The sequence below is a fragment of the Zea mays genome, chromosome 8, assembly GCF_902167145.1.
Source record: "Zea mays cultivar B73 chromosome 8, Zm-B73-REFERENCE-NAM-5.0, whole genome shotgun sequence".
Taxonomy (NCBI): Eukaryota; Viridiplantae; Streptophyta; class Magnoliopsida; order Poales; family Poaceae; genus Zea; species Zea mays.
In genome coordinates this window covers 112,042,207-112,114,295 of record NC_050103.1, presented here as the reverse complement: position 1 = coordinate 112,114,295, position 72,089 = coordinate 112,042,207, and the positions used below count along the sequence as shown (strand labels likewise).

The window sequence follows — 72,089 nt, the reverse complement described above, 5'->3', positions numbered from 1 at the left end:
ATCAGAGTATCATTACGATTACGTGTGGAGGAAGATAAAGTTGTTCATAGGGCCCAAGATCTAGAAAGTGACGAATTCCTACTATTACAACGACTCAATCGATTATGTGCTTATGTTGATTTTGGATGGTTTTTGCCTCAACGAATTTTATAGAAGCTGGCTGAAAAGCTGAGCGTTTGGCAGTCCGCAGCAGCTTTTGGTGGCCAGAAACTGCCAGAAGCTGAAACAAACAGGCCCTTTGTTAAATAGCTAATTTCTCGAAAATAAAGGATCCAAAGGGCCCCTTATATTATACTATGACCACACTAAAATAATCGACAACAATAAACTTTTAAAGTTTAACTTGAAGTGTATTCTTAAAATTGTGTTGTTGCCATAGTCTCACTGTCCTAAACGCATGTATGCACCTCTTAGTTCTCCTCCTCAAGCATGGCATCTTCCTCAACCTCTAGAACTAAAGAGTGCACATATCCAGAAAGCCCTACCTAGGAGAACTCTAAGCAGTGAGAGGAAGGAAAGTATTATGTGACCTATCTCGTAATCACCATAACATCATATGTTGTTTGGCCAAAACTATTGCTCCTAGCTAAGTCTACTAGCCTTTTTCATGCCATGTCCTTGTTAACCAACAGAAGAGTTGTTTTGATTAGCGTAAAGTTAGTTCTCAAACATCACAAATCTTTAACGATGACTAATGGCTAATGAATCTATGATTTAAAAGAAGTTTTTTAGAAACATAGAAGTACTGACATATGAGCATGTTTTTGAGTTCCGTTATACTTGCCTCACCTTAAGGATTAGTTCGTCGAGTGACAACCTAGGACAATTGTGCAGCCACAAGACTTATATGAGCACTAGGCTTGACCAATTAATCAAATGAACTTGGGTTGTGGTTTGCTTACTACAAAGATGGCGTAAGAGGGAAGGATTTTAAGTGGGTATTGGAATCACTGCCTAGCGGGGTGCATCTTGGTTTATTTCGAAAATTGTACCATTCACCCACTTGGAGGACTTTGGTACTTGATAGCAGGATAAACATATAATGGATAGCCATACTCTGGGCAGTTTTTGTAAAGGTCTCGTTGTGATCCCTGTCACACTTTATTGGAAGAGGTTATATGGGATTCATGACCCCTGACATATGGGAATCACGACTTCTAGGTAAAGTGTGCAATCCCTAAAGAGTGTTGAAATGGTATATCAGTCATGCTCATGGCCATAAAAATCTTGAATCCTCACATATTAGAGTTTTAAAATAGAACAAAGATGTTTTTATGTTATGCTTACTGATTTACAGTTATATATTATTCTTATAGTGCTTAAAGCCCACCGACTTTTCCTTAAGCCAAATGTTTCTTCTAACCTCAGTGTCCACTAGTGTTGTCTTGCATCATTTTCTTTTATGATGCACATGCCCCTTGTTCTCAACAGAAGAAGAAGGTTATTTGTTTGGGAGTAAGCAAACGAATTGATGACGTGTTGGGATCCAAAAAGGATTTGATATTATTTGTAGATAGAAATTTCTTGGCCCAGTCAAAGGTGCTAGGCTTCAAAAGATGCTCCATAAAGAATGCAATCCATTGTTCAGGTACCATCACCATCTGATCTTGTTTAGTCATAGAGAAGTAGTTTACCCACATAATGTTTATCTTTTTGGAAATATAATCCTCATAAGCCGGGTCAGCCACAAAAGTGCCATGCATGTGCATGTGACCCACATGAATTGGATCCTCAAACATGTCAATGTCTTCAGCTTGCACTTGATTTGCTTCCCTCATGTTGGCTTTGTGAGCCTAAGCCTGACCATCCGAATGAGGCTCCAGTGTCAATATTCCTAATATTACCTGATTGTCATTGTTCTACATAGCTAGAAATAATTGTTATTACTCAATCATCTCATCATAAATCAGAGTGTTTGGGGTTCATGGGCATAAAGACTTCGAGACCATGATTGCCCACAGAACTGCTATAATAATTAAAATGTTTCATCTCAGAGACTTGGAAAGTGAATTGCCCCTCTAGCTCTTGATCAATGTCTTGTTCGGTAACAATTGGTTAAATTGGCTCTAGTTCTACAACTTGTGGCCATTCATCCCATCTATCATTATCGATATTTGCAGGGTTTTCATCAGCAGCTAGATGAATGTTAAGGTTGAAACCAGCATTATCAGTGGGTTGACCAAGCCCTATGAAATCAAAGGAGAGCTCATGACCATTATCAGGTTGGGGTGGCATTGGCTTCTCATCTTCTGGCTAAGCACCCAAAATATCTCGTTGAATTACTTCACATTGCATTGTCTAGGAGATTCCTTGGAATCCTTCAGATACACAAAAACCATGAATTGGAGGACTTCCTCAAGGTATGTGACATGAGAACGAGTAGCAGTATGGTTAGGTTGGCATGGTCAACGTCCCACATGATGAGATGCCCAAAAGAACCAATAGCATTTTGAATGTGTTCTTGCGTCCAATGGCAATCCAGGTAGTATAAGGCCACATTCTCTATTAAAGTTTAAGGCACGATGGTTCCAGGCTTCATTGTGACTAATAACAGTGGAAGTGAATCATAGGTCTTGTTGTGGTCCAAGAGCAATCATATTGTCTCGATCATAGACAAAACGAAATCTAACTAAAGCCTAACCAAGATGAGTCCATTATATTTTATGAATGCTCGGATGATGTTGGACCACTAGGTATTCCCTAACCAGTTCCATAATATCCTCGAAAATGCATAATATGATCCAACAAAGGGTTTATGGAAAGTATGGTCCATTCCTCATGGACTGGCAGTTGATTGTGAGTGACAACACGTACCATAACCTCCTGATGTTGAATGGGCACAATGACGAAGCCATGCGGAAGGAACGATAGGGAGTCAACATGATGATATGCCATTGCAATAGTTGTCGCTGGCGCCAGGATGCTCGTCGAAGCCACCAAGTTAAGCAATCGCGATGGGAACAAGCGCGGTTGGAGAGATTCGGGTGCAACATTAGGGGATTGGGTGGACAGTGTAAGTTGTAGCGGGACTGTAGAGGTAGAAGACGAAGAGACATCCCTCCAATTGATCGCCTTCACAAAATCAGAAAAGGAACTAAACTATGGCGATGAGAATGGCCCAGATGGCAACGAAAAGATCTTGGTCTAATACCAAGTATCATGAGAAGATACTCAACTCACGATACACCAGCAAACTTATATATATATATATATATAGGGAGAGAGGGGATATTGAGAGTCTAGTCCTTCTAATAGTTACAGGAAGCCCCAACCACCCTCTGGACCGCACCTAACAACATGGTGCATGCGGTCAAGTGCGTCCCTGTCACACCCGGTTTTAAAGAACAAAGCCGGGTGCATCTCATACATGCGCCAAAGAAGACAACATATATAACAACAGAGTGTATAGAGATAAATGTCACAATATAATCAGAGTATTTATTACATAGAGGAAGTCTTACAAAATAAGAGATAAATATCGCAAGATCTAAAATCTATCCTTGGCGCCAAAAAGCTGACTGGGAGACACCACCTAGATCGAATCGAACTCCTCGATACGTGGCTCCACTTGAACCACCTGTTCTTCTCCTGTGGAGAGGTGTGAGACAGCAAGAGTAAGCTCACATACGATCATAGCTCAACAAGTCGTGAGGAATAATGTGCATGAACTCACCAAAGGTGGGAGTTCATGTGAAGTGTAAGGCTGATCAACGAAATAAAGGCTGAAGCTGAGCATTGCTTTTATAAGTTGGTCAAAATTTTATTAGCAATTACTAAGTGTAAGTAAATACCAAACCATAATAATAATAAGGAAAAGTAATAGTAAAATAATCCCAAATGCGATGCAAATTTCAAATTAAATTTAAGTTCCATAAATTAATCATGTGAGGGTCCGAGCTGCTCATGACCGTGAGCACGGCTAGTATACCAGTTTTACACTCTGCAGAGGTTGCACATCTTTACCCACAAGTCACGTTACCCATCTGCCAAGAGATGGCCAATCCCATACACCTCTACCGAGGAGGCGAGGCAGGGTAACACTACGAGGCCTTTACAAAGTTCCACTAGCTTCAGAAATCCCGCTACAGTTTATAGGAAGCTCCAGTGCAGGAATCCCTCGCCTGACCGCCATCGCAGCAAAATCAACCCAAGGACCTCCCTACACTGACCACTCCCCTACTGCCCTTGCCCCTTTCGGGTAAGGAAGACATCCACTAGCTTTCCTAGTTAATCGGCCAAGGGCGTCCCATTATACCCTTGGTGTAGCACTGTTTTCCCGGGTGGTCGCTCCATGTTCCCATTAACATAATGATCTTAACATGAACATTAATAATAAAAAGATAATAAAAGTGTAGTAATTAATAGTGTATCTCCATACCCAAAACCACAATAAGCGATAGCAAGTACTACCCAAAAATATTCAGTGGCAAAACAAGGTATAAAGATAGCCAAAACTGTGGTAAACTATTGGGTCCCATCAAAATTAATCTATGCAGATCATTATAATTAATAAGAACATGGCTGGAAAAAAGTAAGTGATCAAGGGCACAACTTGCCTTCAATGAGCTTCTGCTCACCTGCTGAACCTCAGAATCCACAGTGGCTTGCTCGTCTACTCGCATCAACACAATACATACATAGTATAGCAAAAATTAACATTGCACCAAACATGTGAATAAAATACACACTAAAATCTATACATTAAAATAAGAACCTAGAAACAGGAATCATAATTTTTGGTATTATAGATTTTAAGATATGAATTTCCTAAGTTTTAATGTGCTTGAAATAGGATTAAATGATAAATAAATTTTCTTACTGTTTTCATGTTAAAATAGAGACTCTAGGTGATAAACAATAATATTTTAGAATTATAGAAATTGGAATGGGTCGATTTGGACTAAAAATGAATTTTCTATGAATTAAATAAGTTCTAGGAGTTATTTTTGTATTAAAATGCATTTACTGGTTCATTTATTCATTTTAAACATGTTCTGGACTGGGCCTCGATTTCTAGAAAGTGCATGGTGATGAGGACATCACTTCCATACATACAATGAATGGACCGATAACACGATCTCGTGCACGAAAGCTAAATCTCCAGGAACGTTCTACCCTAGTCAATTGTGTTTCAGAGCTTACGCTTGGGACCATGGATGTTTTGATGATTAGGAACCTTGGAGAGGACCAGCAAGGACTTGGAAAAGGCCAAGGTATTGAGGAGGAGGAGCAAGGGCATCCACAACAGGAAGGAGATCAAGTCCGAATCAGCTGCGACTCCATCTCGGGTTCCAGGACCAGTCTGCACTAAAATGGACGCCCAAGATGCATCCGGACTCCGATTGCGACGGACAGGATATGGTTGGAAAGATAACGAGATTATCTAACCAACCCAACTGGTTCGACCCTAAAATTCATCCGGAGTCAACGGGAATCGTCGAAACAAGTCAGCGTTCAAATTCTGTTTTGCGACACCGTCTGTTGGGCCGTTGGGAATCCCTAGATTAGTTTTGTTTTGTCCCATAGTCCACAAAAAGCCAAAAAAAGTTACGATCAGTTTATTCCGACCTAAAACCATCGCCTTAGCCTTTGCACAATTCAGTTTTAGAGTCCGCAGTTCTGAGTTCGTGTTCTAGTTGAGTTTGGTTGCTGAATTAGATTTGTTTTGGTTCAGTTTGATTCTGTCCATCCGCTTCCATCCTACAAAACCGATCATTTCTACAAAATAGATCCTATCTCTAAAACCGACCCTATCCACAAAACAGATCCTATCTCTAAAACCGACCCTATCCACAAAACAGATCCTATCTCTAAAACCGACCCTATCCACAAAACAAATCCTATCTCTAAAACCGACCATATCCACAAAATAGATCCTACCTCTACAACCGACCCTATCCACAAAATAGATCTTATCTCTAAAACCGACCCTATCCACAAAACCGAACCCCCACCCTTCCAACACCTCGCTAGAAACCATGATTCGGAGTGTAAACTTAAAACGGCCATAACTTTCGCCTCGGAACTCGAATCGGACCCATTTTTTTTCAAATCGCACAGATATAAATTTTGCATCCGATTCTTTCCGGCTTTGCCGGATTCGCTGGTTTTAAAATTCCCAAATTCGGCCTGAAAATAGGACTTTTCATTTTCCAAACATTTATTCCGATTTTAGGGCAAACTTGTAGAAATTCCAGAGGACGCGTCATTGCACAAAAAAATCTGAAACTTGGTGTGTTTTCTTCTTATGTGCTGCTGCAAAAGAGGAAAAATATAAAGAAATATTTGAAAAAAATCGCAAACAAAAAAAAGAGAAAAAAAGAAAAGAGTAGCACATAAACAGAAACGTCAGTGTTCTGTGCACCTCTGTGATTATTTTGCCCCAAGCATGTTTTATTGCTGCACATAGATACTTGTACCTCCTTTCTTGTGCCTTAGTCCAACTGTTCTATTATATTTTCTAGGCCAGCAACTAGGACGAGTACTGGAACACTTATTCAACATTGCTAACTGTTACTGACTTGTGTGCCACATATATATATTTAGTCAGCCTTCCCAGAACTCCAGCTTTCTCTCGAGCAGAACAGATACTCCTTTGCAATCACACCCACGCTCATTGGACAGTCACACCGGTCACCGTTTGCCACCTGCAGTGCTGGTAAGAACGTTGTAAGAGCGGGGTAAGACGCTTCATAATTTGTATTCCACCACCTCCACCACCACCCCTGAGAGATAGTTGTAGGGTTCACATTGTTTGTTGCCTTTTTGTTTCTATTTTGTGCTAACAATGACAGGACCAAAGAATCAAATGGACAAGGACAAGGGACCTAAACTTAACGACGATGAGTGTGTCTCTCAAATGGAATTGAAGGAGATGATGCGTGTGATGACTGAAGCTTTTAAAAATACCAGGACTCTACCTCGACATCCTATGAGCAGCTTGATCGACGAGTTGATGAACTTGTTACACGCATGGACGTACTGGAGGCTCGTCCCCCACCACCAACTCCTACCCCATCTCACTCTCCGGTAGACGACGACGACGATGACGACGATGTTTATGCACCGCTGCCACAACGCTTCGCACGTAATCGACAAGGTATGAGAGGTAATGGTAGACGTCGTCATCATAATCCTCAACCAGACCATGATCCATTTGCTAAGATTAAGTTCTCTATTCCACCGTTCATGGGTTCTTATGATGCTGAAGCTTACTTAGACGGGGAGATGACGGTAGAACAAAAATTTAATTCCCATCTTGTTCCTAAGCAGCATAGGGTTAGACAAGCCACTAGTGAATTTAGAGATTTTTCTATCATTTGGTGGAATGAACTAGTTAACACATGTGCTGCACCACAAACATGGAATGTGTTAAAAGAGGAGATGTGAGCTCGCTTTGTTCCCCCTTCTTATAGACGTGATCTTCGAAAAAAATTGCAACGCTTAGATCAGGGAGACATGTCGGTACAGGAATACTACCAAGAGCTTCAGAAAGGTATGCTACGATGTGGGGTAGTTGAGGATCCGGAGGATCAAATGGTTAGGTTTTATGGGGGATTGAGGCGGGAGATTCAAGATATTGTTGATTATAAAGAATATCATTCTATACAATGCTTGTTCCATCTTTCTATGTTGGCAGAAAAAGAATTGCAGGGTCGTCAACAACGGAGGAGCAGCACTTTCGCTCCACGCCAGCCACCGGCGCCAGCCAAGGCGTCATCATCTTCGGGCGTACGAACGTCCACATCTTCCACTGTACCTTCGGGTGTTGCAGCAAAACATGCTACGACCACCTCTTCCACAGGCCGCTCCTCCGACATCAAGTGCCACCGCTGCCAGGTACTTGGCCATATTCAGCGAGATTGCCCCAGCAAACGGGCATACATTGCTACTGGTGATGGTGGGTATGTTAGTGCTTCTGATGTTGAAGATGAAGATACTATTGGAGCTAACATTGCAGAGACTTATTGAAAGTCGCCTAGAGGGGGGTGAATAGGGCAAAACTGAAATTTACAAATATAAACACAACTACAAGCGGGGTTAGCGTTAGTAATAAAAGAATGAGTCCGCGAGAGAGGGCGCAAAACAAATCGCAAGCGAATAAACAAGTGAGACACGCGGATTTGTTTTACTGAGGTTCGGTTCTCGCAAACCTACTCCCCGTTGAGGAGGCCACAAAGGCCGGGTCTCTTTCAACCCTTCCCTCTCTCAAACGGTCCCTCGGACCGAGTGAGCTTTTCTTCTTCTCAATCAAACGGGAACAAAACTTCCCCGCAAGGGCCACCACACAATTGGTGCCTCTTGCCTTGGTTACAATTGAGTTTTGATCACAAGAGCAAGTGAGAAAGAAAGAAAGCGATCCAAGCGCAAGAGCTCAAAAGAACACGGCAAATCTCTCTCGCTAGTCACTAAAGGCTTGAGTGGAATTGGAGAGGATTTGATCTCTTTTAGAGTGTCTAGAATTGAATGCTAGAGCTCTTGTAGTAGTTGGGAAGTGGAAAACTTGGATGCAATGAATGGTGGGGTGGTTGGGGTATTTATAGCCCCAACCACCAAACTTGACCGTTGGCTGGGCTGTCTGTTCGATGGCGCACCGGACAGTCCGGTGCACACCGGACAGTCCGGTGCCCCAGCCACGTCATCACTGCCGTTGGATTCTAGCCGTTGGAGCTCCTGACTTGTGGGCCCGCCTGGGTGTCCGGTGCACACCGGACATCTACTGTTCCTTGTCCGGTGTGCCGGAATGGGCGCGCCTGACATCTGCGCGCGCAGAGCGCGCATTAAATGCGCGGCAGAGAGCCGTTGGCGCGGAGGTAGCCGTTGCTCCGGAGTCGCACCGGACAGTCCGGTGCACACCGGACAGTCCGGTGAATTATAGCGGACTAGCCGTTGGAGTTTCCCGAAGCTGGCGAGTTCCTGAGGCCGACCTCCCATGGCGCACCGGACACTGTCCGGTGTACACCGGACAGTCCGGGAATTATAGCGGAGTCGCCTCTGGAAATTCCCGAAGGTGGCGAGTTTGCGTTGGAGTCCTCTGGTGCACCGGACAGTCCGGTGCTCCCAGACCAGAGGGCCTTCGGTTGCCACTTTGTTCCTTTGTTGAATCCAAAACTTGGTCTTTTATTGGCTGAGTGTGAACCTTTTGCACCTGTATAAACTATACACTTGGGCAAACTAGTTAGTCCAATTGTTTGTGTTGGGCAATTCAACCACCAAAATCAATTAGGGACTAGGTGTAAGCCTAATTCCCTTTCAATCTCCCCCTTTTTGGTGATTGATGCCAACACAAACCAAAGCAAATATAGAAGTGTATAATTGAACTAGTTAGCATAATGTAAGTGCAAAGGTTGCTTAGAATTTGAGCCAATATAAATACTTACAAGATATGCATGGATTGTTTCTTTCTTATATAACATTTTGGACCACATTTGCACCACATGTTTTGTTTTTGCAAAATCTTTTGTAAATCTATTTCAAAGTTCTTTTGCAAATAGTCAAAGGTAAATAAATAAGATTTTTGCAAAGCATTTTCAAGATTTGAATTTTTCTCCCTCTGATTCAAATGCTTTTCCTTTGACTAAACAAAACTCCCCCTAAAAGAGATCCTCCTCTTAGTGTTCAAGAGGGTTTTGATGTGTCATTTTAGAAATACTATTTTCTCCCCCTTTTGAACACAATGGGTTACCAAATGAAAAATATTCAATACTGAGTTTTTGAAATTTGAAACTCGTGGTGGTGCGGTCCTTTTGCTTTGGGCTCACTTCTCCCCCTTTTTGGCATGAATCGCCAAAAACGGAACCATTAGAGCCCTTGAAGTGCTATCTTCCCCTTTGGACATAAAATAAATGAGTTAAGATTATACCAAAGACGAAGTCCGGTCCATTTGTCTTGGGCTCATTTCTCCCCCAAGGACAAAATCCTTTTCTTTGATGCTCATGGTTTCTCCCCCTAGAACGGAGAGATGCTTGGAGTGATGGCGAAGGATGAGTTACGTAGTGGAAGCCTTTGTCTTCGCCGAAGACTCCAATTCCCTTTCAATATACCTATGACTTGGTTTGAAATAGACTTTGAAAAACACATTAGTCATAGCATATGAAAGAGACATGATCAAAGGTATATAGAAGAGCAATGTGTGCAATCTAGCAAAAGAAGTTCCTAGAATCAAGAATATTGAGCTCATGCCTAAGTTTGTTAAAAGATTGTTCATCAAGAGGCTTGGTAAAGATATCGGCTAATTGATCTTTAGTATTAATGTAAGAAATCTCGATATCTCCCTTTTGTTGGTGATCCCGAAGAAAATGATACCGAATGGCTATGTGCTTAGTGCGGCTATGCTCAACGGGATTGTCGGCCATTTTGATTGCACTCTCATTATCACATAGCAAAGGGACTTTGGTTAATTTGTAACCGTAGTCCCGCAGGGTTTGCCTCATCCAAAGCAATTGCGCGCAACAATGACCTGCGGCAATGTACTCGGCCTCGGCAGTGGAAAGAGCGACCGAATTTTGCTTCTTTGAAGCCCAAGACACCAAGGATCTTCCCAAGAACTGGCAAGTCCCCGATGTGCTCTTCCTGTTGATTTTACACCCCGCCCAATCGGCATCGGAATAACCAAGTAAATCAAAAGTGGATCCCCTGGGATACCAAAGCCCAAACTTAGGAGTATAAGCCAAATATCTCAAGATTCGTTTCACGGCCGTAAGGTGAGCTTCCTTAGGGTCGGCTTGGAATCTTGCACACATGCATACGGAAAGCATAATATCCGGTCGAGATGCACAAAGATAAAGTAATGAACCTATCATCGACCGGTATACCTTTTGATCCACGGACTTACCTCCCGTGTCGAGGTCGAGATGCCCATTAGTTCCCATGGGTGTCTTGATGGGCTTGGCATCCTTCATCCCAAACTTGGTTAGAATGTCTTGTGTATACTTCGTTTGGCTAATGAAGGTGCTGTGGGGGATAGATATCCCCTGGGTCCACCAAAGAAGTAAAAGGCCTCACGAAAGGCCCAAGGGCCCAATAATTCGTAAGGTCATTCTTTCGTGGGCCTAGGGAAAGGCAACCAACAAAGAAGACGTGAGACTGATTAGTGCAAACCCAGGCGGCCCACAACGTCGAACGAATGAATCACAACAGAGACCCGACTTTCCCGCGCTGAAGCCCCCATGCAGCAGAGCCATGCGAGGATAAGTCGGCGAGGGTTACGTAGAGATAAACTCAAGAGGTTCACTATCTTTTAGCTACTTGTTGTTATCGTATCACATGTACTGCCCCACGGCCGAGTATATAAGGCCTAGGGGGCACCCCTTCAGATCGATCGACCCTACTCTACTTAGCCACCCACATAAACTCTCTGCGCCCTTTATCCAGAGAACCCTCTTGTAACCACGCTCGTATACTCACCAGGACGTAGGGTGTTACGCACTTCTAAGCGGCCCGAACCTGCAAATCTTGTCCATTGTCCCTCGTGCGACCGGCACGAACCATTTTGCTACAGTCGTTGACACCGTCCTACTCCTAAAAACACCTTGAGGGGCAACCCCGGGTGTGCGGTCGGACCCAAAACACCGACAGCTGGCGCGCCAGGTAGGGGGTGTGTCGACGATCCAAGCTAGCTCAATGGCCGTCACCTTCCACAGCAAGATTGCCGTGCGTCCCGGATCTGTATTCTGCTTCGGGACAATCTCATCCGTGGCGGACGAAGAGGGAATTCTGCACCGCCTCGCGGATTTGCCGGAACAGAAGTCTCCTCCAACAAACTCCGAAAATGCTGGAAAGACGCTACCTCCGGCTCTTCGGAAAAAGATCGTCTCCGGGAAGGCTGGAGCTAGAAGCTCGCTAACCCGGAAGACTCCGCTGTCTACTTCCCCGACGAAAGAATGGACACGGGTCGTGAGAAAGAAGGAGATCAGGGAGAAGCAAGTCGTTCTTCCCGTTCCTCCGACCTCAAAGGAGAACGGAAAGAAAGTCGCCGCGGCAGCAACACCGTTCTACCCCGACGTCCTCTTCATCGGGAGAGCAGAGTCGCCCGCCGTCTCCGACGATGAACCGACCGCGCCCGGAGAAGAACCGCCTCAGCGAGAATCCCGCCGACGAAGGAACCGACGCAGGAACGTTCGGCGACATCACGCAGCTGGAGAACGGGATCCGGAGCAGCCTGTCTCGCGAGACGAGGTCTCAGAGATAGGAGAAACTCCGGAAGAACGCGCCTTCAGGGAGCGAAGGAACTCCCGACGACGAGATCGCCGTCGGACTCAGGAGCAAGCCGAGCAAGATGCAAGGCAACGACGCGAGAATCCGCTCTTCGGGCGCAACTTGAACCCCGACTTCGCCCGAGCTATGAACACGCCGAGCGAAGTCGGAGGCGTTCTAGCCCGGATAGCTGACGGACTTCCTCGGACCCACGACGCCGAGGGATACCGGCGCCTGTTCACTCAGGCAGCCAACCATCTTCTACCGCTCGCTCACCCGCCGAACGATTTGCGACACGCCATCAACAGTCGCCGAGACGCGCGAAGCTCTATCAATGCTTCGCGCGAACGGCGGCACGAGAACGAAATTCGCCGTCGGGAGGAGTATGACCGAGATCATGGCTTCCCGACTCAAAGCCAGGCCACCCGAACTGAGTCGGCAACAGCTTCAACTGGTGGAACCACCCGGGGACGGTCGAGGAACCACCACCGCCACTCCCCTCCCCGGGACAGACGACATCCTCGACGACAGGAGGACACGTGCGGAGTATCCGCCCTTACTCCGCGCCTTAGGGCCATCCAATGGCCTCCCAACTTCAAGGTATCCAATGTCGACAAATATGAACCTAAGCAGGATCCAGGGGGTTGGTTAGCCGTCTACACCACCGCTGCTCGGGCTGCCGGGGCATCCGAAGACGTCATGACTGCGTATCTGCCCATCGTCCTCGGGCAAGACGCGCTGCAGTGGCTACGACATCTACCCCGACACTGCATCGACGACTGGGGAGACTTCAGTCGACGTTTCACCGCCAACTTCCAGTCTCTCTCCGACAAGCCAGCGCAACCATGGGACCTCAAATCCATCAAGCGCCGGGGGGATGAGGCTCTCCGGTCATACTTTAAAAGGTTCCAGACCATGAGAAACCGCATCCTCGAGGTCACGGAGGCGGCCGTGATCGAGGACTTCTACAGAGGATCTAACGACTCGGCTTTCGTCCGAGCCATACTGCAAAAGGCGCCGACTACCTCCGAGGAGCTGTTCCGGGAAGCCGACCTCTACATCACCGCTGACGAGCGGGCCCAGGACCTCATCGGAGGAGCAAAGCCCGCACCGGCAGCACCACGACGCGACGCGAACCAGCCGCCCGACAAGCGCTGGGAGAAGAGGCCTCGCGAAGAGGTACACGCCGCCGGACCACCCGCTACTCGCGCCCGAGGAGGACCTCGTGGAGGCGAACGCACGCTGGACGACATCCTCGACGCCCAGTGCCCATACCACAAGGACATGCGCCACACTCTCCGCAACTGCCGGGATTTCAAGCACTCCGTCGGGCATGGCCGACCCTTCCAACCTCTACCGCCTCCTCCGCCGAGGGGAGGACCAGATGAACCACGACAGCCCCATCAGCCGGAGGAGGGGGGAGGAGGAGCTTTCCCGCGCGTTGACAGGGAGGTCAACGTCATCTTCAGCGGACATGGGTCGCAGGAGAACAAGAGACGACAAAAGCTCAACGACCGCAAGATACTGGTGGCGACCACCGGCCCTCCCGCCCCGTACCGGTGGTCGGAGCACCCAATCACGTTCACTCGGGAGGATCAATGGCTCAACTTCGACCACCCGGGCAAATACCCGCTCCTCGTCGATCCGGTGATCCGAGAGAGCCGGGTGAAGAAGGTGCTAGTGGACGGGGGGAGCAGCATCAACGTCACCTTCCCCCGTACGCTCCAAGGCTTGGGAGTTCACCTCAAAGAGCTCCACGAGTCAGACACTCCTTTCTTCGGCATCGTGCCGACGGAAGGGGAATACCCGCTGGGCCACATCTACATGCCGGTCACCTTCGGGACCCCGGATAACTACAGAACCGAGTTCCTGAGGTTCGAGGTTGCGAACTTCGACTGCGGGTACAACGCCATCATCGGGAGACCGGGGCTGGCCAAATTCATGGCCATCCCACACTATACATACATGATACTGAAGATGCCGGGACCGCAAGGAATCATAACTGTACGCGCCGATTTCCAAGGCGCCGCAGAATGTTTCCGAGTGGCCATCCAAGCAGCCCTCACCACCAAGACGTCGGCGGTTCCTTCTACACCGGCGAACTCTAAGCCTGAGGGAGACCTCGCCGTGCCGGCGAACGAAGCTCAGGCCGCGACCTCTATGCGGCCGACTGAAGAAACCAAGCGGATCAACCTGGGGTTCGCTGATGAGCGCAAGACGGCCATCATCAGCTCCAGTTTGAGCGACAAATAGGAAAGCGCGCTCGTCCAGTTCCTGCAAGATAACCGAGACGTATTCGCATGGCAACCTGCGGATATGCCGGGAGTCCCAAGAGAACTGGCCGAGCACAAATTGAAGGTCTATCCCCAGGCGAGGCCGATCCGGCAAAAGCTGCGTCGTTTCACGCCCGACAAGAGAGAGGCCATTCGTGCCGAGTTAGCTCGCTTGGTCGCGGCCGGATTTATTAGAGAAGTATTACACCCCGAGTGGTTAGCCAACCCTGTTCTTGTACTCAAAAAGAATAAAGTGGATTGGCGCATGTGCGTCGACTATACTGATCTCAACAAACACTGTCCGAAGGATCCCTTCGGGCTCCCTAGGATAGATCAGGTGGTGGATTCCACCGCTGGATGTTCGATGCTGTCTTTCTTAGATTGCTATTCCGGGTATCATCAGATTAGTTTGGCAAAAGAAGACGAGGAAAAAACGGCGTTCATCACCCCGTTTGGTGCTTTCTGTTATACCTCCATGCCGTTCGGCCTCAAAAACGCTGGAGCGACTTATCAGAGAGCTATTCAAACATGCTTAGCCGATCACTGGGGCAAGCGTGTGGAGGCTTACGTAGACGACGTGGTGATTAAAACGGAGAATCCGGAAAACTTCATCGAAGACTTACAACTGGTTTTCAACAGCCTGAGAAGATATAGATGGAAGCTTAATCCTGAGAAATGCGTCTTCGGGGTACCAGCAGGAAAGTTACTCGGATTTATTGTCAGCCACCGGGGAATTGAAGCTAATCCAGATAAGATTGAAGCTATCATGAGGATGGAAGCTCCTCGATCGCAAAAGAAGGTTCAGCGACTCACTGGATGTATGGCAGCCCTAAGCAGATTCATATCCAGGCTGGGAGAAAAAGGTCTGCCATTTTATAAATTGCTGAAGAAGGTGGATAAGTTTCAATGGACTTCAGAGGCACAAGAAGCTCTAGACGCACTGAAGAAATTCCTGACAACACCGCCAGTATTGAAACCGCCCCGGCGAGCTACGCCGACTCAGCCGGCTGAAGATTTGCTGCTATATATCTCTTGCACGACTCACGTGGTAAGCACCGCGTTGGTAGTCGAGCGAGTGGAAGAAGGGCATGCCTACCCGGTACAACATCCTGTCTACTTCATCAGTGAGGTTCTAGGCCCATCGAAGAAAAAGTATCCTCAAGTTCAGAAGCTATTATATGCAGTACTTCTAACTGCCCGCAAGCTGCGCCACTACTTTGACGATCACAAAGTCATAGTAGTTACTGGTTTTCCAATAGGGGACATTCTTCACAACAAGGAAGCCATTGGCCGAATAGCCAAGTGGGCTTGCGAGTTGGGATCCCATGATATCGAGTTCCGACCTCGCACTGCCATCAAAACTCAAGCACTGGTCGATTTCGTATCAGAGTGGACAGAACAGCAAGTGCCGGATAATCCAGAAACCGCAGAAGTATGGCGAATGTATTTTGATGGCTCGCTGAAGTTGCAGGGAGCAGGAGCAGGAATTCTCTTCACTGCACCTGGAGGCGAGCACCTCAAGTATGCTCTCCAGTTGCTATTCCCGGCCTCTAACAATGCAGCCGAGTATGAAGCTTTGATACACGGATTAAACATCGCCATATCACTGGGTGTCAAGAGACTGATGGTGTACGGAGATTCTCTGGTAGTCATCAGTCAGATAAACAAGGAATGGGATTGTTCAAGTGATTCAATGGGAAGATACTGCGCCGCCGTCCGAAAGCTAGAAGATAAATTCGAAGGTCTGGAGTTTCATCATATAGAAAGAGATCGGAACACGGCGGCTGATGTACTGTCCAAGCTCGGATCCGGTCGGACTCAAGTCCCGCCCGGGGTCTTCGTGCAAGAAATTCTTCAGCCGAGCATCTCGGCGGATCAAATAGAAGAGTGCAACATCATAGACCAACCCGAGTCAGACTCTGATGACTGGAGGCAACCGATTATTAAGTATATAAAGAATGAAGAAGAACCAGATGACAAGAACTCGGCAGAGCGCATTGCCAGACAATCAGCTCACTATACACTCATTGGGGAGATATTATACAGGAGGGGCGCGTCAGGCGTCCTCATGAAATGCGTTCTCCCGTCCACCGGGAAGCAACTTCTGGAGGAAGTCCATGCTGGGCAGTGTGGAGTACATGCAGCATCCAGAACATTAGTCGGGAAGGTTTTCAGGTCAGGATTCTATTGGCCGACGGCGAAGAATGATGCAGCCGAGTTAGTTCAGAGATGCGAAGCTTGCCAATACCTGTCAAAGCAACAGCACATGCCAGCACAGCAGCTACAGACCATACCAGTTACCTGGCCTTTCGCATGCTGGGGATTGGATATGATTGGACCTTTCAAGAAAGCTCAAGGAGGATACACCCATGTATTGGTGGCAATTGACAAATTCACTAAATGGATAGAGTTCCAGCCCATTGCCTCTTTAACCTCTGCTAAAGCCGTGGAATTCATACAAAGCATAATATTCAGATTTGGGATACCAAACAGTATCATCACTGACTTGGGATCCAACTTCACCAGTTCGGAATTCTTTGACTTCTGCGAGCAAAAAAGCATTCAGATCAAGTATGCATCTGTAGCCCATCCGAGAGCCAACGGGCAGGTTGAGCGAGCCAACGGAATGATATTGGAGGCACTTAGAAAAAGGGTCTTTGATAAAAATGAAAAAATCGCAGGAAAATGGATAAGAGAATTGCCTTATGTTGTTTGGAGCTTGAGAACCCAACCTAGCCGGGCCCTGCATGGAAACACTCCTTTCTTCATGGTCTATGGGTCGGAGGCAGTGCTACCTGCTGATCTCAAGTTTGGGGCGCCAAGATTGATCTTCGAAAGCATAGCAGAAGCCGAAGCCACTAGGCTGGAGGATATTGACGTACTTGAGGAAGAACGACTGAATGCAGTGATTCAATCAGCACGATACCAGCAGACTCTAAGGCGCTACCACGACAAAGCTGTGCGGCAACGTTTCTTTTCGATGGGAGACCTCGTCCTCCGCCGAATTCTAACGGGGGAGGGACGGCACAAGTTATCACCCTTATGGGAAGGACCTTTCATAGTAGCAGAAGTCACTCGTCCCGGATCATATCGCCTCACCCAAATGGATGGCACGGAAGTTGGGAACTCCTGGAACATAGAGCACCTCCGAAAGTTTTACCCCTAGCTGTATTTCAAAACAGCCGGAGCGACCATGTATTCTGTATAATGGAAATACGTCATCAATAAAGAGAGATTTCAAAGATACTTGGCTCATTTATGATTGACTTGCATTCTTACTTAACTCGGGGTGACCACTATGCCCTACAAACGGAGCAATCGACTTAAGTCGGCAACGACTTAAGGCGGTGCAACATGCTCACGCTTACTTAACTCGGGGTGACCACTATGCCCTACAAACGGAGCAATCGACTTAAGTCGGCAACGACTTAAGGCGGTGCAACATGCTCACGCTTACTTAACTCGGGGTGACCACTATGCCCTACAAACGGAGCAATCGACTTAAGTCGGCAACGACTTAAGGCGGTGCAACATGCTCACGCTTACTTAACTCGGGGTGACCACTATGCCCTACAAACGGAGCAATCGACTTAAGTCGGCAACAACTTAAGGCGGTGCAACATGCTCACGCTTACTTAACTCGGGGTGACCACTATGCCCTACAAACGGAGCAATCGACTTAAGTCGGCAACGACTTAAGGCGGTGCAACATGTTCATGCTTACTTAACTCGGGGTGACCACTATGCCCTACAAACGGAGCAATCGACTTAAGTCGGCAACGACTTAAGGCGGTGCAACATGCTCACGCTTACTTTACCTAGGGTGACCACTATACCCTACTAACGGAAGTTACCAACTAAAAGTCATTGACGACTTAAACCAGTATAGCATACTCGCGCCTATGCAGTTCAAGGGATGATCTCCATATCCCACAAACAAACTTCATAATCATCGTGCAGCGTTACCACAAACTTGCGAACTAATAAATTCTGATACAATAAGGGAGTAATCACGTCATTCGAATGATAAGCCGATAACCTCTAACGAGTGCTTGATCATGCTAACTGCGCGCTCAGAGCACGCGAACTGTTTCTTTATTTTCCAATGTTTTTCTCAGGAACGACTGACGAAGAAGGGCGATTCGAGGAATCAGGGGCAGCATTCACATCGGCTCTTATATCTTCAGGGACAACCACGCCGGGTCTTCTCATCAAGATTCGTCCCGCCCGAATGGCCTTGTCCAGGGCCTTATCGCGCTGAGCTTTGAAAGTGACAGCAGCTTCTTCGGCAACTTTAACAGCCTGCTGGGCAGTTTCTAACTCCTGAGCAATGGATTTCTTAGAAGCTCGGAGTCCCTTGATGGTGGCATCCTTTGCCGATAGCAACTGTGTAAGGCGGGCCACTTCGTCCGAGGACTCTTGCAGCTGACGGCGCTGATTGTCAAGCTCCTCCATCGTAAAACGGTGGCTCCTCTCCAAGATGGTCAGCGAGTTGCTGGAATCTCGGTACAATCTGTCCAAGCTGTCGCGAGAAGCAGCAAGGATGCGTTTTTCTTCCTACAAGCAAAAATCAACTCATTCAGAATCCAAGAGCATGATAAGGCGAAGCACGGGTTCGTAAGCTACCTTCTCAGAGTCAAGCTGAGCATGAAGAGAAGAACTCAGAGCGTTGGCATCATCCAAAGCCGCAGAGACCTGACTCAACTCGATCTGACTTTGAGAATACTTTTCCTCGAAGTCAGCGCATCGCCGAGCCATTTCAGCTTGACCTTGGGAATGTTTCTCTTCAAGAACTGTGATCTGCCGAGTCATCCCTATCAAGAGGTATTCAGACAAAATGAGGTCAGAAGGTAAAACAACCCACGGACAAGAACAAAGAAGAAGAAGAAAGGACACTAACCAGCATTAGTGGCCTCCAACTCAGATACACGACCCCGAAGCAACACCGGATTCCAACGCTCAAGAGATGAAGCCACCTCCGGGATGGAAGCACCCTGCGACTTCAGCTGGCCGACCATTCCATCCACCAAAGCCTGATAAGAAGAGCGGATGAACATAATGGCAACAATTCATACAACATAAAGATCAAACTAAAGCACAGCACAGCACCTGGAGGTTGGAAAAAAGCGAAGGGATCCCCAAGTCAGGAGAAATCAGCTGATGTCCAGGTGCCAGACCACCACCCGAAGCAGCTCGCAGCAGACCAGCAGGAACGAGCTCAGTACATTCAGCAGAGCTTAACGCCAGACCAGTGGGGATGCTGCCCTCTAAAGCGACCCCCTGATCCGGAGTTTGAGCCATCACCATGCCGCCAGAGTGTGGAGGTGAACCCACATGAACATCCATGGAAGTGCAGGAGGGAGACCTCGCTCGGACACCCTCGGGGGCTGGGTCAAGGTTGGCACTGCCCACTCGAGCCGGGTCACCCCCGGCAACACCCTCGGGGGCTGGGCAGTGGCCCACACTCCTCACCTGAGCTGAGTCCTCCCCGGCGACATCCTCGGGGGCTGGGCACATGTCAGCGCTATTCAAGGGATCCAAGCTCTCTGCCGTGACCACCTCTAAGGTTGACAGGCCTTCAGCTACTTCCATAGGATCAGGCCGATCCAAGTCATCATCCCGACCCTCGAGATCGTGCTCTAAGGTCGACGAGGCGCGGGACGACCTCAACCCAGCATCCGGCACGGCTGCACAAGTTTCTGTTGCATCAACGTCTGCAGGTTCCAACAACAAGTTCTCAGGGACCATATCCTCTAGAGCTTGATCAAAATTGGCCATGGACAGTTCTTGCAGACCAATAAGAGCAGACAAGGCAGGAGAAGGAACCCCACTACTACCACCGCTAGCGACAAACTGCCGACTGTTTTTCCGAGTTAATGGAGTTTCATTCTCTTCCTCCTCATCTTCCACAGCAATAGCACAAGCAGCATCCTCATTGGGGTCAGCAGCAGGCGGAGCACACCCATTGGGATCAATGTCAGCAAGGCCCATTGCAGTCATTTCTTCGGCAGCAGGGGCCAGGGTACTGGCATCCTCGTCAAAGCTGGACACTCGCCGGAGGCGTCTTCTTTTCTTCTTCTGCTCATCAGCAGAAGGCTCGGGCTGACTGGTTCGGCTAGGACGCCTCGGGCGAGTACTGACAGGTTTCGAGACATCCAAGGTCGCATCAACCTCTGGAAGGGGCACCACTGCCAATGTGCCATCAGGAGCAGCATCTGATGAATCCTCAGCTAGCAGATCAAGCATGTCGTTTATGTCTGCATCACTAGGGTTCAGGGGCACTTCAAAATAAATTTGTCGTTCATCATCAGGTATCTCCCCGAGCGAAGCAACTAAGGAACGGACCTCTTCAGCAGAGGGTCGCACTCTAAGACCCAAATTGCTATCTGTCACGGGCGGATTGGACACAAAAAGAGTGAAGGCTTGGGAAGAAGGTAGGTTCCAAGTCGAGTATGCCACTGGAGCACCAACGTTTGAAACTTTACCCCTGAGGATCATTTCGAGTCGGCTTACCAAATCAACAGAAGGAATTCTCCTATTGGTAACTCGGGTTGAGTCGGCCAGCCCTCGGTAAAGATATGCCGGATAGGCCCTGTCTTTCAGCGGCTGAATGTTTTTGAAAACAAAATCTGTGACCACAACTTCGGCAGTCAGACCTCTCTCTTTCAGTAATCCAACTTCAGTAAGCAACACGCCCGCCTCGGCTACTTCTTGGTCCGTGGGAGATTCAGTCCAACTCGGAGTACGAACGTCTGCCTGTCTCCCAGAGCGGGAAGGGAGAGAATTTCCATAGTTATCCATTATAAACCACTCCAGACGCCAACCTTTAATGCTGTCTTTGAGGGGTATCTCGAGATACTCGGTCTTTCGCCCACGGCGCATCTCTAAACTGGCACCTCCGACCAACTGATGTTGCCCCCCGGCCATCCCAGGACGGCAGTGATATAGATACTTCCATAAGCCAAAATGCGGCAGCACGCCAAGATAAGCTTCGCAAAGGTGAACGAAAATAGAGATTTGGAGAATGGAGTTAGGGTTCAAGTGAGTCAGGTTGATGTGATAAAAATCAAGGATGCCACGGAAAAAAGGAGATATGGGAAGGCCGAGGCCGCGAAGAAGGAAAGGAGTGTAAACCACTGACTCGTGGGTATCTTCGGTTGGGACAGTAGTCCCGTGGCAAGCCCGCCAAGAGCAGAGTTCCCGTGGAGGGAGAACCCCGATGGAGACGAGGCGGAGAAGCTCAGCTTCAGAAATTACAGACATATGGTTACCTGCGAAGGGTAACTGACTGTTGGGGTCGATGGCGGGGATCACTGCGGCAGATGAGTTCGCAGTCTTCCTCTTGGGCGCCATCTTGCTTCTCACTGGCGAAACAGAGTAGGAGGCGAGTGGCAGAGAAGATTCAGATGCGGAAATGCAAGAACTAGGGCACGGAAAGCAAAGGCGGCTAAAAGCGCGACTCTTAAGGGATATTCTTGAGCCAGATACCTTTTCAAAAAGTGCCCAGTCATCACCCGGCAGTCATCTCCGAAATCCCAGCATGCCACGTGGATATCCGACAGTTATTTCCAAGAAAGTCGACGTGCCACCTCATCACTCGGTTATTTTCCTCAAAATAACTTGTGAAGCTGGCTATCACTCGGCGTTGCCTCTAAAACGCCGACCACGTGTTCAATCGCTCGGCATTACTTCTAAAATGCCAACGCTGACTTTCAATCACTCGGCGTTGCCTCTAAAACGCCGACCACGTGTTCAATCGCTCGGCATTACTTCTAAAATGCCGACGCTGACTTTCAATCACTCGGCGTTGCCTCTAAAACGCCGATCACGTGTTCAATCGCTCGGCATTACTTCTAAAATGCCGACGCTGACTTTCAATCACTCGGCGTTGCCTCTAAAACGCCGATCACGTGTTCAATCGCTCGGCATTACTTCTAAAATGCCGACGCTGACTTTCAATCACTCGGCGTTGACTCTAAAACGCCGATCACGTGTTCAATCGCTCGGCGTTGCCTCTAAAATGCCGACGCCGACCTTCAATCACTCGGCGCTGCCTCTAAAACGCCGACCACGTGTTCAATCGCTCGGCGCTGCCTCTAAAATGCCGACGCCGACCTTCAATCACTCGGCACGTCCTCTAATACGCCGGCCACGTGTTCGATCGCTCGGTTTAACTTCTAAAATGCCGACGCCGACTTTCAATCACTCGGCGTGTCCTTTAACACGCCGACCACGTGTTCAGTCGCTCGGCATTACTTCTAAAATGCCGACGCCAACATTCAATCACTCGGCATTATTTCTAAAATGCCGACCCCGTATTTTGTCGCTTGGCATTACTTCTAAAATGTCGATGCCGACCTTCTATCATTCGGCATTGCCTCTAAAACGCCGGTCTTGTGTTCGATTGCTCAGTGTTACTTCTAAAACGCTGATGTCAATCTTCACATTGCTCGGTGTTGTCTCTACTATATCAAAAGAATCAGTTCAACATTCAGCAAAAGCAATGACAAGTCATCAAAAAGAGGGGATAAACGACAGTCTTCATTAAAGGGAAGTTAACGAGTTTACAAACCAACTCTTCACGAGTTGGTACTTCCCTAATTCTACTCTACATTACTACTACTACTAAACTACAATATACTACCCTACATTACTACTACTACTAAATTACACTAATTACTACTACATTATTCTAGCTATACTAAACTATACTAACATCTAAGAAGACCAGTGGCGTCTAGCCACTGGCCCTGCCCCTGCCGCCGCCGCCGCCCTTGGTGCTGCCCCTGCTGCTGTCGCCCTTGGTGCTGCCCCTGCTGCCGTCGCTGCCGCCTCTGCCGCTGCCGTCACCGCCGTCGTCGTCGTCGTCGTCGTCGTCGTCTTCACCCTCGTCGCCGCCGTCCGAGTCCTCCTCATCCGAGGAGTACTCCGACTCATCCGAGCCTTCGAGCCCGGAGCGCTCGACGGCCCGGATGTAGGACCAGACCTCCGCGGCTATCCCCTGGGAGTCGTCCGAGTCATCGGACGACACCGGGGGAGAGACGGGAGCCGGAGACCCCTCGGACTCGGAGGAGAACTCCTCCTCCGAGTATTCCGAGTCACCGAAATCCTCAGATGGAGGAGTCGGCTCGCGCTTGCGCTTGTTGTTCTTGCCCATGGTGGAAGCAGATAGAGGGGAAGAAAAGAAGGCAGTAAGGAGCAGCGAAGAGATGTGAAGAAACCAGAGAAGCAAAGGGGTTATTTATAGCAGGGAAAGGCAACCGCTCACTTCTAACCGCGGTCACTGAACAGTCGCAAGGCATTCAATAAGCACTTCCACCCATCTGAAGACACGTCAGACGGCGGACGCCGTTTCATGCAACACTACACCCATTGGGACTCCAGTCAACAGCGCAAAGGATATGATTACACTAGCCGTCCCATCGCATTACTACTCAGAGGCAACCGGCTAAAACACTCAGCGTACCAAGCCGTCCCTTGCCCACACCCATTGGGGGGGGGGGGGACGCCCAGGAATTATCAGTATATTTTTCAAACGGTCACATCCGTGCAGGGCATGCAGTGAATACCTCAAGACAAAAATGAGATATCAGTAAGGATCAGAGGAAAGCCAAATATAACCAGCAAAGTACAAGATATGGCCGACAGAAGCGACGTGAAGACTAGACAAAGAACGTCCGTCAAACGTCCAATCAATTGCAGAAGCAAATAAATTGCACTGCCTAGCAAGATATGGATGGATCGCAAACTCGGCTGCTAAAGACAAAATATACGCTGACCTTTGCAGCAAAATATTGATGACATAATGCTGACCTCTAAAGCATAATGCAAAATAGCCTCACGCCAGTTTCCACCAGCGAAAGAAAGACCTTCGAATGGATTATCCTTAAAAAATCCATTTGAAGGTCGGGGGCTACACCCATTGGGTGCACCTCCGGTGCACCCCATGGAATATTGTTCTAAATCGACATAGCGCCGACTTCTAAGGCGTAGAGCAAGATTGAAAAGATTAATCCTCAACCGAGATGCAGGAGCGCGAATGGAGATAACCTTTGGAAGAAGACCTTCGAGTAGATTATCTTCTAAAATCTACTCAAAGGTCGGGGGCTACACCCATTGGGTGCACCTCCGGTGCACCCAATGAAGTCCAGAGTCTTACAATCCAAAATGCCGACTTCTAAGGCACAAGCACAAAACCAAACTTTGGCCGGACGAGTGATCAGAGCCAGAGAAGACAGCAGGAAGTCATTTTTTGGACCTTGGATCTTTGAGTTGATTACCTCTAAATCAACCCAAAGATCGGGGGCTTGTGGGGGATAGATATCCCCTGGGTCCACCAAAGAAGTAAAAGGCCTCACGAAAGGCCCAAGGGCCCAATAATTCGTAAGGTCATTCTTTCGTGGGCCTAGGGAAAGGCAACCAACAAAGAAGACGTGAGACTGATTAGTGCAAACCCAGGCGGCCCACAACGTCGAACGAATGAATCACAACAGAGACCCGACTTTCCCGCGCTGAAGCCCCCATGCAGCAGAGCCATGCGAGGATAAGTCGGCGAGGGTTACGTAGAGATAAACTCAAGAGGTTCACTATCTTTTAGCTACTTGTTGTTATCGTATCACATGTACTGCCCCACGGCCGAGTATATAAGGCCTAGGGGGCACCCCTTCAGATCGATCGACCCTACTCTACTTAGCCACCCACATAAACTCTCTGCGCCCTTTATCCAGAGAACCCTCTTGTAACCACGCTCGTATACTCACCAGGACGTAGGGTGTTACGCACTTCTAAGCGGCCCGAACCTGCAAATCTTGTCCATTGTCCCTCGTGCGACCGGCACGAACCATTTTGCTACAGTCGTTGACACCGTCCTACTCCTAAAAACACCTTGAGGGGCAACCCCGGGTGTGCGGTCGGACCCAAAACACCGACAGGTGCCCTCTTGGAGTTGCTTTACTTGAAATCCTAGGAAATACTTCAACTCCCCCATCATAGACATCTCGAATTTCTTTGTCATAATCCTACTAAACTCTTCACATGTAGACTCGTTAGTAGACCCAAATATAATATCATCAACATAAATTTGGCATACAAACAAGTCATTTTCAAGTGTTTTAGTGAATAGAGTAGGATCGGCTTTACCGACTTTGAAGCCATTAGCAATAAGGAAATCTCTAAGGCATTCATACCATGCTCTTGGGGCTTGCTTGAGCCCATAAAGCGCCTTAGAGAGCTTATAGACATGGTTAGGATACTCACTGTCTTCAAAGCCGGGAGGTTGCTCAACATAGACTTCTTCCTTGATTGGTCCATTGAGGAAGGCACTTTTCACGTCCATTTGATAAAGCTTAAAGCCATGGTAAGTAGCATAGGCCAATAATATGCGAATTGACTCAAGCCTAGCTACGGGTGCATAGGTTTCACCGAAATCCAAACCTTCGACTTGGGAGTATCCCTTGGCCACAAGTCGAGCTTTGTTCCTTGTCACCACACCATGCTCGTCTTGCTTGTTGCGGAAGACCCATTTGGTTCCTACAACATTTTGGTTAGGACGTGGAACTAAATGCCATACCTCATTCCTAGTGAAGTTGTTGAGCTCCTCTTGCATCGCCACCACCCAATCCGAATCTTGGAGTGCTTCCTCTACCCTGTGTGGCTCAATAGAGGAAACAAACGAGTAATGTTCACAAAAATGGGCAACACGAGATCGAGTAGTTACCCCCTTATGAATGTCGCCGAGGATGGTGTCGACGGGGTGATCTCGTTGTATCGCTTGGTGGACTCTTGGGTGTGGCGGCCTTTGCTCTTCATCCTCCTTGTCTTGATCATTTGTATCTCCCCCTTGATCTATGCCGTTATCTTGAGGTGGCTCATTTGATTGATCTTCTTCTTCATCAACTTGAGCCTCATCCTCATTTTGAGTTGGTGGAGATGCTTGCGTGGAGGAGGATGGTTGATCTTGTGTAGTTGGAGGCTCTTCGGATTCCTTAGGGCACACATCCCCAATGGACATGTTTCTTAGCGCTATGCACGGAGCCTCTTCATCACCTATCTCATCAAGATCAACTTGCTCTACTTGAGAGCCGTTAGTCTCATCAAACACAACGTCACATGAGACTTCAACTAGTCCAGTGGACTTGTTAAAGACCCTATATGCCCTTGTGTTTGAGTCATAACCAAGTAAAAAGCCTTCTACAGTCTTAGGAGCAAATTTAGATTTTCTACCTCTTTTAACAAGAATAAAGCATTTGCTACCAAAGACTCTAAAATATGAAATGTTGGGCTTTTTACCGGTTAGGAGTTCATATGACGTCTTCTTGAGGATTCGGTGTAGATATAACCGGTTGATGGCGTAGCAAGCGGTGTTGACCGCCTCGGCCCAAAACCGATCCGAAGTCTTGTACTCATCAAGCATGGTCCTTGCCATGTCCAATAGAGTTCTATTCTTCCTCTCCACTACACCATTTTGCTGTGGCGTGTAGGGAGAAGAGAACTCATGCTTGATGCCCTCCTCCTCAAGGAAACCTTCGATTTGAGAGTTCTTGAACTCCGTTCCGTTGTCGCTTCTTATTTTCTTGATCCTTAAGCCGAACTCATTTTGAGCCCGTCTCAAGAATCCCTTTAAAGTCTCTTGGGTTTGAGATTTTTCCTGTAAAAAGAATACCCAAGTGAAGCGAGAATAATCATCCACAATCACAAGACAATACTTACTCCCGCCGATGCTTATGTAAGCGATCGGGCCGAATAGATCCATGTGGAGTAGCTCAAGTGGCCTGTCGGTCGTCATGATGTTCTTGTGTGGATGATGGGTACCAACTTGCTTTCCTGCTTGGCATGCGCTACAAATCCTGTCTTTCTCAAAATGAACATTTGTTAATCCTAAAATGTGTTCTCCCTTTAGAAGCTTATGAAGATTCTTCATCCCAACATGAGCTAGTCGGCGGTGCCAGAGCCAACCCATGTTAGTCTTAGCAATTAAGCAAGTGTCGAGTTCAGCTCTATCAAAATCTACTAAGTATAGCTGACCCTCCAACACTCCCTTAAATGCTATTGAATCATCACTTCTTCTAAAGACAGTGACACCTACATCAGTGAATAGACAGTTGTAGCCCATTTGACATAATTGAGAAACAGAAAGCAAGTTGTAATCTAAAGAATCAACAAGAAAAACATTGGAAATGGAATGGTCAGGAGATATAGCAATTTTACCCAAACCTTTGACCAAACCTTGATTTCCATCCCCGAATGTGATCGCTCTTTGGGGGTCTTTGTTTTTCTCATATGAGGAGAACATCTTTTTCTCCCCAGTCATGTGGTTCGTGCACCCGCTGTCGAGTATCCAACTTGAGCCCCCGGATGCATAAACCTACAAAACAAGTTTAGTTCTTGACTTTAGGTACCCAAATGGTTTTGGGTCCTTTGGCATTAGACACAAGAACTTTGGGTACCCAAACACAAGTCTTTGACCCCTTGTGCTTGCCCCCAACATATTTGGCAACTACCTTGCCGGATTTGTTAGTTAAAACATAAGATGCATCAAGAGTCTTAAATGAAATATCATGATTATTTGATGCACTAGGAGTTTTCTTTCTAGGCAACTTAGCATGGGTTGGTTGCCTAGAGCTAGATGTCTCACCTTTATACATAAATGCATGATTAGGGCCAGAGTGAGACTTCCTAGAATGAATTCTCCTAATTTTGCTCTCAGGATAACCGGCAGGGTATAAAATGTAACCCTCGTTATCCTGAGGCATGGGAGCCTTGCCCTTAACAAAGTTGGACAATCTTTTAGGAGGGGCACTAATTTTGACATTGTCTCCCCTTTGGAAGCCAATGCCATCCTTGATGCCCGGGCGTCTCCCATTATAAAGCATGCTACGAGAAAATTTAAATTTCTCATTTTCTAAGTTGTGCTCGGCAATTGTTGGGGACCTTCGGCATACGAAGGTCCTCAAAAACAGGATTTAACAGTATTTCTGGAAGAATAATGTGTGAGCAGGTACCTTCGGACTCATATCGGTATCACGGCAGAAGAAGACCAGGACAATACGAAGGTCTGGATACAACGCCGAAGATGTTAGCAGGAAAGCTTCGGCGTGGTTGCAGAAAATGAAACCGACTTAAAGATGAAAAGGCTATTCAAGCCTCGATGGATTACTATAGAGTTATTATCAAATGTAAGGGGCATGAATGTAATTCTGTATGGGTTGTGTCCCGTGCCTATAAATAGGTGAACAGGACTCCCGTACTGTTCACGCTGACTTGGCTTTCGCTTTTTGCGTCACACTTGTATTGTCATTTCCATCCGATTGAAGGTACACTTGTAACTCAATAATATTTTCATTCATGTTCAATAATAATAAACGATTGTTCATGTCTTCTTTTACATTCTTTATATTTTATCCTTCATCATTGTTTGATGAATTTATGAAGGTATGTCTTTCATGACCTTCGTCCGCAAGTCATTACATCCTAAGGGAAATAATGCTTCGGAGGATGAAGGACTTTAACGATTAACATTTTTTATGTTGCCTTGTTCTTAACTCTTAGCACTTGAGAACAAGTCACCAACAGCAATTTTAGCATCTAGTTTTGCTATATGATCATTTTGTTGTTTAATTAAAGCCATATGATCATAAATAGCATTGATATCAACATCTCTACATCTAGTACAAATAGATACATGCTCAACAATAGATGTAGAGGGTTTGCAAGAATTAAGTTCAACAATCTTAGCATGAAGAATATCATTTTTATCTCTAAGATTGGAAATGGTAGCATTGCAAACATCTAGTTCTTTAGCCTTAGCAATTAAATCTTCATTTTCTACTTTAAGGCTAGCAAGAGAAATGTTTAATTCTTCAATCCTAGCAAGCAAATTATCATTATTATCTCTAGGATTGGGAATTGAAACATTACAAACATGTGAATCAACCTTAGCATTTAAACTAGCATTTTCATTCCTAAGATTGTCAATCATCTCACGGCAAGTGCTTAGCTCACAAGATAATTTTTCACATTTTTCTACTTCTAAAGCATAAGCCTTTTTAACCTTAACATGTTTCTTGTTTTCTTTAATTAGACAATCCTCTTGGGAATCCAAGAGGTCATCCTTTTCATGAATAGCACTAATTAATTCATTTAATTTTTCCTTTTGTTCTATGTTAAGGTTGGCAAAAAGAGTACGCAAGTTATCCTCCTCATCACTAGCATTGTCATCACTAGAAGACTCATATTTAGTGGAGGAGTTGGATTTAACCTTCTTCCGTTTGCCGTCCTTTGCCATGAGGCACTTGTGGCCGACGTTGGGGAAGAGAAGTCCCTTGGTGACGGCGATGTTGGCGGCGTCCTCGCCGTCGGAGGAGTCGCTGGAACTTTCGTCGGAATCCCATTCCCGACAAACATGGGCATCGCCGCCCTTCTTCTTGTAGTACCTCTTCTTCTCCTTTCTTCTCCCCTTCTTGTCGTCGCCTCGGTCACTGTCACTTGATATAGGACATTTAGCAATAAAATGACCGGGCTTACCACATTTGTAGCAAACCTTCTTGGAGCGGGACTTGTAGTCTTTCCCCCTCCTTTGTTTGAGGATTTGGCGGAAGCTCTTGATGACGAGCGCCATTTCCTCATTGTCGAGCTTGGAGGCGTCTATTGGTTGTCGAGTTGGTGTAGCCTCCTCCTTCTTTTCCTCCGTCGCCTTGAATGCGACGGGTTGAGCTTCGGATGTGGATGGATCATCAAGCTCGTTGATCTTCCTCGAGCCTTCGATCATGCACTCAAAACTTACAAAATTCCCGATAACTTCCTCGGGGGTCATTTTAGTATATCTAGGATTACCACGAATTAATTGAACTTGAGTAGGGTTAAGGAAAATGAGAGATCTTAGAATAACCTTAACCATTTCGTGGTCGTCCCACTTTACGCTCCCGAGGTTACGCACTTGGTTCACCAAGGTCTTGAGCCGGTTGTACATGTGTTGTGGCTCCTCTCCTTTGCGAAGCCGGAACCGACCGAGCTCCCCCTCGATCGTTTCCCGCTTGGTGATCTTGGTGAGCTCATCTCCCTCGTGCGCGGTTTTGAGCACATCCCAAACCTCCTTGGCGCTCTTCAACCCTTGCACTTTGTTATACTCCTCTCTACTTAAAGAGGCGAGGAGTATCGTTGTCGCTTGAGAGTTGAAGTGCTCGATTTGGGCCACCTCATCCTCATCATAATCCTTATCCCCTACCGATGGTACCTGTGCACCAAACTCAACAACATCCCATATACTTTTGTGGAGTGAGGTTAGATGAAAACGCATTAAATCACTCCACCTAGCATAATCTTCACCATCAAAAGTTGGTGGTTTGCCTAATGGGACAGAAAGTAGAGGTGCATGTTTAGAAATGCGAGGATAGTGTAGGGGGATCTTACTAAACTTCTTACGCTCTTGGCGTTTAGAAGTTACGGAGGGCGCATCGGAGCCGGAGGTTGATGTTGATGAAGTGTCGGTCTCGTAGTAGACCACTTTCCTCATCCTCTTTTGCTTGTCCTTACTCCGATGCGGCTTGTGGGAAGAAGATTTTTCCTTCTTCTCTTTGTGGTGAGAAGAAGATTTCTTCTCCTTCCCTTTGTTGGAGGAGATCTTCTTCTTCTCCTTCCTCTTGGTGCGGGACTCTTCCGATGAAGTGCTCCCGTGGCTTGTAGTGGGCTTTTCGCCGGTCTCCATCTCCTTCTTGGCGTGATCTCCCGACATCACTTCGAGCGGTTAGGCTCTAATGAAGCACCGGGCTCTGATACCAATTGAAAGTCGCCTAGAGGGGGGGTGAATAGGGCGAAACTGAAATTTACAAATATAAACACAACTACAAGCGGGGTTAGCGTTAGTAATAAAAGAATGAGTCCGCGAGAGAGGGCGCAAAACAAATCGCAAGCGAATAAACAAGTGAGACACGCGGATTTGTTTTACCGAGGTTCGGTTCTCGCAAACCTACTCCCCGTTGAGGAGGCCACAAAGGCCGGGTCTCTTTCAACCCTTCCCTCTCTCAAACGGTCCCTCGGACCGAGTGAGCTTTTCTTCTTCTCAATCAAACGGGAACAAAACTTCCCCGCAAGGGCCACCACACAATTGGTGCCTCTTGCCTTGGTTACAATTGAGTTTTGATCACAAGAGCAAGTGAGAAAGAAAGAAAGCGATCCAAGCGCAAGAGCTCAAAAGAACACGGCAAATCTCTCTCGCTAGTCACTAAAGGCTTGAGTGGAATTGGAGAGGATTTGATCTCTTTTAGAGTGTCTAGAATTGAATGCTAGAGCTCTTGTAGTAGTTGGGAAGTGGAAAACTTGGATGCAATGAATGGTGGGGTGGTTGGGGTATTTATAGCCCCAACCACCAAACTTGACCGTTGGCTGGGCTGTCTGTTCGATGGCGCACCGGACAGTCCGGTGCACACCGGACAGTCCGGTGCCCCAGCCACGTCATCACTGCCGTTGGATTCTAGCCGTTGGAGCTCCTGACTTGTGGGCCCGCCTGGGTGTCCGGTGCACACCGGACATCTACTGTTCCTTGTCCGGTGTGCCGGAATGGGCGCGCCTGACATCTGCGCGCGCAGAGCGCGCATTAAATGCGTGGCAGAGAGCCGTTGGCGCGGAGGTAGCCGTTGCTCCGGAGTCGCACCGGACAGTCCGGTGCACACCGGACAGTCCGGTGAATTATAGCGGACTAGCCGTTGGAGTTTCCCGAAGCTGGCGAGTTCCTGAGGCCGACCTCCCATGGCGCACCGGACACTGTCCGGTGTACACCGGACAGTCCGGTGAATTATAGCGGAGTCGCCTCTGGAAATTCCCGAAGGTGGCGAGTTTGCGTTGGAGTCCTCTGGTGCACCGGACACTGTCCGGTGCTGCACCGGACACTGTCCGGTGTACACCGGACAGTCCGGTGCTCCCAGACCAGAGGGCCTTCGGTTGCCACTTTGTTCCTTTGTTGAATCCAAAACTTGGTCTTTTTATTGGCTGAGTGTGAACCTTTTGCACCTGTATAAACTATACACTTGGGCAAACTAGTTAGTCCAATTGTTTGTGTTGGGCAATTCAACCACCAAAATCAATTAGGGACTAGGTGTAAGCCTAATTCCCTTTCACTTATGATGGTGATGAAGAGGTTCTTGGTACAACAGCGACCGAGACCTATAAGGCCTTGATTGTGCAACGAGCTTTGAGTGCCATGGCTAGTGACGACGACAACAGACAGCGCCATAACCTCTTCAACATGTTCCTCATCGTCAAGGACTGCCGTGTACATACCATCATTGACGGTGGTAGCTGCAACAACTTGGTGAACGTTGAGTTGCTCAAGAAGCTTGGCTTGACCACACGGGAGCATCCCCACCCTTATCACATTCAATGGTTTAACAACAGCGGTAAGTTCAAGGTAACAAAAACAGCAAGGGTGCATTTTTCTATTGGCTCTTACCATGATTTTGCTGATTTCGATGTGGGGAGTATGGATGCTTGCTCTCTTTTACTGGGACGTCCTTGGGAGTTTGATACTGATGCTATTCACCATGGTAGATCTAATAAATATACTTTTATGCATAAGGAAAAGAAAATTGTGTTGCTTCCTATGACTCCCACTAAAATGGTCCACTTAGAACATGAGAAAAAGATTAATGCTAAGCAAAAAGGTGTTTTGAACTCTGAAAATCAGCAACCTATTAAGTTAAAAACTCCTACTTTGCTAGCCATTAAATCTGATCTTGATGAGTTACATGCCTCTATTGGACTTTGCTATGCCTTAGTGTGCAAAAATGTTTTCTATTCCATTGATGATACGTCTATTGCTTTGCCACCGGCTATTGCTAACCTTTTGCAAGAGTATATGGATGTGTTTCCCTCTGAGATACCCCCTGGATTACCACCTGAGTTGCCTCCAGATTTTCGGGTTAGTTCCACCTTTAACATTTCAGATTTGAAGCCATATATGGGTGACGAAGGTGAGATCGAGTCGAGGACGACTCCAATTCAAGAGGAGGAGGATGATGAGGACATCACTTCTATACATACAATGAATGGACCGATAACACGATCTCGTGCACGACAGCTAAATCTCCAGTTACGTTCTACCCTAGTCAATTGTGTTTCAGAGCTTACGCTTGGGACCATGGATGTTTTGATGATTAGGTACCTTGGAGAGGACCAGCAAGGACTTGGGAAAGGCCAAGGTGTTGAGGAGGAGGAGCAAGGGCGTCCACAACAGGAAGGAGATCAAGTCTGAATCGGCTGCATCTCCATCTCTGGTTCCAGGACCAGTCTGCACTAAAATGGACGCCCAAGATGCATCCAGACTCCGATTGCGACAGACTAGATATGGTTGGAACGATAACGAGATTATCTAACCAACCTAACTGGTTTCACCCTAAAATTCATCCGGAGTCAACGGGAATCGTCGAAACAAGTCAGCGTTCAAATTCTGTTTTGGTGCTGCGACACCGTCTGTTGGGTCGTTGGGCCGTGTATCGCGTCGGAGCCCATTAGGGGCGAGTTCAGGGGTCACGCACGCCCTAATACTCTATTTATTCAGAAGCCGCCGCCACATTTAGGTTTGGGTTTTGCTTAGATCAATTCTGTCATCGAACAGTGTCGTCGTCATCGGTTTGTGAGACCCCCTCCCGTAATCAATACAATTTTGGTTGCGTTTCTTTCCTGTTCTTGCTTTTGTTCTTGATTGCGCTTGCAGGGATAAGCCTTCGTGGGGAGGTCATTTGTGTGTCACGGGTGATAACTAATGGAGCCGTGGTGTAGTGATTGCGAGGAACCGTTCGCTCGGAGCCTTGGATCATCAACGTCGAGATCTCCACTCAATCAAATTATCGTATCTCACGGAAGATCGGGCCGTGTCTACTATCACAGGGGATACGGGGTAAAACTCCTAAGACTCAGGAAACAGTAGAGAGGGACGGTGGGTTGGTTTCTGTAATTTGTAGGGGCTTATTTGCTAATCGGCCGAGCTAAAGGGGTATCGGGTGTCTACAACCATCGGATCACCAGTTTGCGGCCCAGATTAGATCTAGGTTTTTAAATGAAGCGGTAAGCAACGCTGACCCTCAGATCAGATATCAACGGTCACTCTTCTATCTAACTGAGATCGTCTCGCGTCCATCGGATTCACGATCTACGGTTGCGGTTAGATGCGGCTGAATCGGTATGAGACTCTAATCCGAGTCGTCCAACACACATCCAACAGCGCGCATCAGGTCTTCCTCCCCCTACCTGGCTGAGCGACGGTGACAAATTTTCCCATGGCGGAGTAACTCCGGCGAGCCCCCATGGGCCGCCCACTGCCCCAAAACCCTAACCGAGACATGCTATGCGTAGTGTGGATCGATACAAACGGCAAAGATGAGTAATTACCGGCCTCGAGCGCGAGTTGTAGTCGGTCCCCGACGCGCAGCGGCTTTGCGACTGTAGGGAAGTCTGGTGAGCAATCGCCGAGGCTCTGGTCTTCGAGCGCCCCTGGATTCACTCCCACACCACCACGGTTACCCGCGCTCTCACCCGGTTCCAACACGGGTCGAATCGATGGCCGGCCAAGGTTGTCCACTGCGCAGCGCTCCCTTCGACACTACGGCATCGGCGATTTGCGGTGCGAGTGATACAGTGAGGTCGCGCGACGAGAGATGGCAGGGAAGGGCGGCTACGGGTCCGTATTTAGCCACCGAGCACGCGGGGTTGGCGGCACGATTCTAGCTAATCCCGAAGGGAGGAGGAGGTACGCCGTGACCCGCCATGCACGGAGCTCCCGTTGGGGAGGGAACTGACCAAACGGGCCCACACAACAGAGGCGGACAGCCACGCGCGGTGCGGTTTCAACGGAGACGGAGACCCGGTTTCCCCCCAGCCCCACCATGTCGGTGAGCGTGAGGTGCGCGGAGATAGGTAATGGGCCTACGCGCTGCAATCAACAAATGGGCCGAAATGTTAGTCTGGGCCCAGACCGCGCACAGTTCACTTCTATATTTCCCTTTTTTTATTCTTTTCTTTATTTCCACATTTAAATTTGAATTCAAACTTAAATTCAAACTTCTATGGCTCATCACTGCAACTTATATTTGTGAAATTAGGGGTATTAATTCTGGATATATTTATTTATTTATATATATTGTTTATATTTTCATAGCCTTTATCTTTTTCTTATTTCCAACCCTAATTTCAATTTAGGGTTAACTCCAACTTCTAGTAATTATTATCTTATTATTTTTATTCTTACTATTTTTTAGTACAAAAACATATAAACTCCAATATGATGCATTTTCTTTTTTTATTTTAATATCATTGGTTTTAATTAATCACTCTCAATTATATGTGTGCTCTTTTTATGATGCAAATATGGCACATGACATGAGGAGACCTGTCTATATTCTTTGTATACAAAATTGAGTATTACAAATCCTACCCCCCTTAAAGATAATCTCGTCCTCGAGATTTAGGAAGATCTAGGGAAAAGATGGAGAAAATCTATGCGAAGCTCTTCTTCTCTTTCCCAGGTAGCTTCATCTTCTCTGTGGTGGCTCCATTGCACTTTGCACATCTTTATCACCTTATTTCTCGTGACATGAGTCAGTGTATCAAGAATCTTGATGGGATACTCAGCATAAGTCAGATCGTTGTACCCTGAGACATTTCTTCAGTTGTGACACGTGGAATACATTAAGCACATCAGATAGATTATCAGGTAGCTCGAGTTGATAGGCCATCTCTCCAACCTGCCTAAAAACTCAGAATGGTCCAATATAGCGAGGGGACAATCTGCCCTTAACTTTAAAGCTCCTCATTCCACAAAGTGGTGACACCTTAAGGTACACATGATCACCTTCCTCAAACTCCAATGGTCTTCTGTTATCAGCGTAGCTCCTTTGCCTGGTCTGAGCTACCCTCAAATTCTCCCGAATTAAACGGACTTGTTCTTCTGCCTCTTGAATAAGTTCAGGTCCAAAGATCTGTCTTCCTCCAGTCTGATCCAATGTAGAGGAATCTTGCATTTCCCGCCATATAGAGTCTCGAACAGTGACATCATCAGAGTGGCTTGGTAACTATTATTATATGAGAACTCAGCATAAGGTAGACTCTTGTCCCAACTACTACCATGCTGAAGGGCATAAGCGCTCAACATGTCCTCCAATACTTGATTAGTCCTTTCAGTTTGTCAATCAGTCTGACGATGGTAGGCCGAACTAAAATTCAACTTCTTAACCATATTATCATGAAAACTTTTCCAAAATCTGGAGGTAAATTGTGATCCTCTATCCAAAACGATCTTCTTCGGTACAACGTGTAAACACACAATCCGAGCCATATATAACTCTGCCAGTTGAGAGCCTTTATAAGTAGTCTTGACAGGAATGAAGTGAGCCACTTTAGTCAATCTATCCATAATCACCCATATAGCATCATATCCTTTCTGGGTGCGAGGCAATCCAGTAATAAAATCCATACCAATCTCTTCCCACTTCCACTCGGGTATCTTAAGTGGGTGCAGTAGTCTAGCTGGTCTCTGGTGTTCAGCCTTAACTCTTTGACACACATCGCACATAGCCACAAGTGCAGCCACATCTCTCTTCAATCCATACCACCAATACTTCCGCTTCAAATCCTGATACATCTTGGTACTACCAAGATGAATAGAATAATCCGAGTCACGGGCCTCCTTTAAAATAGTCTCACGAAGGCTTTCAATATCAGGAACACATATCCTGTCCTTGAACCATATAGTGCCTTGCTCACCCTCCGTGAATTCTGGACCTCTACCTTCAGTATTAAGATCCTTGATCCCTTGTATCTTAGCATCACCAATTTGTCCTTTGCGGATCTCTTGCTCCAAAATAGGTTCCACATCAATAGTAACTCCTTCAGTGTGAGCAACTATCCCCAGGTTAAGTCTCTCTGAAATCCACAACAATCTCATCGGGTGGCTGGGCAACAACAGCTGAATGAACATGCTCCTTTCGACTCAAGGCCTCTGCAACCAAATTCGCCTTGCCCGAGTGATAGTGAGTCTCCAAATCATAATCCTTAATAAGCTCCAACCAACGACGTTGCCTAAGGTTGAGATCCTTCTGAGTGAATATGTACTTCAAACTCTTATGATCTGTGTATACTTGGCACTTAGTTCCCATAATGTAGTGTCTCCAAATCTTAAGTGCATGCACAACTGCTGCCAGTTCCAAGTCATGAGTGGGGTAGTTCAATTCATGTTTCCGCAACTGACGAGACGCATAGGCGATCACATGCCCTTCTTGCATGAGCACACATCCCAGTCCTTGGCCACATGCATCACAATAAATGTCAAATCCCTTCTGCAGATCTGGCATAACCAACACTGGTGGTGACATCAATCTCTTCTTTAATTGATCAAAGCTTTCTTGGCACTTCTCGTCCCACTTAAACCCTCTTCCCTTCTCCATAAGTGAGGTCATGGGCTTAGCAATCTTAGAAAATCCTTCAATAAATCTCCGATAGTATCCTACAAGCCACAAGAAACTTCGAATCTCCGCAACTGTAGTGGGTATGCTCCAAGCCACTATCTCCTTGACTTTAGCAGGATCCACTAATATCCCTCTATTAGAGATGATATGTCCAAGGAATGGCACCTTGCCAATCCAAAACTCGCATTTGCTATACTTGGCATAGAGTTGATTATCCCTTAGCTTTTGTAGCACCAATCTTAGGTGTTCCTCATGATCACTTTTACTCTTAGAATAGATAAGAATATCGTCGATAAATACTACGACGAATCTGTCCAAATACTCCATAAACACCTTATTCATCAAATTCATAAAATAAGCTGGTGCATTGGTTAATCCAAAAGACATAACAGTGAACTCATATAATCCATATCGGGTTGAGAAAGCCGTCTTTGGAATATCAGATGGTATAATCTTCATTTGGTGATAACCCGATCGGAGATCAATCTTCGAGAATACCCTTGCACCTCTCATCTGATCAAATAAATCTTCAATGCGGGGTAATGGATACTTGTTCTTCACAGTGACATCGTTAAGGGACCTATAATCCATGCACATCCCTTGTGATCCTTCTTTCTTCTGTACAATTAGAATCGGCGCTCCACAAGGTGAAGAATTCGGACGAACGTACCCAGCCTCTTGTCCATTAATTACTTCTTAAGTTTCTTTAGTTCTTCTATGGACATCCTGTATGGCCGTTTAGAAATAGGAGCAGCTCCAGGCAAGAGATCTATGACAAACTCATCTTCCCTATCTGGTGGCATCCCTGGTAACCCCTCTGGAAAGACATCCGGAAAATCTCCAACTGCACGGAGGTTGCCACCAACAAACTTCTCATCTACTAAGAATGTCGCTAGTTTGGTGGCGGTAGTTACTACAATTCCAACTTCAAATCTTTCTCCTTTAGAACTGGTGAGTTCAATGGTTCCCTTAGCACAGTGTATAAACCGCCTTTGCCTTTCTTAACCATGACATACCAAGGATCACGTCTATAGTGCTCTCTTCTAACACTATAGGGGTAGCCCATCCGGGTTAGAAACACAGGGTACGAAAGAAAGGATTGTAGACAAGGCATGTAATTACAAGGCATGTTACTTTGGGGGATTTATTAGCTAAGTGTGTCACCTACTAAAGTTAATTCATTACCTTATGGTGGTACATGCTAAGATGTCCGTCTATACTATTTCAATCAATCAAAGAAGCAAATCAGACATTGATCATCAGAACAATCAACCAACATTTTTTTAATATAGAAAATAGTTATAATTTTGTCTTAGCCTCCTATCTCTTAAAAAGGTCATAAATGTAGGATTCCAAAGTGTGTAATCCATCTTGTCTCAGAGTAGAGAAGGTAAGAATAATCAGAGTAGAATAGTAGAAGGTGAGACATGATCAAAAAAAGTATAGAGAGAATCAGAGTAAGGTAAGATAGAATGAATCAGAATAAGGTAAGTAGGTAAGGGTTTTGTCCATTTCTATCTAGGTTTTGTCCTACAGTCAACATTTCCTCTGATACCACTTCTGTCACACCCGGTTTTAAAGAACAAAGCCGAGTGCATCTCATACATGCGCCAAAGAAGACAACATATATAACAACAGAGTGTATAGAGATAAATGTCACAATATAATCAGAGTATTTATTACATAGCGGAAGTCTTACAAAATAAGAGATAAATATCGCAGGATCTAAAATCTATCCTTGGCGCCAAAAAGCTGACTGGGAGACACCACCTAGATCGAATCGAACTCCTCGATACGTGGCTCCACTTGAACCACCTGTTCTTCTCCTGTGGAGGGGTGTGAGACAGCAAGAGTGAGCTCACATACGATCATAGCTCAACAAGTCGTGGGGAATAATGTGCATGAACTCACCAAAGGTGGGAGTTCATGTGAAGTGTAAGGCTGATCAACGAAATAAAGGCTGAAGCTGAGCATTGCTTTTATAAGTTGGTCAAAATTTTATTAGCAATTACTAAGTGTAAGTAAATACCAAACCATAATAATAATAAGGAAAAGTAATAGTAAAATAATCCCAAATGCGATGCAAATTTCAAATTAAATTTAAGTTCCATAAATTAATCATGTGAGGGTCCGAGCTGCTCATGACCGTGAGCACGGCTAGTATACCAGTTTTACACTCTGCAGAGGTTGCACATCTTTACCCACAAGTCACGTTACCCATCCGCCAAGAGATGGCCAATCCCATACACCTCTACCGAGGAGGCGAGGCAGGGTAACACTACGAGGCCTTTACAAAGTTCCACTAGCTTCAGAAATCCCGCTACAGTTTATAGGAAGCTCCAGTGCAGGAATCCCTCGCCTGACCGCCATCGCAGCAAAATCAACCCAAGGACCTCCCTACACTGACCACTCCCCTACTACCCTTGCCCCTTTCGGGTAAGGAAGACATCCACTAGCTTTCCTAGTTAATCGGCCAAGGGCGTCCCATTATACCCTTGTGGTAGCACTGTTTTCCCGGGTGGTCGCTCCATGTTCCCATTAACATAATGATCTTAACATGAACATTAATAATAAAAAGATAATAAAAGTGTAGTAATTAATAGTGTATCTCCATACCCAAAACCACAATAAGCGATAGCAAGTACTACCCAAAAATATTCAGTGGCAAAACAAGGTATAATGATAGCCAAAACTGTGGTAAACTAGGTCCCATCAAAATTAACCTATGCAGATCATTATAATTAATAAGAACATGGCTGTGAAAAAGTAAGTGATCAAGGGCACAACTTGCCTTCAATGAGCTTCTGCTCACCTGCTGAACCTCAGAATCCACAGTGGCTTGCTCGTCTACTCGCATCAACACAATACATACATAGTATAGCAAAAATTAACATTGCACCAAACATGTGAATAAAATACACACTAAAATATATACATTAAAATAAGAACCTAGAAACAGGAATCATAATTTTTGGTATTATAGATTTTAAGATATGAATTTCCTAAGTTTTAATGTGCTTGAAATAGGATTAAATGAGAAATAAATTTTCTTACTGTTTTCATGTTAAAACAGAGACTCTAGGTGATAAACAATAATATTATAAAATTTTAGAAATTGGAATGGGTCGATTTGGACTAAAAATGAATTTTCTATGAATTAAATAACTTCTAGGAGTTATTTTTGTATTAAAATGCATTTACTGGTTCATTTATTCATTTTAAACATGTTCTGGACTGGGCCTCGATTTCTGGAAAGTGCAGGGGCTACGGGGTAAAACTCCTAAGACTCAGGAAACAGTAGAGAGGGACGGTGGGTTGGTTTCTGTAATTTGTAGGGGCTTATTTGCCAATCGGCCGAGCCGAAGGGGTATCGGGTGTCTACAACCGTCGGATCACCAGTTTGCGGCCCAGATTAGATCTAGGTTTTTAAATGAAGCGATAAGCAACGCTGACCCTCAGATCAGATATCAACGGTCACTCTTCTATCTAACTGAGATCGTCCCGCGTCCATCGGACTCACGATCTACGGTTGCGGTTAGATGAGGCCGAATCGGTATGAGACTCTAATCCGAGCCGTCCAACACACATCCAATGGCGCGCATCAGGTCTTCCTCCCCCTACCTGGCTGAGCGACGGTGACAAATTTTCCCATGGCAGAGTAACTCCGGCGAGCCCCCGTGGGCCGCCCACTGCCCCAAAACCCTAACCGAGACATGCTATGCGTAGTGTGGGTCGATACAAACGACAGAGATGAGTAATTACCGGCCTCGAGCGCGAGTTGTAGTCGGTCCCCGACGCGCAGCGGCTTTGCGACTGTAGGGAAGTCCGGCGAGCAATCGCCGAGGCTCTGATCTTCGAGCGCCCCTGGATTCACTCCCACACCACCACGGTTACCCGCGCTCTCACCCGGTTCCAAGACGGGTCGAATCGATGGCCGACCAAGGTTGTCCACTGCGCAGCGCTCCCTTCTACACTACGGCGGCGGCGATTTGCGATGCGAGTGATATGGTGAGGTCGCGCGACGAGAGATGGCAGGGAAGGGCGACTACGAGTCTGTATTTAGCCACCGAGCACGCGGGGTTGGCGGCACGATTCTAGCTAATCCCGAAGGGAGGAGGAGGTACGCCGTGACCCGCCATGCACGGAGCTCCCGTTGGGGAGGGAACTGACCAAACGTGCCCACACAACAGAGGCGGACAGCCACGCGCGGTCCGGTTTCAACGGAGACGGAGACCCGGTTTCCCCCCAGCCCCACCATGTCGGTGAGCATGAGGTGCGCGGAGATAGGTAATGGGCCTACGCGCTGCAATCAACAAATGGGCCGAAATGTTAGTCTAGGCCCAGACCGCGCACAGTTCACTTCTCTATTTCCCTTTTTTTATTCTTTTCTTTATTTCCACATTTAAATTTGAATTCAAACTTAAATTCAAACTTCTATGGCTCATCACTGCAACTTATATTTGTGAAATTAGGGGTATTAATTCTGGATATATATTTATTTATATATATATATATTGTTTATATTGTCATAGCCTTTATCTTTTTCTTATTTCCAACCCTAATTTCAATTTAGGGTTAACTCCAACTTCTAGTAATTATTATCTTATTATTTTTATCCTTACTATTTTATTTAATGCAAAAACATATAAACTCCAATATGATGCATTTTCTTTTTTTATTTTAATATCATTGGTTTTAATTAATCACTCTCAATTATATGTGTGCTCTTTTTATGATGCAAATATGGCACATGACATGAGGAGACCTCACTATATTCTTTGTATACAAAATTGAGTATTACAGTCCCCCGTCATGCACCAAGTCAAACCTCCCCACGTACGTGTGTAAGTCAAACCCCCCACGTGGGATGCACGTCATAATTGCGGTTCTATTTTTTTTGTATAAATGGCGTAAATAGTTCACAGAGATAGCATAAAAAGTTCATAGAAATAGCATAAAAATCTCGTTCAGCCACTGGACCACATCCACATGTGCAGGCACATGCATGCAGATCGTATTTTCATGGTAGATCTGATAATTATGGCAGATCATGAGAGATTACATTGCATGTGCGCAAATTTTAGATGACATTTTTGTTTCCACTACATGTGGCTGATTTGATTTGGATGCTTTATTTCCTTCATAAATATAGGATCTCTCCAATAGTCATTCAGCTAGCCTCGTTGGAACCAATTTATGATATATATATATATATATTAATACTTAATATGCTATATGGTGTAAGTATTTATGCAATGTAATACGCTGTGTAAAAAATGTTTCCTGCTGCATGCCCACAAATTTAGGATGACAAGAATGTGCGTGAAAGGAAATGGATTGGTATGCATGGAAACAAAAAATCTTATTTAAATGATTTATTTCCTCCATAGATATAGGATCTCTCCAATAGCTAAGCAGCTAGGCTCGTTAGAACCAGTTTATTGTATATACTGACACTAATTATAGTACACGGTGTAGATATTTATGCAATGCAGTACACTGCATAAAAATCTGGCATGCGGTTCACTGGTGGACACATCTCCATGTTCGAGAGTAAAAAACTTCAGTTTTGAGCGTAAACACCCGAAGTTATGAGCATAAAATATTGATCCAACCTAAAAGTTCTTGCAACCTTCTTGATGTTGGCATAGATATATATACAAAGTGGCATAAAAACATGTATGCGATTGTATGTCGTCCCTCCACCAGGAATATGCATTCAGGCGCGTCTCCCACCAGACGCATACAATCCTATTTATTTGGTAGGTCTGAACAATATGGCAACCATTAGACACATGCATGTGGTTCCTATTTTTATGAAGATCCAAAAATTATGTCAGGTCGTGAGGGTTTCCATTGCATGCACATAAATTTTGAATGACATTTACGTTCCCACAGCATACACGCAAAAGTTGGATGGCTGATATCGCGCAAAGCATAAATCGTTACAGAAAGTTACATAAATACCTACATTGTACATCATAATTAATGAAAAAAAATCTTAGTATGGGCTCAACCAACAACCACATGCATAAACAAAGGATTAGATGAGGTCGTAGCTGAAGGACGTGGCCAAGGTCACCAGATCGGACGAGTTAGTCATCAAAGGACGTCAGAGCCACCCACGTCTCGCCTGGCCGCCATCAACAGAGACAATCGTGCCTCGTGCGACCACCGGAGCGACCCGCGTCTCTCTCGGTCGCACCGCCGTTGCCGAAACCTACCACGCCTCGCGCAACTTTCGTTGCATCGCGCCTGGGGTGCGCCGCCACCGCTCGTCTGCTTCAGGAGCGTCGTTGCCGCTTGCCCGCCCGCCTCGGGAACGTCGCTATCGCTCAGTTCTGGTGGAGCGCCACCACCTGTCGCTCACCTCAAGACGATGTCGCCTGTCGCTCGCCTCGGGACGCCACCACCGCTCGCACGCCCGAGAGAATCGCCACCGCCGCTAAAACCTAATCCGTGGCAGCCTAGAGGTGTTTTTATAGCCGTCCAAACCTGGTGCGGCTAAACCAGATCTAGGGCTTCATCTAGTTATTAGAAGCCTATGGCTTATATATATAATATGTGTGTGTAATCCATGGTTGGAAAAGTCGGTTGGAAACCAAACCTCGGCTGCTTTTGATTGCAAACCGCCACATAATGATCCATTTTGTTGCCTAAGAAACATGCAATATTTTGATCTAGGCTTAGGCTTGTTGCAGACATACCTTCAGTATACAGACCCATAGACAACTTGGACCTCCAGACCATCTTTGAAGGTAACGATAGCGAGGAGCTAGGACTAGAAATATGACCAAACTTTTTGCCCAAGATTGAATTACTTGGAAAGCCTAGATTCTATCCATTCCATGGAATTTGAAAACCCAAAGTCCACGCCCTGAGTTGTCGCTGATGACCACGTGTTCTTCACTGAGTCCGCAATTGATCAACACGGTTAAGATCTTCTGTTAACCTAGCAAACACTAAAGATTTCAAGATTACCGTAGTCGAGTGTTGCTTTGGAAGAGTTAAACTTAAAAACACTGATAGCCGAAAACTTTGGTTATTAGGGCATGTGCAATGGGTATCTTAAGTTGTATCTTAGAGTGTGTCTAGAGTGGGTGAATGTAAAAAAACTTAAGACATGTATCTTGACGAAGACACAGTATCTTGGCTCTATGTTTGAGACAAGAGACTAGCTAATTGGTCACTTTAATTTATTGAATGCTCTGATTGGTACAATGAATATTGTAAGACACATGTTTTAGACATGACCACTGTATTATGTTGTGTTTTAGTTATGTCTTATACTTGGAGTACCGTGCAGCAGTATCTAGGTTGTATATGCCCTTAGAATGTCGTCTTCGAGAATGATTCATAAGAGTAATGGCATTTTCCCCAGTTAGAAATGAATTATGAACTGCATCGGCATTAGAGAGACGCTGATTTATATGCTTAGAGACCAGATTTCAAGAAGAGGCTTCTTCAGAATTGAAGGCCTTCAGTTCTCTAATCCAATTTGGTTCACTAGAGTTCCGGAAGTGAAAATTAGTCTTCAAAGCATCACAATCATATGAATAAAGATTATAGAGGGCACAATCCACATCCTTCGAAAAACAGAGAATCAAAAACACTCTCTCGGAGAGGCGAGAAATCCGAAAATCAGAGTTTTCAACATAATCAATACTTCACTTTATCATTTTTCATGTGGAGACTTGAGGTTATATTTTTATATAATGTTTATTAGTCTTTGTAATTTATTTGCATTTCGATGATTTTATGCAAAAATAAATTAATAATACACACAGCCTAAAAATTTATGAAATTTTACGGAGACGTGGCATATGTACACATATAATGCTAAAAAATATTTAGACTAAAGGGGTAGATAAATGACGTGGAATGATGTCTTACGGTATCCGACAAAAAAATTCGTTACCAACGATATCCGTCTCCAACTAGTTTCGTATTTGACACGCCGCAGCTATCCATATTTGTATTTGAGAACATTCGTATTCGTATACAAAGGGATGTATTCAAATTTGAAACCGAATAAAAATATGAAAAAATATAGTTTTAATGATATATGTTATTCGATCCGATTAATCCCTATGTACACCTACACTACATAAGGCCACAACGTGTCGTGTACCTGTTGCGCCCACGGACCACCTCGTCGATTGCATGCCCCACGCCGCACAGCCCCTCTCTACGCTCCATGTGTCATGGCGCCCCGTCGCCACCACGAACCGGCACGTGGGCCCACGTACAGGGGCCTCACGTGTCAGGGACGCTCTCCGCTGTAGCAGTACTGCCTACCCTAAGATAAGGCCAACAAAGCGAGACGGCGTCAGTTTGCCGCTCCCTCAAGACACCTCGCTCCCGTCAGTTAACCGTGGTTAAGTTGACTAAGGTTAGAGGATAACACTAGTTAGATGGCCTGTTTATAAACCTGCCTCCCTTCATCCCCTCTTCTCACAGGCCAACAAAGGAGCAAAGCTACCGTCGCCGAAGCCGAGCGACGTTCCAAGAAACGAAACAGCCATGATGATGATGGGAGAGGGAGCGCACGCGCCGCCTTGGCAGCAGTCACCGGCGGCCAGCGGCATCATGGACGCGGACGAGGTGTCGCCGTACGCCCTCCTGGCGGAGCTGAAGCATTACCTGCCGTCAAACGAGGTGATGGCGTACGACGAGGACGACGAGGAGGCCCTGGCGGCGGCGGCCGCCGTCGACGCGTACGCCTGCGACGAGTTCCGGATGTACGAGTTCAAGGTGCGGCGGTGCTCGCGCGGGCGGAGCCACGACTGGACGGACTGCCCCTACGCGCACCCGGGGGAGAAGGCCCGGCGGCGCGACCCCAGGCGGTACCACTACTCCGGCGCGGCGTGCCCGGACTTCCGCAAGGGCGGGTGCAAGCGCGGCGACGCGTGCGAGCTGGCGCACGGGGTGTTCGAGTGCTGGCTCCACCCGTCGCGCTACCGGACGCAGCCCTGCAAGGACGGCACCGGGTGCCGCCGCCGCGTCTGCTTCTTCGCGCACACGCCCGACCAGCTCCGCGTGCCGCAGGCGCAGCAGTCCAGCCCGAGGGGCGCGTCCGCGGCGTCGCCGCTGGCCGAGCCGTCGTACGACGGCTCGCCGCTCCGCCGCCAGGCGTTCGAGAGCTACGGCTACCTCACCAAGAGCGGCGTCATGTCGTCGTCCCCGACCAGCACGCTGGTCTCGCCCCCGAGGTCGCCGCCGTCGGAGTCCCCGCCAATGTCGCCGGACGCCGCCGCCGCGGCGCTCCGCCGCGGCTCGTGGCCGGGTGTCGGCGGCTCGCCCGTCAACGAGGTCCTCGCCTCGCTGCGCCAGCTCCGCCTCGGCGGTGGCGGCAGCGGCGGCTCGCCGAGGTCGGCGCCTTCCGGCGGGTCGTTCTTGGCAGGCGGCTACCCGTTCGGGTCCCCGAAGTCACCGGCCGGTCTGTACAGTCTCCCGTCCACACCACCAACCCGGCCGTGCCCGGTGATGGTGACCACCGCCTCCGGCGCCACCATCATGACCGTGGAACGCCTCAACCTCGGGCTCCTCGTGGATGAGGAGCCGGTCATGGAGCGGGTTGAGTCCGGGAGAGCCCTCCGCGAGAAGGTGTTCGAACGGCTCAGCAAAGAAACCGCCGTGCCCAACGACACCGCCGCCTCCGCCAACGTAGAGGGAGCGGCTCCGGACGTCGGCTGGGTCTCCGACCTCATCAACTGAGGGAAACTCCTGAAACTACCAGCATCAGCCGTGCCTCCTCTGAACGGTGCTTATCCATGGTAAGTGCGTGAGGGAAGCTTATTAGAGGCGTCACTGCACAGCAGCAGGAGAGGAAAGTAGTTCGTGGGAAAAACAAAAAAAAAAAAATATTTTTCTAGATTTGTACTAAGATGATCCTTGTACATATTTTCCTCCATGTGTGAATATTCCCGGATGGCTGTTGGAGGGAGGGGAGGCAGGGAAAGGTTGATTTGTTGTGGGGTTTCAGATGATGGCATGCCAGTGGGGAGGTAGAAGGGATGGCCAGTAAAACACAAAAGGATCAAAGGAGACATGGTATGCGACCAGACCATGCATGAGGTGTCTAGATGTACATAGCGTCTGTGTAGTGTACCTGTGTGTTGTGTGTGTGTGGAGGTAGAGCGTGGAGAGGCGACCATGTCGGCGATCCAAGACTGGAAGTAAAGATGACTGGATTTTTTTCTATGGCCGCACTGCACCGGCGGCGGCTCCCGGTGACGTTTCCGGCAAGAAGGCCTGGAGCGGTTCCAGAACAACATCATCGTCTCGACTCTCGAGTACTTGTCATTCCACCGTTCATTCTGTTATTTATTATCTGGTATTACTGCTCTGTAATTTTCTCAATGTATTTCCTTATTGATCTCGTCTGCTCTAGCTAGGGGCCGGGAGCATCTATGTACCTTGCACTACTATGTGCTACTGTTTCTGCTGATAAGGAAATAATTAAGACCGGCCTTGTTAATTACCTTGAGAGTCGTGTGTGTGTTAATGTGGTCGATCTGTGGATGAATGAATCTGGACAAACAAACCAGGCCGGGCAGGGCACATCGATCGATCTCCAGGTAAAACCAACTGTGCTACCCTCGCCGTGCTTGATCGGCGACGGTGACGACGACGATGAGCAGCGGTGAGGTCGATTGCTTCTACTAGTACCGGGAGCTGTCGGGGCGTCGCTGTCCCGGCCGGCGACGTCAATCGATTACCTGCCTGCCTGCCTGCTGTTTACGCGTGCGATTAGTACTCGGGTCGTCTCGGACCCTGCAGCACAAATCATGGATCCAACCACAGATGCGATGCGGCCCCTTGGCGCATGGCGGACGCGGACCACAGATCTAGCTTCTATAAGCGCCCTGGCCCCCAGCAAACTGTTCGGCTTTGGCAAATCAGCGTCTTTAGCTTCGTGCCCCCCACCCGATTGCTCACCTTGTCTTGGGCTACCGGTTTTTTTTTTTTGATGTTTGTAGTGTAGTGTCCCGTGAAATTTAGCATGATTGTATGCATTCTTCGGTACGGTTGCTCAATTGTTATAGTTGTCTGGATCTCTGTATGATATATTTCTAACTACATTGTGCGTGTGCATAGACTATCATGCATGTTTCAAGATAAACTTGCTCCGTGATTTTAATCTAGGGAGTCGCATTTCTTCTCAACAAAGCTATCACTCAATTTTCCAGATATCCTTCTAGCACTACCGGAATCCGGGTCTTTGTCGAGTGTTTTTTGTCGGGCAGTCGGCAAAGTCTTCTTTGCCTAGTGCCGCACTCGGCAAAATCCTCTCTCGGTAACGACGGTGTTTGCCGAGAGCAGGATTGACTCTCGGCACACGGCAAAGTGTGGTGCTTGACAAACGGCCGTCAGCCGCCATGTAAAGTTGTCTGTCGTTATCTTTGTCTAGTGCCACACTCGGCAAAGTCCTGCTCTCGGTAACGACAGTGTTTGCCGAGAGCAGGGACTCTCGGCACAGGAATATTTCTTTGCCGAGTGCCAAATGCGGTGCTCGACAAACGGCCGCCAGCTGCCGTGTAAAGCTGACTGTCGTTATCTTTGCCGAGAGCCGAGTTCTGGTGCCCACCGTTTGATACTCGACATAGTAAGCATTACCGAGTGCTCGTCTTGGACACTCGACAAAGTATATTTTTATTTTTTTTATTTTGCCAACCAAACTTTTTGTGGTATGTTCCTACACTATGTAGACCTACATGTACCATTTTGGGATAATTATAAAAGTGTTTTCTATAACTATTAGATTTAGTTTATTTATTTAAATTTCTTCAGAAAATTCACATTTGAACTGCAAGTTACTCGAAACTTAGAACACCGTGCATGCAAAAATGATATACATGCTCTTTAGCACAAGTTACGACCGATTTTAGGAGCAGACCGGAAACTTCGAACACCATGCTCACTAAACATGGCCGTGAACTTGCCATCCAACTGATTAAAAAATGTATAAAACACAAACAAAGTCAGAAAATTATGAAACTTGTCCACGTGTCATGATATCATATATAGAGGCTGATAAAAATTTGAGAATGTTTCGTGAAAGTGGTGAGACACTATGTGTAGAAACCTAAGAAAATCAAAGAAGTCCATGGTAGAACATATTTGGAAGAATGGTTTTACGTCGGGCTATATTCGGTGGATCTTTCATGGTGAAGCGCATCATACGAGAGAGTTTGTTGAGACAATGCGTCGAGCATTATGATGCTAATGCAGAGGTAGCGGATATGTTGAACGACTATCACGAGGCACAGTACGCCGGAGGATGTACGGATGATGAGCCAAAGCCGACTGCAAAGGCGTTCTACGACATGTTTCACGCGGCACAGAAGCCCCTTCACGGCGCACGGTAGATTACCTGTTCCTAACGATGAAGATTATAACTTAGACCCGGACACATATGATGGAGAGTTCTTCCAAGAAGATGGGCTAGAAGGGCGATTTGAGATAGACTTAACCGAAGCTATCGGAATGGACGTATATATTGAAATGGTTGTTGATGAGGATGATGATGAGGTGCAAAATGAGAATGACTTAGTAATCCTTGAAGGCAATGACATTAATATCGAACTTGCGCCTTCAGATGGTGTTGACTATGAAATGGTTGATAGTGATGATGAGAGTTATGATCCGGCTAACCCCGACACATATGAAGATTATTTTTAATCGATGTAATGCTATATTTTTTTATTTCGCACCTGTTTTTAAATACATCTTTTTATATGTGTTTATTTGTTTACTCTTAATTGCAGGTTGTCAGACAAAGATGGTGGGCAGTTGGCTGAGGAGGAGGAGGGGGAGGAGGAGCAGGATGACGGACGACGACGACCAGCAGCAGGTGGCGCAGCAGGACGACAACGACCAGCAGCAGGATGACGACGACACTTAGCAGGACGCCTCAGGTTCTGGCGCCTTAGGTTCGAGGAGCGTCTACCTGCGAGGTCCCGCGAGTCTCCCTCAGCGTCCCATACTTTGGGACAGGCGGCCGCTAATTCGATCGGATGGGGAGAGACATATAACTTTATGTTCTTCATTCTTATTCATATTATGTGTTTTGCCGAGTGCCTCCTAAAGAACTCGGCAAAGAACCTGGCAAAGGAACCCGCTGGTGGATCCTTTGCCGAGTGCATAAAGGTAGACACTCGGCAAAGAGGTAACTTCTTTGCCGAGTGTATTAGGAGACACTCGGCAAAGGCGCCGTCTCCGTCACCCGGCGCCGTGACATACGCTTTTCTTTGCCGAGTACCGACTGGCACTCGGCAAAGTCGTTGTCGAGTGTCCGATAAAAAGTACTCGACAAAGAAACCATTGTCGATGTACTGTTCGCCGAGCTCTCTTTGTTGAGTGTTTTTCAGGCTTTGCCGAGTGCTTCAGGCACTCGGCAAAGCGCTCGATTCCAGTAGTGAAGCACCCATTGGAATGCCGAACGTATGCTATTTTTTCTGAATATCACCACCAAATTTTTATTTAAATCAATATAAATTTAGTTTTAAAACAATACATTATTATGGGGTGTTTGGGATGGCTACAGTTTCCAGCTCCAGTGTGGAACTGTAGTTTATAATATCAATCTAATTAGTTTTAAATATATTTTCAATCTAAATAATAAACAAAATGACTTATCTAAAGTAAAGACCGATCCATATGGTGAAAAGCTCAATTCAGTGCACCCAACTGATCATCAAAAGTAAAGACCGGTTAACCAACACTAGCACAATATTACATGCAATTATTTTTTATTTTCGGAGACAGACAGATCATACACATTCCTCTGAGAGTCTACGTTTTTCTATAGAGCATGTACAACTCTAAGCCCTTAGATTGGTTTTCCAAGTATATGAGACAACTAAGAGACTATATGATACAACTCTAAACCTTTAGATCATAAATGCAGTCAAGACACAATATGCATAAAGAATTGTGTAGAGACAGATTATTCGCGAAAGCCCGTCTCTTGATTTTTTTTCGCTTAGCCCTATAAAGACCCCTCATTTTAATTAAGTTGTACATGCTCTTATGAAGATCAAATCATTTTCATTAATTATATTAAATGACTGTCTTTGTTAATAGTCTTAATAGAGGCTGTCACTAGAAGAAGCCCATCTTGGCTATTCTATTAATTAAGATAGAGTACAAAACACAAGTCTCCATTAACGCCTTTAGAAATTCAAAATATTGTTTCCTGTCATTTTATCTGAATTTTGTTTTTGCAATCTGTACAGAGACAAACATATGGATCAATTTAGTATAGTTCTAGGAAAGAATGTGATATCCTCGATATTGTACATCCATTTTGACATTTTTCATGATGACAATGAACTTTGTAGGTAGCAAGAACAAATGTTAATACACATCAAAAAATACGTACGGTGCAGACATGTATATATTTTTCTCTTTCGAAAAAAAACTACATCTAAATGTGTATATATTATCGCAATCTTTGAAGGCAATCAAAACCATCTCAGAGCTCAAATCTAACAATTGATTTTACAATTCATCGACTTATACAATAATTTATGGGCCTATTTTGTTTTGGCTTCTAGCGGGATTCTGATAGTCAGAATTGGCTTCCGACTGCTAAATGATTCGCTTCTCAGTCCACTTTTATATGAATCGCTTATATGAAAATCACCCAAATTAATGTAGAATCCGTCGAGTCATCATGAAGGGAGGAATCTGTCACTACGAACAACTTCATCTTTCTTCGCACGCTTTGCAATATTCAGATTCCCGTGATAGCTAGATTATTCAAAACCCTACGATATTGGGATATGCTCACGGGACATGGTGGATGGGTGTGTCCAGCGCCGGTGCACCAATTGTTTGACAAAACTTAAAGCACCGTCCGCAAATGCCAATGGGCAATGAGCATATCCGTTGCAACACAATCGTAGACGGGCACCGTGAGCGAGGGAAGTCATGCATGGCATTCTTGTGAGCGAAGTAATGCAGAGGGCCGTGGTGCACAGCACCGGCATGGGAGGCATCAGACGGCCCCTGCCTGATCGCGAGGCAATCAATGGAGTCACCGACCGACCTTGCTTTGCTTTGCTTTTCCTGCAACGAGCTAGCTAGGGACCATGGCTGGGTGCAGGGGGGTAGAGCCGGCCGTAGAAGGCCAAGGGAGACGAACTGGTGGGTCGGTGAGGGACCTACGCCTACTGCTACGGAGAATACGGAGATGCAGCTCCCAAGACCAAGATGCCAAAGGCAAAAGCAGCCTTGCTCCCCGGGAACGCAAAAGGCGAAGGGAGATGTATTTGCATCAATGCATTGGTAGGCTAGCTGCGTGCCTCTACTGTTACGTTGTAGACCGGCCGGCCCGTAGCTCACCTTTCATAGACTTTTGTACGTACTGCATTTGTGAAATTTATATTTTTTGCTGCCTTTTGTTCCTGTTTCTTGTGAATGTGAATTATGATCCTCAGGTACATAATAGTAGTATTGTAGCGTTCTTTTCCATGAATTGGTAATCACTACCATACCACCGATGTTTACGCTATTCTATAAGTAGGTAGTTATAAAAGCAATTTTTTTAGATGTATCATGAAACATAAGATGAGATGTATCCGATCAAGATGATTAATATGTCCCACGTACATAATAGAGAGATATTTGTAGGCCCCCTATTATTATTATGGTTGGATTAAGAAAGTGCACAATCATGCCAATATGATTTAAAAGCTAATCATGATATGACTAAAGAGTTAGTCACAAGTTGTAACACACTATAAGATTGAATGAAATATTAAGCTATTATATTATAAGGGTGAAACAAATCTCACCTTGAGTTCTATAGATATTATATAGAAAAAGGATCAAGGCATGTGTATATCAAGGCATGTGTATATCACCATGATGTTCAAGTTATATATATATATATATATATATATATATATATATATATATATATATATATATATATATATATATATATATATATATATATATATATATATATATATATATATATATATATATATATATATATATATATATATATATATATATATACGCGGAATTTCACACGTGCTGCCAGGCGCCAATATTAACTAATGTCCCAAAATTGGTTTTTGATCATGACACATGAACATCATGGTCACACACTTAATAGGTTGGAACATATGCATAGATGATTAATTCTAATGCAAGTGGAAGTTTGTTGAATATATGTCTGAGAGGTAACCTTGATACATGAGAACACTAATAGACCTTTAGGGTAAAAGCCTATTTGCAAGAGTAAATATAAATAAAGGGACACTTGTGATTATACCCCTCTTTGATCTTGCAATTATGATTTTACCTCTCTCGTTTTTTTCCAACTTTGTGATTTTACCTCTTTGTTTTGAAAACGAAGCACGGTCATACCCTTGCGCCGTTACATGAAATTAACTGTGTTAGATCTAATGCGAAAAGACAAAAATCTTCATGCAATTTATTTTGATTTTATCCCTCATTATATTATGTAATTATGATTTTATCCCTGTTGGGGTTACGCCTATATAGAATGTATTAAGCACCATTTTGGCTTGCCAGACGGTCTTCGGTGGCGGCACGAACGGTCCACGCGTGAATAGAATCAGTTAGGGTTCCGAATTTGTTGTGGGATTTCACTAGTACAAATAAGCTCTATAGTGATGGTTATAAACCTATTTTCACTGGCGTTTCTTAGAATCGTCGGTAATAGGGGCCAGTAGAAATCATCATATAGGGGCCAGTACAAATCATCATTTTTACAGGCGGATAACTGAGGGCGATTTCCACTGGGGTCGACGTAATAAATCCGCTAGTAAAAAATATATTTAGAAACATTAAACGGGTTTTAAAAACAGCATGTCACGACATTTTTCGCGCGCTACACGATTTGTTAGGAATCAAACCGTCGACCTCACCCTCGCGTGTACCCTCCACTACCACTCCGCCTATGACATGCTTTGTGTCTAGTTTGTAGTTTTTTTGTCCACATATTACAACCATTTGAGTGTAAATTGCTTATTTGAGACCGTAAACGAATTCAAATAAAAAAGTTGTCAACTACAAAGTTGAATAACTTTTGAAGTTCTACAACTTTCATTTTGACACTTTTTCCATCCGAAGTAGTTTGCAAAATTTGAATTTTAAATTTGACATACTTAGATTCAATTTTTGAGAACTGAAATGAGTTCAAATAAAAAGTTGTCAACTACAAAGTTTTATAACTTTTAGAGATCTACAACTTTTATTTTGGTGGTTTCGTCATACTAGGTCATTTGAAAAACTCGAAAAATTAAGGATAAAAATGATTTCTAGTGTCAGTTCCTTAAGAAAACCACCACTATAAATAGCACAGGCGGTTGATAACCGAATCCGTCTGTAAAAATATATCGTATCGCAGGCTTTGAGCCTTTTTCTACTAGTGTTTGTTAGCAAAATCCACAGAATTTGTTTAGGAGCCAACTTGTAACGGGTTCAGACCTCCCCTTTATATAGATGAAGCGGTAAAGCCGATTGAACCCACCACAATTGATCCAATCAAACCTACTTATCAAATTCATCTTATTTGCACCATTCTTTCCATTCCTTTGGAGTAGAATTAATCTAGCCTTAGTTTAGCGCTATTATCAGTCTTCCTCGACCTATTATGTCACCTCTCTTCTGCCCGGCGTCGTCCAGAGGTGTCTTAGGTGGCCTACCGACCCTAAGACAACCCTTGGATCTATCCTCCCTGATGGGGTCCCTCTCGGAAGGCGAGATTAAAGTTCTTCTCGGAGAAGAAGACCCTCTGCGCGCACGTGCGAACGGTCCGAGCCCTAGACGCGGACCATTCGACAAGCACGTAGGGAGAAGCTGCTCCTGTAGCGAGGTCGCAGACCGTCCAGCTTAGGGCCATGGGACCGTCCACGCTCCCGTAGAGAGCACCGCCGGGTGGTTTACACTAGTGTTTGGTGCCAGATTAGCGCCACCAAACTTTTTGGCGACTCCACTAGAGATGAGGGTGTCTAGATGTACTAAAAACAGGCCCCCAAATGGCCGGTTCTAAGGATCACACCGGCGTCTCCGCCACCAACATCATCAAGCCAACCCTGGAGGCACCCTTGGCTGATGACCTGCAACCCTTTGATTACGCCGTGAGGCGCAAGAAGGAAGAGGTGCAGCAATAACTCACCGAATGGCAAGAAAAGGTGGAGAAATAGTACCTCTCATACGTCATGGCGGATTGCCACCGGAAGATCATTCGTCGATGGGAAATCGATACGGAATCTCTCCTACGTTGATACTAGATTTCTCTAAATTTTCTGGTAAAGGCAGGAAAAGCACACACGAGCACGTAAGCCAGTTCTTAGTGCACATAGGAGAATTGGCTGATAAGGAAGCCTACTATGTCTGTTTATTCTTGTTGTCCCTTACTGGTACCACATTTGCATGGCATGCAGCCCTAGCACCTAACTCTATCAACTTGTTTGGTCGCCGCAGGCCAAACCTTCGGCATGCTCTTCTTTAGAGTCGATTCAAAAGAACTCACAAGAAGAAGTTAAATTTACCTTTAATGTTGCCAAGTGTGACGAGATATTTGATGAGCTAATAAAAGTGGTAACATTAAAGTAACTCATATTATCCCTCCTCTAGATGAACTAAAGAGACATGCTTATTGCAAGTGGCACACTTATTTTTCTCATGCCACCAATGATTGTAATGTTTTCATTGACAGATACAATTAGCCATAAATAAGAGCCGGTTGAGTTTCCAGGAGATGCAAATTGATAAACAACTGTTTCCTATTAATATGATGGAGCTGATGGATATAAAAGTCTTGGTTTGGCCGGATGTGGCCAATAGAGACAAAGACAAAAATATTATCGTTGGTAATCCTCGCACATTAGAAATATCACAGGGAGTAATTACTCAGAAGGCTCTGGCCAAAAGAACTAACAAGACTAGAGGCGTCGGGGGGCAAGCGCGATTGGCCAATCGATCAAAGCTCCCTATCCCACACAGCGCGGACGGTCCGGCGCTTGCGTGCTGACGATCTAGAACCCACATGAACAATCCGACTCATCTGTTCAGACGGTCTGACAGCGACTAGAGACCGAAGCGTCCATGCGCCCTCAATTCATCTAAAACTTCTGGTCGACTAGTTAAAGTTGTCCTTGCTTTTAGAAAAGCCGTCCCTTGCGGTCGACCAACAAAGCAACACTGGTCACCCGCAAGGATACTACAACTGAATAAAATGGTCCAAAGGGCGACGCAACAAGTGTCGCCTATTCATCCAATGATACCATGGTACTTTCCACTAGCCTATTCATCATCGATATATTTTTCCATTCAAGCATGGGGTAGTGCGACGATGAACTCGTATTACATGTATCATCCTAAATGGCATTTATGCTTTAGAACTCTATTAAATAATCACCCTATTAGATTGAAAAGCCAGTGATTTGCATCGAGTTTAGTTCTTACTTCGGAACAAAATGACTTATGAGATTTATTATTTCTCGAAGGGTGCTAATAGTGCAAATGCTTTTAGTTCTACAAGCTCCACCAAAAGGCAGGAGGTATGTGTTTAGCACGATTTTGGCCTGTCGGACAACCTGGCCCTATAGGACGGATAGTCAGCGGTGGCAGCACAAACGGTCCCCACGTCAACAGAATTAGTTAGGGTTCCAGATTTTTTGCGGGATTTGTTAGCAAAATCCATGATATTGTTTAAGAGTCGACTTGTAATGGGTCTAGACCTCCCCTTTATATAGATGAAGGGGTACGACCGATTGAACCCCCACAATCGATCCAATCAAACCTACTTATCTAATTTATCTTATTTGCGTCGTTTCATTCCTTAGGAGTACGAGTAATCTAGTCTTAGTTTAGCCCTAGTATTAGTCTTCCTCGACCTATTTCTTCACCTCTCTTCGGCTCGATGTCGTCTAGAGATATTTTGGGTGGCTTGTCGACTCTAAGACAATCCTTGGATCTCTCCTCCCTGATAGGGTCCCTCTCGGGAGGCGAGATTCAGGTTCTTCGTGGAGAAGAAGTCCCTCTGCGCACGCACGAACCGTCCGACAAGCACGCAGGGAAAAGCCACTCCTGTAGCGAGGTCGCAGATCGTCTGGCCCAGGGCCGTGGACCATCCGCGTTTTCGCAGAGAGCACAGTATGGCTTTTCACACCTAGTGTTTGGTGCCAGATCGGCGCCAACAGAATAGGAGGGTCACTACAGGAAACGCCTAAATTTTCGTGGGCCAAAAACCCACGAAAATAAGCCTAAACCGACGAAAATAGAATATTTTCGTCGGCAGGCCGACGAAAATAGCCGCCGAAAATAAATTCGACGAAATTAGGCAACTATTTTCGTCGGTCCCGACGAAAAATAGCTATTTTCGTCGGCTTTCCCAAGGCCGACGAAAATAGTGAGTGGACCAACTATTTTCGTCGGCCCGATGGTGGCCGACGAAAATAAGTTCCCAGGTTATTTTCGTCGGCCAACACTGAGACCGACGAAAATAGCCTGGGAACTTATTTTCGTCGGCCAGACCGAGGCCGACGAAAATTGATGTTTCCCCCCCAAAAACAGATTTTTCTGCACCTATTAATAATTCACAGCAAAATAAACATTATCACAATTAACATATACACATTCACAAGCAAAATACATAATTAACAAAACACATTCACATAATTCACAAAACACATTCCATAGTCCATTCAAATAAGTCCAGTCCAGAGTCCATAAATAGTCCATAAGTCCATAAACAGTCCATAGTACACACTCACTACTCACTCCTCACTCCGGCGGGCTGTGGGAGTTTTGGCCACTCCCTCCTCCGCCACCAGGAAGGTGGCCACTCCCTCCAGCACCATGGACGAGGAAGTCTTGGACGTTGACACCACCCTCCGATCCATGAGCATGTGACGCTGAACCCTGCAATTCATCAATCATTCAAATAAGGCTGTATACATATACATTGTTGTGTTTGGTCAATATTTGCGTAAAACTAAACATGGAACATCACCTGTGATCCATGGTGAGGAGGAGGTTGTGCATGCATCCACGGGTACTGTTGTGGTGGCCACCCCAGAGGTGGTGGCACCCACCCCGTCGGTGGCGGTGCCATCCACGCTTGATATGGCTGAGAGCCCGCCGGTGGCTGGGAGACCGGTGGCACCCATCCCGGGACTGGCTGCGATCCTTGGGGTGGTGGAGGCGTCCAAGTGCCTGGAGGTGCCTGCGTCCACCCAACACCGGTCCACTGTGGCTGCGACGCTGGAGCTTGTCCTGGCCACTGTCCCCATCCTTGTGCCTGCGAGCCATTTTTGATAATAAAGAAAAAGTTGCTATGGAATTGAAGTGTTCAGAAAGTGTTACCTGGGGAGGGCGAAAAGCGGGCAAGTTCATATCAGGGCCGAGTCGAGTAGTCATTTCCTGCAAATGGATGCAACGTTAGAATCACAACATTATACTTTGAATTCAATGACGACACGTGATGAGATAGACAAATTACCTGAAAATAAGAAGCCATATATTGCGTCAGCTGTCCAACCTGCTCCTGCGCTGCTCGAGCCTGCTCCTGTGCTGCTCGAGCCTGCTCCTGTGCTGCCCGAGTCTCCTCCTCCAGCTGAGCCTCTCGAGCAGACCTGGAGGAGCGAGAACTCCCTCCCGAAGAGGATGCCTTCCCTTGACCTATTGTCCTGTTATATTCCACAACGCCGGTGCCAAAGGCAAACCTGCATGATACACATAGTTGAGCCATTAAGTGGACACATTCTTGTTAATGAAATCGTCGAATCAAACACAAACACCTCACCTGCCATGCTTTCTACCCCCACCACTATGGTACAACGCCGAGGCATCTAAGTCTGAATGCATCCAGTCGAAATCAGGCCCATGGCGTTGAGTCATTTCCTCCCCATATGCATTCTGCAAAGAAAGTTAAAGTTGGAGTTAGACACAAAACATGCAATTTAATTCGTAAATACAAACTTGTTTACCATTTTCTCCCTTGCCGCCTCGCTGCATAGCTCATCAGGGTTCGTCGGATCAGGGCCACGGTGACCACGGACGTAAACCTCCATAAAACTTGGAGCAACTCCACTTTCAGCTTCCTGCATGAAAAAGAAGAGTTAAACCATATAATTTTCATAGATGTAACATACAAGTTTGATTTATATACTGACCATGCGGCGTGCGGTACCAAGGTGTCCATCGGCGCCGTACCTATGCCCCGGTCCTTCAGTGCCACGGTTGACACGGTGCTTGTTGGACTCTGCAATCCACTCAGGCGACGCCCATCTCTTAGCCAACCACCTCCATGCTTCCATGTCCTTGGACAGCCAATCCACAACGCTCTCCAGGTACTGCTCCTCTGTGAGGTAGATCTCATTGGCCCCTAATGCTTTGCTCATTTTCTGACCCTTTATCTTCTTGTAGTAGTAGTTGACGGCCGCGATGCGAGCATTGTACATGGCATCCTTGATTATCTTATCAGCGCACTTCCGAAAGTGCCTCTTCACACGTGTCCACTGAGCCTGATCCTCCTCGATGTCATCCGGCAATTGGAACCTCCCCTACATATCAATGGAGAAGTTAAGTTAAAGTAAGATTAGGTGAAGCAATAATTCAATGAATTGCTTATATACGAAAGTAAACTCACCCAGAACTCGTCCCACACAGCCACCTGACAAGTCCTTCGTTTTTTTTCCGAACTTCCCCCTCCGCTACAGCTTTCCCCTGACTCCCCTGGCTCGACATAGTCCTTTAGACCCCAGTCAGCCCACTGCATAGCCGCGAACCTCTCGCCATTGAGCTCCACCATGCCAGGGTAGTAGAAGCGACAGAGGCTACCCAACACCGCGTTCACCTTAGGACGTCTGCCTGTACCGTCCCAAGTCAAGTCTTCCCATGACCTACAAAAATTAATAAAACAAGTAAACTAGTGCAATCACGTTCACATTAAAAAATTAACAAAACAGAAATAAGCCCCACCATTCTCCATGCGGCCGGATGAGCCTCCTCTCGGCAGGTCTCGGACCAAGCGCATTGCTCTTCTTATACCTAAGTATACAAGTAAATTCAATATGATGAAATGATTAGAAACTAATATCAATTAAAGTAATATGCATAATAATACCTGAAGGACGTAGAACCATCTGACGCGTCGCCCGCGCTGCCTGCCCCCATTGGGTCAACCTCCTCATCCTGCTCACCCTCGTCATCCTGCTCACCCTCCTCACCCTGCACATGAGCATCCTGCTGAGGAGTCTCCTGCTCACCCTCCTCACCCTGCACTTCGTCTAGACAGTCGAGAAGTTGTTGCTGCCTCTGTCGGCTCTGTGAGGTGCCCTGAAAAAGCCCACTGCCCGAGCTGTCCTCGCTGGCCGCGCTGCCCCCACTCCTCCTCGATCTCCTATGCTTGAACATGTTCAATTGTAGATAAATTAATGTCAAACCACAGTATATGAAACAAATAATATGAAAATTAATAATGTGGAAATTGGAATACATAGCTAAAAGAAACATACTAATCAAAAGTCATCCGCATCCGATGATGCTTCTTCGGCTCGTTGTTTATTCATACGCTCTTGATTTCGTTGGATCCTTACTGATCTTCTAACGACGACAGGTCGTTTGCGCTTTGACCTAGGTTCTTCAATTAAGTCGCTTGAATTGCAACAGAGATTTTCAAGTCCTTCTCCATTGGTCACATGGAATCGGTGAGCTATGTCTTGATTCGACGCCGCTTCTGGTTGAAAAACAGCATCATCGTTGTCCCTGATTATACTCACGTAGTCAGCACTCTCTGGAGCGACGACTTGTGGGTTGACTTTGATTGCAACCCACCAAGCCCTAAGGCTTGGGTGAGGATATGGCAGGTAGTACACCTGTTTTGCCTGATTTGCAAGGACAACATCGCTCATACTGCTCGGAATCCTAGAGCTATGCTTCACCTCGACATTACCATACTTGTCGACACGAGTCCCACTATGAGCATCAAACCAGTCGCACTCGAAAAACACGACTTTAAGTTCTTTGGGGCCATCGAAAATCAACTCTACAATGTTTTGAAGAACACCGTAATAGTCCACTACTTTGTCATCGTCAACATATGAACTTGCCAACACACCACTATTGGTGGTGGCTGCCAATGGTCGACTCTTCTCCAATTTCGCGGTTCGGAAGCGATATCCATTTACATCATAGCGAGTATAGTTTCGGACGGACACAGAGGTATGTGCCATTTGCTGCAAGTCCGGGTGCACAGAGTTTTTGGAAACCTATACAAGTAATTAGTATATGCATTATATCTTCCAAGTCCAAAATTCAAAGATTAAGTATGGACAATGAGAGAATGACAATTACTAACATAATTACGAAACCACTGCACGAAGTTTGGTCCACCTTTCAACCCATCACGTCGAAGATTTTCTAATTGGATGGCCGTAGGTTTACTAGTAGATTTCCAACATTCTTCATCAAACATGCTGGACATATTACAAACATGGAGATTACACACTATAGAAATTATGAGATGAGAAAATGGACGTAATTATGAGGAAAACTTACTCGAACGCCTCCTGTGTGCTGTCAATATTGCTATACATATATAGCATTAGCGTGTTCAAATCTGATGCTTCAATGTGACGTACACTCCCTTTACCAACTGCTTTACCCGGATTCGCAAAAATTTGAAGGGTGCTTTGGGGTGATTCATTATCGACATGAAGTCGCACTGAAGGCGCAAACACATTGTTGGCTCGAGCGAAATACCTGGTTGAGAATTGAGATATCTCCTTAAGGGCAAAAGCCTCCGCAATACACCCTTCGACTCTAGCCTTGTTCCGAACAGACGCCCTGAGCTTTTTCAACGCCCTTTCTATAGGATACATCCACCTGAATTGCACTGGTCCGCCTACCAAAGCTTCCCAAGGCAAATGCACAATTAGATGTTGCATCACATTGAAGAATCCTGGCGGGAAAACCTTTTCAAATTTACAAATAAGAATTGGAATTTCTTTCTCAAATTTCTGCATCAACCTCTTCGATACCGTCTTTGCGCATACTTCCCTATAGAAGTAACTCAACTCTGCAAATATGCTCCAAAGCTCATCCTTAAAATAGCCTCGAAACATCACGGGCATCAGCCTCTCCATAATAATATGGTAGTCATGGCTTTTCAAACCGATCAATTTACCGGTCTTCAGATTGACTGCCCGTTTCAGATTTGCCGCATACCGATCTGGAAATTTCAGATTCTTCAACCACTTAAATATTTCTTTCCTTTCATCCGGCTTGAGGCAGTAATCAGCTCGCGGCCTACTTTCATGCCCTTTATCGCTTACTTTCAACTCGAGCATCGACCTCTTACAAATTTCAGCCATGTCTTTTCTTGCCTTCATATTATCTTTCGTTTTATCAGTCACATCGAAACATGTGCTTATGATGCTTTCAGCAACGTTACGCTCTTGGTGCATCAAGTCTATGTTGTGCGGCATGATCAAGGCTTTTGCATACGGAAGCTCCCATATTGATGAAATATGGGTCCAGTTATGGTCCTCCCCGTAGCCTTGGAACCTATCATTTTCTCCTTGCTTCAGACAAGCATGCCATGCCATTATCTGCGGTGCAGTTTGCCTCTTTGGTGGCCCATTTCTGATTTTGGCTCCACCTCTGAATGCAGTAAGCGAATTCCTAAAATCATGCTTGAATGGAGTCCAACGTCGATGAGCATCAAAGAATGACACTTTCCCACCATGCTTCAATCTGAATGCATCCGTATCATTCATACATATGGGACAGCACAACCGACCATGGACGCACCATCCAGACCAATCTCCATACGCCAGCAGATCATGCACTGACCACAAATAAGCAGCGCGCATGGTAAACTCCTTTTCAGTATGGCTGTCATAAGCCTTCACACCTCTCCACAACTGTTTCAGCTCTTCGATTAAAGGGCGAACAAACATATTCAGCTTTGGCCCTGGATGCTCGGGGCCTGGGATGACTAGTGCAAGGAACATGAACTCTTCTTTATTGACCAACTCAGGAGGAAGATTATATGGCACAATGAAGACAGGCCAACACGAGTAAGGGCTTGCACTGGTATTGAAAGGTGTGAATCCGTCCGTCGATAGACCAAGCCGTACACTCCTAGGGTCGTTTGCAAATTCGGGATCAAACTCGTCAAATGCCTTCCACGCATCACCGTCCGACGGATGGACCATTATGTCTGGATCAGTGACGAGACGTACACCATTCTTTGGCCACGTCATATGCAGAGCTATTTCCTTGTTGAGGAACAGCCTTGAAAGCCGAGGAATGATAGGCAACCGACGAAGTTGCTTAGCTGCGACCTTCGTAACTACCAATTCACCCTCATCATTTGTCACCTCGACATATCTAGAAGCTTCACAATGCTTACAACGGTCAAGCTTGTCATCATCCTCAAAGAATAGCATGCAACTATTGGGACACACGTCGATCTTCTCATATGTCATCCCAAGACCAGCCAACATCTTCTTTGCGAAGTACATATTCTTTGGCAACTTATGATTCTCCGGGAGAACCTCGCCCATAAGTTGGACGATGTCGTTGTAAGCACTGTTTGAAATGTTGTGCTTCGACTTTATCGCCATTAGTCTTGTGAGAGTCCCAAGAACTGACATCTGAGTGTGCTCGTGCAGTCTCTCTTCTCCCGCGGCGAGTAGCCGGAAGAATTCTTGAGCATCGCGTGGAAGCTGCCCCGGCTCCTCAGCGTTCATTTCAACCTCCCTACCAAGATCATGCAACATATCGTCCATCCTATCATGATCGTCATCAAGCTCCACCTCCGCGTCAACGTGTCTAATAGACTCTCCATGCCGGTACCATACAAGGTAGTTCGGCATAAACCCACTTTTGCAAAGGTGTTTCTCCATTTCTTCCTTCTTCTGAGGCCACTTGTTCTCGCAGCGATTGCAAGGACACTTCACTAGACGACCAGTTGCATCTTTGAAAGCGTGCTCAAGAAAAGCCTTTGTTACACCCATCCATTCATTTGAATGTGCCCCATCCTTTCTCCACCCGTCATACATCACCCTTCGATCACCGTCCATTTTAAAGGCTAAACAAAAGTCAAAGAACATCAACGATCGTCCGTGGCTTAATTAGGTGAACTCCCTATTAGGTAAAGGCCCTAAACCCACCCAAGAGTGTAGGCTGATGCTTGTGATTTATGACGTGTAGCCTACGATTGTCGCTAAATTTCGGCAGCATAACCCCGCTGCTCTCCAAGCACACGCCTGAACATGGTGTGTTGGAGAACAACTGAGTTACACAACCGAAATTCCGCGTAAATCGTAAGACACATATCACAAATCACAAGCATCGGCCTACACTCTCAGGCTGTCCAAAATACGTGGACAATTCCGGAGCGGCAAACCTCACAAGCCAATGTGACGTTCGCCGTTCCCGAACGGGTGACGCATACGGTTCGCTACGGTTAACGATTAAAACTAAACTCTAAACATTAAAACATAACTCGGAGACAAAATATGAATTTGAATTAAAGCAATAAACAGTTAAACTAATCACAACACGACAAGATGACTAATATAAATTAATGACCTCGGAGCCTCGGCAATTATACTTGCCTGATGGCGCAAATGCGGGCGAGTCGAGGCGGGCGACGACGCAGCTGGGAGACCTTCGCGACGGAGCGGGCGGGCGTGTGGGCGGCGGCACGGCGCAGGGAGGCCGTCGCGATGCGGTGCAGCGCGCCTCGGGCGGGACGACGGCGCGGCGAGGGACGGGCGGGGTGCCTCGGACGACGGGCGTGCGGGCAGCGGCGTGGGGCTCGGCGGGGCGGGCGTGGGGCTCGGCAGGCGTGCACGGGCGAGGGGCGCAGCGTGTAGGGGTAGGGGCACGACGTGCAGGGGCGGGCGTGGGCCTCGGCGGCGTGCAGGGGCGCGGTGAGCGTGGGCTCGGTGGCGCGGGCTCCCTTAGCGCGCGGGGCGGCGGCGTGGCACCGGCGGCGCGGGGACCGGCGGGCGGGGTGGCACCGGCGGCGCGGGCACCGGCGGGCTCCCTTAGCGCGCGGGGCGGCGGCGTGGCGCGTCGGCGCGGGCACCGGCGGGCGGCGGGCGGTGGCGCGGCGAGGGGAGGGCGAGCGTGGGGCGGCGGCGTTGGGTGAAACGAGTGACGCGCGATTGAAACGAGCGGGGCCGAGGACGACGATGTTGGGCCTCTATTTTCATTGGCCTCACTAGGCCGACGAAAATAGAGTACGGTTAATGATGTATTTTCGTCGGTTTGGCCATGGCCCACGAAAATAAGCGTTATTTTCGTCGGCCTAGTGACCGACGAAAATACGTTTTTGTATTTTCGTCGGCAGGTCGATGGGCCCACGAAAATACGCATTATTTTCGTCGGCCTAGGGACCGACGAAAATAACGTCAGTATTTTCGTGGGCCGGCCGACGAAAATATCTCGGCCCACGAAAATTTAGGCGTTTCCTGTAGTGGGTAGTTTAGACCTTTTGCCCATTTTTCACATTTTTTATTTTTTAATCACTAATTCTGATTTTTGTTAACGACGTTGAGAGGGAGGGATAAACATTAGCTTCATTTTTAAAACAGAGGGGATAAAATCACAAAGATGAAAAATGGAGGGCCAAATCACAATTGCAAGATTAGTGAATGATATAATCACAATTGTGTCATAATTAAAGGGGTCGACATGCTATAGAAAATCTTCTTAGTCGCCGAATGAACGTGTTGCTATTGTTAGTACACGATCACATAGGATTACTTCCACAATATCGATATACTTACCTTCGGTTTTGTTACATGTCTAACGGTAATGATACATAGTTTTGTACTCGTATGCTATCTTTAGTTGAATATGATAATATGCTAGGGTATACTACGCCGGTTCATGCCAACGAAGCCGCAATTCCTCGCCATCCAAAGACGCTAAGTGCACTGTGACTTGGTGGGTTCAATTGTGACCCATAGACGACAAAGCAATTTACCATATGTTTGGTTTAAGGTCAAAGTAGGATGAGGTGGGGTGACACCATCCTCTCGATTTTTTTGATCACGCCACCACCGAAAATTGCTTTGGTGTTCACCTCGCCCCGCGTGACTCTCATCCAAACACTATAAAAAATGTGGTCACCCACTTCCATCCATCCTTATACGTCCAACTAAACAAAAGAAGAAGAAAAGCATCTAGTATAGGTTTCCTTCCTCCTTATTATAGTTCAAAAATTCTAAAGTGATAATTAAATGTATTCGTTAGAGAGCGATCTTTTCATACATCCATTATAATATTATAATTCAATAAAAATTGAAACAACAACATTAGTGACCATCTGCATATCCGATTCGCTTGTAAGATTTACTGGGCAACCTTCTCATCAACGGTTAAGAGATCCATTAGAAGAACATGATAATAAGTGAAGTAATAAGCTCTTTTCTTAGAGGGACTTCATAATTTGTATTGCTTCAATGAAATTATTTTTTTCTTCAAGAAAATTATTCCATTACTGTTAGGGAACAGACCACACAACACAATTATACACACAAGTTGACCAAAATATGATTTTTTGTAATTCGCTGAATAAATCATTCTCTATTAGTATTGGTCTAAAGACTAATGGAAGGTCAATATTCTATAGTCAGTTTCATTAGTCATTACATGTTGCGATCATAAGTGCTGATTATAACAAGGGGCTCCGGATTCTAGTTACTTTCACTACCGGAATCGCCGCCTTTGCCGAGTGCTTGAAGCACTCGGCAAAGCCTTAAAAACACTCGGCAAAGACTTTGCCGAGTGTCGCACTCGGCAAAGAATGCTCGGCACACAGTGCATCGGCAAAGTCTTCTTTGCCGAGTACTTTTTCTCGGGCACTCGGCAAAGAGGTTTGCCGAGTGCCATACATCACTCGGCAAAGAAAAACAGCCATTATGGCGTCGGGTGACGGAGACGGCGTCTTTGCCGAGTGTCCCGGGTGACACTCGGCAAAGGAGTTACCTTTGCCGAGTGTCGTCGGTCAGACACTCGGCAAAGAATCCATCTTTGCCGAGTGCCACCTGGGACACTCGGCAAAGACCCCGCTAGAGAGGGTCCCCATGTCAGGTTCTTTGCCGAGTGTCCCCGGTGGCACTCGGCAAAGATGGATTCTTTGCCGAGTGTCAGGGACATTACACTCGGCAAACAACCTATACCGGTGCCCACGTCTTGGTTCTTTGCCGAGTGTTATGGCCTGGACACTCGGCAAAGTGACCAGTAGGCACCTTTTTTAATTTTTTTTATATATTCCATCCAAACAAACAAAAGATATCACATATACATCACATATATACATCACAGATAGCATCACAAACATAAATAGCCAACACAAACAGTATTAACACAAATTCTGACATAAGTTGAGAGGTTCTCAACACAAACAGGATTAACAGTAGTTCAGAAGTTCAGAAGTATCAACACAAATTCACAAGCTCTGACAAGTATTCAACATAAGTTTTGTGTTCGAAACACTAAAAACATAACTCGGCACTCATGGAGGTGGGCGGCTGGTCTGGTGCTATGTTGGGCTGAACCCTTCAGGAGGGTTGTTGGATGCCGCCCCATATTGGCCCTGCACAGAGAAGAGATTGCATGTGTTATACCAGATACATTACCAACATCTAACTACGATTTTAATACTCACAGGAGTATGGAACATAGCAGGGTCAACTTCAGGGAACAATGGAGGTGGTGGAGCGAAACCCTGTGCCGCGCTAAGGCTCTGCATGTACTGGAACATATCTGCCATCCTCTGATCAGTCGCCGCCCGCTCCACCATTATCCTCGCCTCCATCTCTTGACGTTCCCTCCTCTCTTCTTCTAGTTAGGTCTGTAATATTACAAGCCAATGCTATAGTAACTCAAAGAGAAGGTATATAACTCAAGGAAGGACGAGTTACAGAAGCACTAACCTCGAGTTGCTGTATGCGCTACTGTGAGCTGTCGTGCCGAGGTCGTATGGCTGGACTCGAGCCCGTGCTCCTTGCTCTCACCTGAGACAAAGTGGGAGTGGAGGACGAGTCGATTGCCCCGTCGGCAATCCAGTACCGCCCATGTCTCTTGCCTCCTCCGACCCTCATGAGCATATCGGGGTCGATTGGCTCGGTGCTCGGATCATAGTCTAGGCCACAGACCTCCTGCGCCATGGCGGTGTAGTCATGGAGGTGGCTGTAGACGGCGGGGTTGGTGTAGGCCTCGGGCCCATCATCCGAGTTGTAGGTGACGTTGGACGTCGCCTTACCCTTATGGGCCATAGCATAGGCCGAGAAGGTGGAGCAAGGCCGGCCACCATGTGACGCCGACTGTAAGAAAACCAACGAGATAATTAGAAATAATATCTAATCCAGTGCTATATACCTAAATAAAAAAGAGGGTGTACCCATGCTTCTGCATATTGGCCCAGGCTCCGGCTGCCTTGGTGGTGGGAGGGACCTTGCATCATCATACGCCGTTCCCGGCTAGCGTTGTGTGCCTCGTCTCACTCAGCCGAACACCACCTATCCACCATCTGCTCCCAGCACAAAGGATGTGCGGCGCACCAATGTGGAATCATCTACAAAGTAAACACGTAAAGTCATATCAGAAGATAAAATAAAATTCATGGATGGAGTACTGGTACCAAACATGCATGACTTTACCTGCAGGTACTGGTCCCTAGTCAACGACATGGTTCAGGCTTGAGTTTTGGTCACCCTCTCCCCAAGGACGGAGCCGTGGTAGGTGACGATGGCCTGGATTCGGGCCTCATAGTGCATGTCCATGATGAGCTTCTTACAGCTCGTGGTGGCCACCACATCCGCCCTAGCCTCGTATCCAGCCTCGCATCTGAAGGAATCCTGCATACAAAAACGATGTATCCATACATTATTTCAAGAATTTGCAACGAATGTGACATATTTTACATTATACTAAGACACCCACAGCTCTTGCTTCACTCGCTCCGCCTTGTTATTGAATTCCCGGCCGTCCCGGTCTACTGCATCGGGGGCGACGACGTAGTGGTCGAAGGTGAAGGCTGGGCCCGTCACTCCGGCGTACTCCACCAGTCCAGGGAAGTGTTCCCTGCACAGCAGGCTGAGGATGCCATTGGGGGCGACGATGACCCCCAGCATAATCCACAACCGTCCAAGACCTGTCCAAGTGATAAATAAAAAAGTATTAGTTTATATTATGATTTTGAACACATAATATGAACAAGAATGAAGAACATAAAGTTACATACCTCTCCCCATCCGGCCGAATCAGCGGTCGCCTGTCCCGAAGTAGGGGACGCTGAGGGAGACTCGCGGGGCCTCGCAGGTAGATGCTCCTCAAACTTGAGCCGCCAGAACCTGAGGCGTCCTGCTGCTGGTCGTCGTCGTCCTGCTGCTGGTCGTCGTCGACCTGAGGCGCCGCCTGCTGCTGGACAAGGTCGTCCTGCTACGCCGCCTACTGCTGGTCTGCCTCGTCCGCCGTCCTACTCCTCCTCCTCTCCCTCCTCCTCCTACTCAGCCAATTACCGCCGACCATATTTGTCCAAAAACCTGCATAAGAGTAAACAAATAAGCACATATAAAAAGATGTATTTAAAAACAGGTGCGAAATAAAAAGTCATATAGCGTTACATCGATTAAAAATAATCTTCATATGTGTCGGGGTTAGCTGGATCATAACTCTCATCATCACTATCAACCATTTCAATCTCAACACCATCGGAAGACGCAACCTCGTCATTAATGTCATTGCCTTCAAGGATTACTAAGTCATTATCATTTTGCACCTCATCATCCTCGTCATCAACAACCATTTCAATATCTACGTCCATTCCGATAGCTTCGGTTAAGTCTATCTCAAATCGCCCTTCTAGCCCATCTTCTTGGAAGAACTCTCCATCATATGTGTCCGGGTCTAAGTTGTAATCTTCATCGTTAGGAACAGGTAACCTCCCGTGCGGAGATACCTTATACACAACATCTCAACCCTTAAGATATTCTTTCGTTTGGCACGCATATGGGAGATAATACACTTGTGTGGCCTGTTGGGCCACAATATAGACATCGTCTCCTGCTAAGGTGGAATCTTGTCGAATTTCGACTATCCCAAAATTAGAATGTGTATGTCTCATCACTTGAGGGTCAAACCAATGACATTTGAATATCACTGGAGTAAGAGGTTTGGAACCATAAAAATTGAGCTCATATATTTCTTCGATTCGTCCAAAATAATCGACATTGTCAAGGCCGAGCGTAAAGACTCCAGAACACGTTGTTTTCCGATTGGGCCGACTTTTGTCGTAGTTTGTTGTGCGAAAACGGTATCCATTGACGTCATACCCAGAATATTTCTTGACCCTATAAGCAAAGCCGTTGGCTACTTGTCTCAACTCGGCACTCATAGACGGATCTCTTTGGCCCTGCAAGTATTCACAAGTTAAAAGATGCTAAATTGAGTTCAAAGACGTATCTCTTTTACAAACTAAGCACGTACCTTACGTTTGAACCAGGAAATGAAATCGGGCAACCCATTTCTCGCACCCTTTCTAAGAAGAGTGTCATATTCCTGTGGAGTGGGGTCCCTTGATTGACGCCAGAATTCATGAAGAAATTGTTCCATGTATGGCGTCACCTCTTCAAGGTTGGTCAATACGTATAGCATGATATGCCGCCACTTTTCATGTGTCAGGGTCTTGGTGGTCGAGCCACTTGCGCTTCCGAGTTGGCCTCGAAATATGCTAAGGTTCGATTCATTGTCGCCATCATTGTAACGAGGGGTGGATTATGCACACTCGGCAATTTGTCACCATAATAAGTTGTTGTGAAGTTTGAGACCTCCTCTAGAATGTATGCCTCTGCAATGGAAGCCTCGATTTTGCATTTATTTCTACATTTCATTTGAATAGTCTTTAGACATCTCTCGATTGGATAGCACCAACGTCCCTGCACGGGGCCCTCCATTCGTGCCTCATAGCGGAGATGAAGAATCAAATGCTGCATTGGATTGAAGAAGCCGGGTGGAAATATCTTCTTAAGATTACACAGTAACACGGGTGCCAATCTTTCCAAGTCTGCAACCACGGTCCGAGATAACTCTTTTGCACAAAGCTGACAGAAGAAATAGCTCAACTCTGAAAGCGCTAGCCAGACATGCTCAG

The 72,089-nt window shown here is 46.4% G+C and overlaps 1 protein-coding gene across 1 annotated transcript; it reads left to right on the top strand.

Moving 5' to 3' along the window:
• The first annotated feature begins 46,364 nt into the window (after positions 1–46,364).
• LOC100275868 (uncharacterized) lies at positions 46,365–48,401 on the top strand. The gene has a single exon (XM_020542615.2). The coding sequence runs from the start codon at positions 46,442–46,444 to the stop codon at positions 47,633–47,635; it is 1,194 nt and encodes a 397-aa protein (XP_020398204.1). The 5' UTR covers positions 46,365–46,441; the 3' UTR covers positions 47,636–48,401.
• The last annotated feature ends 23,688 nt before the right edge of the window (positions 48,402–72,089 follow it).

Coding starts and splice junctions, on each gene's coding strand:
- LOC100275868 (XM_020542615.2), top strand. CDS start 46,442: ATGATGATGATGGGAGAGGGAGCGCACGCGCCGCCTTGGCAGCAGTCA.